Source organism: Anomaloglossus baeobatrachus, chromosome 8 (genome assembly GCF_048569485.1).
Source record: "Anomaloglossus baeobatrachus isolate aAnoBae1 chromosome 8, aAnoBae1.hap1, whole genome shotgun sequence".
Classification (NCBI taxonomy): domain Eukaryota; kingdom Metazoa; phylum Chordata; class Amphibia; order Anura; family Aromobatidae; genus Anomaloglossus; species Anomaloglossus baeobatrachus.
The window spans coordinates 115,221,100-115,293,188 of record NC_134360.1 but is presented as its reverse complement, the minus strand read 5'-3'; positions in this window follow the sequence as shown (position 1 = coordinate 115,293,188).

Sequence of the window (72,089 nt, the reverse complement as noted above, 5' to 3'; positions counted from 1 at the left end):
TCGTTGGTCTCTCGCTTTTGCAGAGAGTCCACTTGCATAGGTACGTCCTCGGCCTCCCGTGGCGTCCTGAGAGCGGGTTCTCTGGAAGGAAACGCAAAGTTGTTTACACGGTTTACAGCTGCCCATTTTTCCTGTCTACGTTCCGTCAAGCGGGTATCAATACGCACACAGTGCTGGAGAAACAGTTCAAAATCCCCTGGAGACTCGGAACGAGCTAACTCGTCCTTGATGGTACCGGACAAACCTTTTCTGAAAACAGACAATAATGCATTGTTTCCCCAGTCGGTGTCTACCACTAACCTCTTGAACTCAATGGCGTATTCAACGACAGAACGCTTTCCCTGACGTAAGGAAAGGAGAGCCGATTCAGCGGTAGCACGGCGATTCGGATGATCAAACATTTGCGCCATTGCGGTCAGAAAGTCATCCAGGTGATTTAAACGGATGTCCCGATTCTCTATCATAGGATTAGCCCAAGCCAGTGCTCGTGAGGTTAGTAACATGATTATACATAACACTTTGGACCGGTCAGAACGGTAATAATCAGCATGTACATCAAAAAACAGTATACATTGGTTCACAAATCCACGAAACTGACTACGATCACCATTGAAACGGAATGGGGGTAACCTAGGCATACCGGCAGCTGATACGGACGTAGTGGGGACGGCTTCCTGAGCCTCCACTCTGACTTGCAAATCCTGAATAGCCGGACCCAATACCTGGTGATCATGGCCCAGCTGTGCCTCCACATCTCTAAGTTTAGTTTGTACCGCCTCCATCTCCTGCTGTAAGGAGTTAATCATGGAAAAGAGCTGATCTACTCGTGTCTCAGTCATTGCCCCAGCAAAATCCTCTTATGGCCTGAGTATAATGTAATACTGTTGTATGTTCTGAGGATTTCGATAGCGTTAGGGCAATGACAACCAGAGACGAGTTCTTGGTACAAGATGTTTATAATATGTAACCACGGTAGATACACAACGGAACAAACACAGTAGAACACACACACGAAATACCTTCCCGAAACGGAGCGAAGGGGATTCCCGGGGCCACGCACCGGACTCCCCCAGGGAGACCACCAGAGCGAACCCCTATACAGGGACTGTCCGGCAATCACCCCGGAAGGCCTAAATGCGCAGCAGCCGGGACACAAGGGGCAAGTGGTAAAGTCCAGAAGTGTCCGTACGGGATGATAGTCCAGAGTGGTTACGAACCAGAAGGAACCGGGCAGAAGTGCTGACCAAAGACGGCAGACGGAGTCCGGGCACAGCTTGAAGAAACCGGGTATGGTCCAGAGTCGGTCGGTAGTCTTTCAGAAGGATCCAAAAGGCAATCAGGAAGTAGAAGCAGCAAAGCAGGAGCACACAGCAAGCAGTATACTCAGGCACTGGACTAGGCTTAGAGGCGGCCTTTTAAGCAGCTGGACAGGAAGTAGGGCAACAGAACATTAAACTCCATGTTAACTGAGGGCAAGCTCTTTCAAAAGAGAACTGGAAAACCCGGAAACCTGACAACAGGAGCCGGGCGCCGAAACCGATCGGACACCGTCTTCATACGGTCCTTAGCTGCTTGGATCGACTCTTGAGTCCGATCCCAAACCTCTCTGGCATTAGTTGCCCAGTCGGCCACAAGAGGAGGAGGTGCAGCAGCGGGAAACGGTACCGGTACCCTAGGGTGTTGCCCATTATTGAGTACGAACGGTGTCTGCCCAGTGGCCTCAGCCAGCGAATTGTTAAGGGCAAATTCTGCCCAGGGTAGGAGGGAGGACCAGTTATCGTGGTTCTCAGCAACAAAGTGTCGAAGGTATATAATCATAGATTGATTGGTACGCTCAACCAAACCATTGGTCTCTGGATGGTACGCCGAAGAGAGATTCAACTCAATTTGCAGAAGGCTACAAAGATCTCGCCAGAAACGGGAAGTAAATTGAGGGCCTCTATCACAAATGATATGATCTGGCATCCCGTGAAGCCTAAAGACATGCTTGAGGAATAGTTTGGCTAGTACCCTGGAAGATGGGATTCTCGATAACGGTACGAGATGAACCATCCGGGAGAAATGGTCCGTAATGACCCACACAAATCTATGTCCCTGTGAACATGGAAGATCACCCACAAAGTCCATGCCTACCACCTCCCATGGTCTATCTGGCACTGGTAAAGGATGCAAGAGCCCAGCCGGTCTCTGCCGTAATGGACGGTTGCGAGCACACGAGTAGCAGGAACCGACATATCTCTTGACGTGGCTGGCTAAGTGTGGCCACCAATACCACCTCTCCAGTAACTCTCGTGTCCGCCTAATACCAAAATGCCCACCCACCTTTGAGGTGTGGGCCCATGACAGTATATCATTCTGTCGATCAGGTGGAACAAAGGTCTTGCCCGGTGGGATTTGGTCTAACGTCACAGGGGAGAGCGTATGAAAAACCCTGGAGGGAAGGATAAGACGAGGTTCGTCAATCTCTTCCTGGGTAGAAAGCATAGAGCGAGACAGGGCGTCTGCCTTGTTATTCTTACTCCCAGACAGATAGTTGATGGAGAAGTGAAAGCGGGAGAAAAACAAGGACCAGCGGGCTTGGCGAGGATTCAGACGCTGAGCGGTTTGTAAGTACGTCAGATTCTTATGGTCTGTATAGACCTGGAAAGGATGTTTCGCTCCTTCCAGCAAGTGACGCCACTCCTCCAAGGCTAATCTCAAGGCGAGCAGTTCCCTATCCCCAATGGTATAGTTTCTCTCTGCCGGTGAAAAGGTTTTCGCAAAGAAGAAACACGGCCTTTTTCTACCTGCACCGTTCTTTTGATACAAGACCGCACCAGCACCCACTGAAGAGGCATCAACCTCTAAGAGGAAGGGCTTACTCTCATCGGGTCTTTGAAGAACGGGAGCAGTTGAAAAGTGTCTTTTTACTGCCTCAAAAGCCTGAGATGTCTCAGTAGACCAGGCTTTGGCATTAGCACCTTTCTTAGTCAAGGCCACCAAAGGGGCCACCAAAGTAGAAAAATGGGGTATGAACTGCCTGTAATAATTTATGAATCCTAAAAAGCGTTGCACCGCCTTCAAGGAATGAGGTTCGGACCATTGCAGGACAGCAGAGAGCTTCGCAGGATCCATAGCCAGGCCCTCTTTTGAGATAATGTAACCCAAAAAAGGCAATGAGGACTGCTCAAATACACATTTCTCGAGCTTAGCAAACAATGAGTGCTCCCTTAAACGGGAAAGGACACGAACGACATCCTGACGATGAGTCTCCAGATCAGGAGAAAAAATCAGGATGTCGTCCAGATACACCACTACTGAGGATAACAGTAAATCCCTGAACACATCGTTTACGAAGTCCTGAAATACTGCGGGTGCATTACATAACCCAAAAGGCATGACGAGGTATTCATAGTGACCGTCTCGGGTGTTAAAAGCGGTCTTCCATTCGTCACCCTTTCGAATTCGTACCAAGTTATACGCACCCCGCAGATCCAACTTCGTAAAAACTTGAGCTCCTCTCAGTCTGTCAAAGAGCTCCGAAATTAAAGGTAATGGGTATTTGTTCTTTATTGTGATTGCATTGAGACCCCTGTAATCTATGCAGGGACGCAAATCACCCTCTTTCTTCCGAACAAAGAAAAACCCAGCTCCCGCGGGAGAGACAGACTTACGAATGAACCCCTTCTCTAAACTCTCTCTTATATAGGTCGACATGGCCTCCGACTCAGGTATCGACAGGGGGTAAACTCTGCCTTTAGGTGGAACCGAACCTGGGATAAGGTCTATGGCACAGTCATACGGCCTATGGGGTGGAAGAACCTCAGCACCCTGTTTGGAGAACACGTCAGCGAAATCCAAATACGGTGTAGGTATGGGAGAGAGATCAGTTGATGCAACCGCAACGACCTTAGGTGGTAAGTGAAGACATCGGGACTGACATTTCGAACCCCAACTAATAATGCTGTCAGACTCCCAGTCAATGTGAGGAGCATGAGTCCGAAGCCATGGAAGACCCAGAAGGACGTCGTCTATACCCTCAGGCAAAACAAGAAAAGAAATCTCCTCTATGTGACCCTGAGACAGGGAAAGGCGCAAGGGAACTGTCCTCAATGTAATGGAGTCAGACAACATAGTTCCATTAACAACACGGACAGGAATAGGCGCCTCTAACATGATAGAGGGAATATTGTGTCCCTTTACAAATCCTGAGGACACAAAAATCCCGTCAGCTCCGGAATCCACAAAAGCCATAATAGGCCATGTATTCTCAGATAACGAGAGCTGACCTGGGATACAACACTTAGAGGGTGCAGAAGACGTCTCTAGTAACCCCCCTCTAATGGTTACCAGGCCAGGGAGTTTCCCTGACGACTAGGACACTTGTTGGCATAGTGCCCAGCCTGACGACATACGTAACATATAGGAGGACCAGACTTGCGTAGTCTGGAGGACGTATGACCTAACTCCATAGGAGTGGGAGATGTTTCAGATGCTGAGGAAGATGATAGTGGACCCTCAACAACTGGAATAGCCCGATGCTTAGGGCGTGAGGAAGAGACCTCGAGTCTACGTTCCTTATGGCGTACATCGATCCTCGTTGCTACTGTGATCAAGTCCTCCAGAGAAGCAGGGACCTCACGAGTAGCAAGAGCATCCTTGACATAGCCTGACAACCCTCTCCAGAAGATAGGAATCAACACCTTCTCTGGCCAATCTAGTTCTGCCACCAGAGTTCTAAAAGCAATGGCATAAGAACTAGTGGATAACGAACCCTGAGATAGATCTAACAGTCTCAGGGCCGCATCATGGGTAACCTGCGGACCCATGAATACCGCCTTAAGAGCATCAAGAAAGTCTTGATGTCTCAGAGTAACCACATCAGAGCGTTCCCATAGGGGAGTCGCCCATTCTAAGGCTTTGTCCTGAAGTAAGGAGATGATAAAGCCTACTCTGGACCTCTCCGTAGAGAAGCGAGAAGAGTTGACCTCTAGGTGTATCTGACACTGACTAATGAAACCACGACATGATCTGGCATCGCCAGAATATCTGTTTGGCAGAGCAAGTCGAGGATCATGTGCAGCTGTCACCATGGTCTGAGGTTTATCCTCTATACTCTTGAGCCGTGACTCAAGTACTTGTATGTAACGGTGTAACTGCTGATATTCTGCCATAACTGCCAGACCCTTGGCTCAGTCCTAATGTTACGGGGGGCTGTCTGATAATAACCTAAAAGGAGTATCAGACAGTCAGGGTCCACCGTGCAAAGACTTTGCTGCAGACTATGGCAGAGTGCAATACCTCCGTTAACTCACAGAAGGATATAATAAGTAAGTAAAGCAATTCCTCCCTTACTTGGAGGGTGTGTAGAATGATCTCTGTTAATAATCACAGATACAAAGGCAATGTGTGCGAAATGGCACCTACCTAGGTCCGCTCTTCTAGTGGTGCAAAAGAGACGAACAGCAGCGTAAGCCGCACAAAGCTCCTACCTGCGTTCGCTCCACTAGTGTGCGAGGATACGAACCACTAGATATGGCACCTGCCTAGGTCCGCTCTTCTAGTGGTGCAAAAGAGACGAACAGCAGCGTAAGCCGCACAAAGCTCCTACCTCTGTTCGCTCCCCTAGTGTGCGAGGATACGAACAACTGCCAGACGCAGTATAAGGAATGTTACCCTAGCGGCAACGTCCACCTACGAGTCGAATCACAAGGCCCAGCCAGACCATGTGCCTCAGGCACCTGCCTATGTCCGCTCCCCTAAGAGGTAAGGATACGGACAGCAGCCGAAGCTGTAAGGTATAAGAACGCTACCCTGCCGGTAGCGCTCACCTAGCATAGACAGAGGAATGCCTAGAGGAACGCGCACAGAGCGTCTACTCTTATGCATGAACCAAGAGGACTGAGCACCATGCGGCGTGTGTCAGGGTCTTATATAGACTCTGTGCCTCATCCAAGATGGAGGACACCAGAGCCAATCCGCTGCCAGAACGACAGGAGTGACGTTATGCTGGCCTATCACCGAGCAAGGCGTCACAAGCACATGACCAGCGACCAATCGGCATAGAAGGTGTCAGAGACATGTGACCTCGTGTCAGCGATGATGTCACCCGCACATGTGCAATGGCTCCAAGATAGGACTTAGTCTCCGGCGCTCGCACATGTGCAGTAGCAAGAAATCTGGACTTAGTCTCCAGCGCTCGCACATGTGCAGTAGCAAGAAATCTGGACTTAGTCTCCAGCGCTCGCACATGTGCAGTAGCAAGAAATCTGGACATAGTCTCCAGTGCTCGCAGCAACCGTAACAATTCCCCTCCCCATGTACATTTAGCCATACTGACTCTACATTGTTGCAGTTCCCCCCAATGTCATCATTCAACACAGGTTTTAGGTTAGATTTGATAAATATACACACCCCGATATAAAAATCTCAGAAACTAGTTTTTTAGAGGTATCTCAAATCAATATCATGTCAGAAAAATACCTATCCACTTTGAATACAAAGAAAATTTGTTTAAAAAATTATTAGCTTTATTTGAATATATTAAAAAAGGGTCCTTTGACCAGAACAAACATAATACCAACACCGACACATATAGTTAGCAGTAACACATATAAAAGATGACAATAGATAGTCTCAAACCACTTTGTTGAGAATGAATAGAGAGGTTTTGAGTGAATGCCTAACAGCACTTCCACCCTAGATTACATCAATATTTGAGAAAGTGGGTGGGGCTATATTCTGTCCTTAATTTTCCCCTCAGGACACTATCCCTGCCTATCAATGGAGCACATCCTTAATTAAACGATGCCCCCATTCCTCGGCGGCTCACCCTTAAATGTCCCTTCTCTATCCCTTTCAAGATAATCAGGGCGTTTCTACATGTGGTACAGACCACCATGGGCACATATAGATTTCACAGATTAATTTGGTGAAGACAAGCAAATTCAAAAAATAGGATTCTTTAACTTATCTCCAAATCTGTCTCCCAAGTGCCTAGAGACCGTCCGACAAGTCTTTCATTCAACAAAGTCCATGTGATTTAATTTCATCTTTACAAGATCTCATGATTTCATTTCATCTTTACAGGATCTCATCAATTCTTGCCCATCATATTCTTTATACTGAGTCCTTATGATTGATGTAATCTAGGGTGGAAGTGCTGTTAGGCATTCACTCAAAACCTCTCTATTCATTCTCAACAAAGTGGTTTGAGACTATCTATTGTCATCTTTTATATGTGTTACTGCTAACTATATGTGTCGGTGTTGGTATTATGTTTGTTCTGGTCAAAGGACCCTTTTTTAATATATTCAAATAAAGCTAATAATTTTTTAAACAAATTTTCTTTGTATTCAAAGTGGATAGGTATTTTTCTGACATGATAAATATACACACCCCACCACCTTTTTTGTCTTTCCTGTCCTTCCTAAATGTAGTATAACCCTGTATGTTTGTCACCCAGTCATGGCTTTCATCCAGCCAGGTTTCCGTAATGCCAACCACATCATAATCCATGGTTGACATAAGAGTCTTCAATTCATTAATTTTGTTTGCAAGACTTCTTGCATTTGCCAGTAGACATTTAATCCTATTATCACCTTTATTACTCCTAGCCTCCCTACGTTCCTTGTATGTCCCATCCCCCCCTAATCCTTCATTGACCCCTACCGTCTCCCTGTCTCTATCTGCTCTATCTATCCCCTTATTTGCTCCACTACCCTCCCTCCCCCCCCGATCCTAGTTTAAAAGCTCCTCCATCCGTCTGACCATTTTCTCCCCCAGCACAGCTGCACCTTCCCAATTGAGGTGCAGCCCGTCCCTACCGTAGAGCCTGTAGCCGACTGAGAAGTCGGCCCAGTTCTCCATGAACCCGAACCCTTTCTTCCTGCACCAATTTCTAAGCCACATATTTATCTCCCTAAGCTCCCACTGTCTTTCTAGTGACGCTCGTGGCACCGGTAGTATTTCTGAAAACACCACTTTGGAGGTCCTGGACTTCAGCTTCTCTCCTAGTTCCCTGTAAACATTTTCAAGGACGTTCCACTTGCCTCTAACTTTGTCATTAGTACCAATGTGCACCATGACCGCTGGGTTTTCCCCAGCCCCACCCAGCAATCTGTCTATCCGATCCACAATATGCCGAACCCGAGCACCCGGCAGACAACACACTGTTCGGCATTCACGGTCTCGGCGACAGATGACCCTGTCTGTCCGCCTAATTATAGAGTCCCCTACCACCAACATCTGTCTGGGCTTTGCTGCACTCCTATTTCCCTCCTTCCTACAGCAGTTGTTTTCCTGGTTGATAGGAGCAACATCCTGCTGTAGTGACCCTAGTCCAGGCCCTTCATTCCTAATATCAGCCAAACAGGCATATTTACTAGGTTGTGCCAGGTCAGGACTAGGCTCCCTGACACTTTTCCCCCTACCTCTTCTTCTAACTGTTACCCAGCTACCTACCTCTGGGTCCTGATCTTCCCCACTTCCACCCTCCTCCATATCACTGGCCCCAGCCAGAGAAAGCTCAGTGAGCTCTAAACTCCTCTCCAGGTTTGCAATGCCCCTTAGTGTTGCAAGCTGCTTATTTAGATCAGTTACCTTGGCTTCCAAATACGCAACATGCTTGCATCGAGTGCAGACATAGTCACCCTCGAACGGCTGCTCAAGGCATGCATACATCTGACAAGATACACACCTGGTAGCATTGTCCATGGAGCACCTATCAAATGGGGATAAACAGTAAAGTAGAAAAACAAAGAGAAAAAAAACGAAAAAAATCCAATGGGAAACGTATAAGGATAAATTCAAACTATGTTCTTGTGTCAAACTATGTAATTGTGTTGAAACTATGCACTTATCTTAAATTCAGCACTTTACTTCAGTTCAGCACCTCGCTCGCTCAGCACCTCGCTTGTGCTGGGTGGTTTATATAGATGTACAATGACTATCAGAAGCTGCTAGAAGCTTCTAGAAACAGGTGTGACTAATCCTACTAATTAAATCACAAGACTAACTTTTTTTTTTTTTTCCCCTTTTCACAGAATCACAAACAGACACACAATTCCCTAATGAAATTCAACAATTACAGTTATCACCACTATGTAATTGTGTTGAAACTATGCACTTATCTTAAATTCAGCACTTTACTTCAGTTCAGCACCTCGCTCGCTCAGCACCTCGCTTGTGCTGGGTGGTTTATATAGATGTACAATGACTATCAGAAGCTGCTAGAAGCTTCTAGAAACAGGTGTGACTAATCCTACTAATTAAATCACAAGACTAACTTTTTTTTTGCTTTTTCACAGTATCACAGACAAACAGACACACAATTCCCTAATGAAATTAAACAATTACAGTTATCACCACTATGAGATTGTGTTTAAACTATGCAGCACTTATCTGCAATCCCCGCACTTTGCTGCAGCACCTCTCACGCTCAGAACCTCATTTGTTCTGGCTGGTTTATATAGTTCCACAAGGACTACCAGAAGCTGCTACAAGCTTCTAGAAACAGGTGTGGCTAATACTACTAATTAAATCACAAGACAAACTTTTTTTTTTTGCTTTTTCACAATATCACAGACACACAATTCCCTAATGAAATTAAACAATTAGTTATCACCACTATGAGATTGTGTTTAAACTATACCGCACTTATCTGCAATCCCCGCACTTTGCTGCAGCACCTCGCACGCTCAGAACCTCGCTTGTTCTGGCTGGTTTATATAATTCCACAAGGACTACCAGAAGATGCCACAAGCTTCTAGAAACAGGTGTGATTAATACTAGAGTTGAGCGCGGTTCGTGGTTCGAGGTTCTCCAGTTCTAGGCTCGAGTGATTTTGGGGCCTGTTCTAGATCGAACTAGAACTCGAGCTTTTTGCAAAAGCTCGATAGTTCTAGAAACGTTCGAGAACGGTTCTAGCAGCAAAAAAAACAGCTAATTCCTAGCTGGCTTTCTGCTGTAATAGTGTAAGTCACTCTGTGAATCACACTATTATGACATTTCAGTGTATAGTGTGCGTGAACAGCGCCTTCAGATCACTGCTGTTTCTATAATGGCGATCGCCATTTTTTTTTTTTTTTCCTTGTCTTCCTTCCCTAAGCGCGCGCGTGTAGTGGGGCGGGCCAGCATGTCAGCCAATCTCAGACACACACACAGCTAAGTGGACTTTTAGCCAGAGAAGCAATGGCATGTGTGATAGGATGTCCATGTCACATGTCCCTGCATTATAAAACCGGACATTTTCCTCCAGGACGCCATTATCTCTTCTGCGTCTTTGGTGTCAGACATCACTGTCGCAGCTCCGTCCTCCTGAGTCCTATCGCCGATACAGCTGTATGCGCTCCATACACAGCGCTGGACAGCTTAGGGATAGCACTTTCTAGCAGTCCTTTTAAGGGCTCAAACCGTTAGGGTCAGAGCCATAGGTGACAGGTCCTGAAAACAGCGACAGCGTCTGTGTAGCCAAGGTCAGGGATTTCCTCCCTGCATTTCCCTATTAGGAGGGAATAGAAAGGCAGGCTTCCATTCCTCTACCCAGAGACCCACAATCCTGCCACTGTACCCTCCTGTCCTCTGCACACTCCAACTCATTATAACTAAGCCATTATACTAGCAAACACTCAGTGTACCTAGTGGCATCCTAAACGTGGCTATTGGACTTTGCTATAGTCACACTAGTGCAAAGACATTTGCAGAGCACCTCTGCCTGCATTGCACACTCCAACTCATTATAACTAAGCCATTATACTAGCAAACACTCAGTGTACCTAGTGGCATCCTAAACGTGGCTATTGGACTTTGCTATAGTCCCACTAGTGCAAAGACATTTGCAGAGCACGTCTGCCTGCATTGCACACTCCAACTCATTATAACTAAGCCATTATACTAGCAAACACTCAGTGTACCTAGTGGCATCCTAAACGTGGCTATTAGACTTTGCTATAGTCCCACTAGTGAAAAGACATTTGCAGAGCACGTCTGCCTGCATTGCACACTCCAACTCATTATAACTAAGCCATTATACTAGCAAACACTCAGTGTACCTAGTGGCATCCTAAACGTGGCTATTGGACTTTGCTATAGTCCCACTAGTGCAAAGACATTTGCAGAGCACGTCTGCCTGCATTGCACACTCCAACTCATTATAACTAAGCCATTATACTAGCAAACACTCAGTGTACCTAGTGGCATCCTAAACGTGGCTATTGGACTTTGCTATAGTCCCACTAGTGCAAAGACATTTGCAGAGCACGTCTGCCTGCATTGCACACTCCAACTCATTATAACTAAGCCATTATACTAGCAAACACTCAGTGTACCTAGTGGCATCCTAAACGTGGCTATTGGACTTTGCTATAGTCCCACTAGTGCAAAGACATTTGCAGAGCACGTCTGCCTGCATTGCACACTCCAACTCATTATAACTAAGCCATTATACTAGCAAACACTCAGTGTACCTAGTGGCATCCTAAACGTGGCTATTGGACTTTGCTATAGTCACACTAGTGCAAAGACATTTGCAGAGCACGTCTGCCTGCATTGCACACTCCAACTCATTATAACTAAGCCATTATACTAGCAAACACTCAGTGTACCTAGTGGCATCCTAAACGTGGCTATTGGACTTTGCTATAGTCACACTAGTGCAAAGACATTTGCAGAGCACCTCTGCCTGCATTGCACACTCCAACTCATTATAACTAAGCCATTATACTAGCAAACACTCAGTGTACCTAGTGGCATCCTAAACGTGGCTATTGGACTTTGCTATAGTCCCACTAGTGCAAAGACATTTGCAGAGCATGTCTGCCTGCATTGCACACTCCAACTCATTATAACTAAGCCATTATACTAGCAAACACTCAGTGTACCTAGTGGCATCCTAAACGTGGCTATTGGACTTTGCTATAGTCACACTAGTGCAAAGACATTTGCAGAGCACCTCTGCCTGCATTGCACACTCCAACTCATTATAACTAAGCCATTATACTAGCAAACACTCAGTGTACCTAGTGGCATCCTAAACGTGGCTATTGGACTTTGCTATAGTCCCACTAGTGCAAAGACATTTGCAGAGCACGTCTGCCTGCATTGCACACTCCAACTCATTATAACTAAGCCATTATACTAGCAAACACTCAGTGTACCTAGTGGCATCCTAAACGTGGCTATTGGACTTTGCTATAGTCCCACTAGTGCAAAGACATTTGCAGAGCACGTCTGCCTGCATTGCACACTCCAACTCATTATAACTAAGCCATTATACTAGCAATTTTTGCTGCCAGTTTAAGGGCCGTAGTTGCATTGTCAGGGATATTTATTCTTTATTATTCTGCTGTTAATAAAGCTAGACCACCACTGCAATCTACACCACCTCTCAATTTTTACTACCACATTTTCAGTCCACAATCTTGTCGCAATCAACATGAGTGGCAAAATGACAGATGCTGGTGGAAAGGGGAAGAGGCGTGGTGGAAAAGGCAAAAAAGGTTTTGTCCGTGGGGAAGGTGGCAAAGCTCCATTATCATCTGCTGAAGATAGACCATCTACCAGCAAAAGTAAGATGTCTACTACGTACCGTGGACAATCCGATGTGCTCCCTTTTTTACGGACACGAACAACAGGAACAAAGGTAGATGATGGGCAAAAAAGGAAAATGCTTGAATGGATCTCAAGTGGTCCAACAAGTGCCCTCTCAGCCACTTCAAGTACCGCATCCAAAAAACACCAGTCCTCTGAGTTGTCATCCCAATCAAACTTGATTTCTCCCAGCTCTGAAGTCTCCATCAGCCCTGCACAGTATGGTGGAACTGAGATGGCTGAGTCTGCAGAGCTGTTCAGTCACACTATAGCCTGGGAATCAGAGGTCTGCTCCCAAGCTACAGTGAGTACAGAACAGGAAATGGTCTGCAGTGATGCCCAGAACCTTTGTGACTCTGATTCAGGCCGTGAGGACAAAGTTTCGGAGCATAATGTTGACCCTTTGTCACAAACTGTAACACCTGTGGTTATAGACAATGAGGAACATACTGATGAAGATGAGACTCAGATACCCGATTAGGATGACAACTTAAATATTCGGTCAGGGCAAGAAGAGGCTCGGTCAGAGGGGGAGGGGAGTGCAAACACAACAATTGATGATGAAGTTCTAGATCCCACCTACTGTCAACCCACAGTCAGGCACTCGAGGAGGTCAACAGAGGTGGTGGAGGAGGATGCAACTGATGACGAAGTTACCTTGCGCCTTCCTGGACAGAGTCGGAGTACTGGTAGCACGTCTACAACTGCATCCTCAGCCACCACTCTGCCTCTGAGCATTATTCGGGGTGGATCATCAGGTCGCATGGCCTCTAAGCCTTGCCTAGCCTGGTCCTTTTTTGACATAGAAAAAGATCGCCCAAATTATGTGATCTGTAAAATTTGTCATGGTTCTCTTAGTAGAGGTCAAAACCTCGGCAGTTTGACAACTTCTTCCATGAATCGTCACATGAATAAATATCATATGGCCCGGTGGGAAGCTCACCGTGCTGCAATGCGGCCTAGCGGAGCGAACCATCCACCGCCTGCCCCTTCCAGTGCATCCGCGCGCTCGTCATCTTCTAGGACTGTGGGGACAGCTGTCACACCTGGTTTTCCACCCACAACTTCCACCACTGTAACCGCAACAGGCAGTTTGCTTGGTAGGTCGTCAGTTGTTTTGGAAGGGGAAACAAGTGAGTGTGTACAGCTCTCTCAGACATCGATAGCACCAACTTTGGATGAAGGCAACATCATGTCTCCGCCTGCACTTTCCTCACAAACCTGCATTTTTCCAGGGACACCCTACTCAACACCGTCTACACACAGCAGCCAGATCTCTGTCCCTCAGATGTGGACAAATAAAAGGCCATTTCCTGCGACCCATGACAAAGCTAAGAGGTTGACTCTATCCCTCTGTAAGCTGTTGGCTACCGAAATGCTGCCTTTCCGCCTAGTGGACACACAGGATTTTAGAGACCTTATGTCTGTCGCTGTGCCCCAGTACCAGATGCCTAGTCGCCACTACTTCTCTAAGAAAGGTGTGCCCGCGCTACACCAGCATGTCGCACACAACATCACCGCTTCCTTGAGAAACTCTGTGTGTGAACGGGTGCATTTCACCACCGATACTTGGACCAGTAAGCATGGACAGGGACGTTACATGTCGCTCACTGGGCACTGGGTAACTATGGTGATAGATGGTGAAGGGTCTGCTGCACAAGTCTTGCCGTCCCCACGACTTGTGTGTCAATCCTCTGTCTGTCCAAGTTCCGCTACTGCTTCTGCCTCCTCCACCTCATCTGGGTCCTCCACCTCCACCCCAAGCCTGCCTGGTCAGGCCACCAGCGTTCTCACTGCGCAGAAGGAATCACGCACCCCTCATTACTATGCTGGCAGCAGAGCGCAACGGCATCAGGCGGTCTTTAGCTTGACATGTCTTGGGAATAAGAGTCACACAGCTGAGGAGTTGTGGTCAGCTCTGCGGTCCGAGTTTAATAAATGGTTGTCTCCACTCAACCTGCAGCCTGGTAAGGCCGTGTGCGACAATGCTGCAAACCTGGGTGCGGCCCTTCGCCTGGGCAAGGTGACACACGTACCTTGTATGGCTCACGTGTTGAACCTTGTCGTGCAGCAATTTTTAACACAGTATCCCGGCCTAGATGGCCTTCTGAACAGGGCACGAAAACTGTCTGCTCACTTCCGCCGTTCAAGCGCCGCAGCTGAGCGACTTGCATCGCTCCAGAAGTCTTTCGGCCTGCCGGTTCATCGCCTGAAATGCGATGTGGCGACACGCTGGAATTCAACTCTCCACATGTTACAGCGACTGTGGCAGCACCGCCGTGCCCTGGTGCAATACGTCATGACGTATAGCCTGGGCCAACGAGATGCAGAGGTGGGGCAGATCACCCTGATGGAGTGGTCTCAGATCAAGGACCTATGCACCCTTCTGCACAGTTTCGACATGGCGACGAATATGTTTAGCGCTGACAATGCCATTATCAGCATGACGATTCCAGTCATTTACATGCTGGAACACACGCTAAACACTATTCGGAGTCAGGGGGTGGGACAACAGGAAGGGGATGAACTACAGGAGGATTCATATGCGCAAGACACAACAACATCACCAAGGTCCAGACGTTCATCATCACCAATGCGGCAGGCATGGGAGCATGGGGGACAGGGATCAACAAGGGCGCATGGTAGCAGGCGAGATGTTGAGGAAGGTGCAGGAGGACATGAAGAAATGGAGGACGAACTGTCCATGGACATGGAAGACTCAGCAGATGAGGGAGACCTTGGTCAAATTTCAGTTGAAAGAGGTTGGGGGGAGATGTCAGAGGAAGAAAGAACGGTTAGCACCTCTATGCCACAAACACAGCGTGGACTTGGTCCGCATGGCTGCGCAAGACACATGAGTGCCTTCTTATTGCACTACCTCCAACATGACCCTCGTATTGTCAAAATTAGAAGTGATGATGACTACTGGCTTGCCACACTATTAGATCCCCGGTACAAGTCCAAATTTTGTGACATAATTCCAGCCATAGAAAGGGACGCACGTATGCAGGAGTATCAGCAGAAGCTATTGCTCGATCTTAGATCCGCTTTTCCACCAAACAACCGTGCAGGTGCAGGGAGTGAATCTCCCAGTTGTAACTTGACAAACATGGGACGGTCTCGTCATCTTCAACAGTCTACACGTACCAGTAGGACCGTATCTGGTGCTGGTAACAGCAATTTTATGGAATCTTTTCATAATTTTTTTAGACCCTCCTTTGCAAGGCCACCAGAGACAACAAGTCTGACACATAGTCAACGGCTGGAGAGGATGATACAGGAGTATCTCCAAATGAACATCGATGCCATGACTGTGCAACTGGAGCCTTGCTCCTTTTGGGCTTCAAACCTAGAAAAATGGCCAGAGCTCTCAACTTACGCCTTGGAGATTTTGTCGTGTCCAGCTGCCAGCGTTGTCTCTGAACGTGTCTTCAGTGCTGCTGGGTGTGTGCTGACAGATAAGCGCACGCGTCTGTCCAGTGACAATGTGGACAGACTGACGTTCATCAAAATGAACAAGTCATGGATCCAGAAGGAATTTACAACCCCTGTGTCATCCTGGGGAGAGTAAATGCTTGTGGATTTGGAGTGTGCTTGATGCAAATCTAGCTGTGAAGTGTACAACTAGGGCACAAGTGCTGCCACTGAATGGGTGGGTGTGTGTGGGGCACAATTTTTGGAAAAAAAGGGAGACTCCGCTTGGAGTAACCCTTGCTTACATTGTTTTTAAAAGAAGCCAAGATGAACAGAGTTGGGATCAGGAAAGACTTTGCTACCTACCCTGGTGTCATCCTGGGGACGGTTAATTATGGCGTATTTTGGAATGTGCTTGATGCAAATCTAGCTGTGAAGTGTACAACTAGGGCACAAGTGCTGCCACTGAATGGGTGGGTGTGTGTGGGGCCCAATTTTTGGAAAAAAGGGAGACTCCGCTTGGAGTAACCCTTGCTTGCTGTGTTTTTAAAAGAAGCCAAGATGAACAGAGCTGGGATCAGGAAAGACTTTGCTACCTACCCCGGTGTCATCCTGGGGACGGATAAGAATGGCGTATTTTTGAATGTGCTTGATGCAAATCTAGCTGTGAAGTGTACAACTAGGGCACAAGTGCTGCCACTGAATGGGTGGGTGTGTGTGGGGCACAATTTTTGGAAAAAAGGGAGACTCCGCTTGGAGTAACCCTTGCTTACATTGTTTTTAAAAGAAGCCAAGATGAACAAGTCATGGTTCAGCAAAGACTTTATCTACCTACCCCAGTGTCATGCTGGGGACGGTTAATTATGGCGTATTTTTGAATGTGCTTGATGCAAATCAAAACATCCTGTTTGCAACTAGGGCCCAAGTGCTGCCACTGATGGGGTGGGTGTCTGTGTGGCCCAATTTTTGGAAAAAAGGGAGACTCCGCTTGGAGTAACCCTTGCTTACATTGTTTTTAAAAGAAGCCAAGATGAACAGAGCTGGGATCAGGAAAGACTTTGCTACCTACCCTGGTGTCATCCTGGGGACGGTTAATTATGGCGTATTTTGGAATGTGCTTGATGCAAATCTAGCTGTGAAGTGTAAAACTAGGGCACAAGTGCTGCCACTGAATGGGTGGGTGTGTGTGGGGCCCTATTTTTGGAAAAAAGGGAGACTCCGCTTGGAGTAACCCTTGCTTGCTGTGTTTTTAAAAGAAGCCAAGATGAACAGAGCTGGGGTCAGGAAAGACTTTGCTACCTACCCCGGTGTCATCCTGGGGACGGATAAGAATGGCGTATTTTTGAATGTGCTTGATGCAAATCTAGCTGTGAATTGTACAACTGGGGCACAACTGCTGCCACTGAATGGGTGAGTGTGTGTGGGGCCCAATTTTTGGAAAAAAAGGGAGACTACGCTTGGAGTCACCTTGCGGTGTTTTACATGATTTTAGAAGGGCGTGCCATGTGTGTGCCATGTCTGTGTGTCCTCCTCTTTTTCCTTGTCCAGCTGTTTTGTTTTCGCATGAGTATATGTCCTTGTCACTTTCCCATGTGTTTGTGTTGTGTTGTGAGTCATTTGTCACCTTTTGGACACCTTTGAGGGTGTTTTCTAGGTGTTTTTCTGTGTTTGTGATTGCCTGCCATTGTTTCCTATGCAGTTCGAGTTCGGTTCGTCGAACGTTCGACGAGCCGAACTCGAACGGGACCTCCGTTCGGCGAACCGACCTCGAGCCGAACCGGGACCGGTTCGCTCATCTCTAGTTAATACTACTAATTACTACTAATTAAATCACAAGACCAACTTTTTTTTTTGCTTTTTCACAGTATCACAGACAAACATACACACAATTCCCTAATGAAATAAACAATTACAGTTATCACCACTATGAGATTGTGTTTAAACTATGCCGCACTTATCTGCAATCCCCACACTTTGCTGCAGCACCTCGCACGCTCAGAACCTCGTTTGTTCTGGCTGGTTTATATAGTTCCACAAGGACTACCACAAGCTGCTACAAGCTTCTAGAAACAGGTGTGGCTAATACTACTAATTAAATCACAAGCCAACCTTTTTTTCTTTGCTTTTTCACAATATCACAGACACACAATTCCCTAATGAAATTAAACAATTACAGTTATCACCACTATGAGATTGTGTTTAAACTATGCCGCACTTATCTGCAATCCCCGCACTTTGCTGCAGCACCTCGCACGCTCAGAAGAACCTCGCTTGTTCTGGCTGGTTTATATAGTTCCAGAAGGACTACCAGAAGATGCCACAAGCTTCTAGAAACAGGTGTGGTTAATACTACTAATTAAATCACAAGACAAACATTTTTTTTTTGTTTTTTCACAGTATCACAGACAAACAGACACACAATTCCCTAATGAAATTAAACAATTACAGTTATCACCACTATGAGATTGTGTTTAAACTATGCCACACTTATCTGCAATCCCCGCACTTTGCTGCAGCACCTCACACGCTCAGACCCCCTCTTGTTATGGCTGGTTTATATAGTTCCACAAGGACTACCAGAAGATGCCACAATCTTCTAGAAACAGGTGTGGTTAATACTACTAATTAAATCACAAGACCAACTTTTTTTTTTTGCTTTTTCACAGTATCACAGACAAACAGACACACAATTCCCTAATGAAATTAAACAATTACAGTTATCACCACTATGAGATTGTGTTTAAACTATGCCGCACTTATCTGCAATTCCCGCACTTTGCTGCAGCACCTCACACGCTCAGAACCTCATTTGTTCTGGCTGGTTTATATAGTTCCACAAGGACTACCTGAAGCTGCTACAAGCTTCTAGAAACAGGTGTGGCTAATACTACTAATTAAATCACAAGACAAACTTTTTTTTTTTGCTTTTTCACAATATCACAGACACACAATTCCCTAATGAAATTAAACAATTAGTTATCACCACTATGAGATTGTGTTTAAACTATACCGTACTTATCTGCAATCCCCGCACTTTGCTGCAGCACCTCGCACGCTCAGAACCTCGCTTGTTCTGGCTGGTTTATATAATTCCACAAGGACTACCAGAAGCTGCCACAAGCTTCTAGAAACAGGTGTGGCTAATACTACTAATTAAATCACAAGATAAACTTTTTTTTTTTGCTTTGTCACAGTATCAAAGACAAAGAGACACACAATTCCCTAATGAAATTAAACAATTACAGTTATCACCACTATGAGACTGTGTTTAAACTATGCCGCACTTATCTGCAATCCCCGCACTGTGCTGCAGCACCTCGCACGCTCAGAACCTCACTTGTTCTAGCTGGTTTATAAAGTTCCACAAGGACTACCAGAAGATGCCACAAGCTTCTAGAAACAGGTGTAGCTAATACTACTAATTAAATCACAAAACAAACCTTTTTTTGCTTTTTCACAGTATCACAGACAAAAAGACACACAATTCCCTAATGAAATTAAACTATTACAGTTATCACCACTATGAGATTGTGTTTAAACTATGCCACACTTATCTGCAATCCCCGCACTTTGCTGCAGCACCTCGCACGCTCAGAACCTCCTTTGTTCTGGCTGGTTTATATAGTTCCACAAGGACTACCAGAAGCTGCTACAAGCTTCTAGAAACAGGTGTGGCTAATACTACTAATTAAATCACAAGACAAACTATTTTTTTTGCTTTTTCACAGTATCATAGACACACAATTCCCTAATGAAATTAAACAATTACAGTTATCACCACTATGAGATTGTGTTTAAACTATGCCACACTTATCTGCAATCCCCGCACTTTGCTGCAGCACCTCGCACGCTCAGAACCTCGCTTGTTCTGGCTGGTTTATATAGTTCCACAAGGACTACCAGAAGATGCCACAAGCTTCTAGAAACAGGTGTGGCTAATACTACTAATTAAATCACAAAAAATCGTGTAAAAAACACGTATAGGAGACTAATTCAGATTAAAATATCAAATTTTATTTAAATAACCAATAGGGTAAATTCATTATACATACATGCAAGTATGAGGTAAGTGGATTCTATTTTCACCCACCCATCAATAAACCACCAAGGTCAACCCATCATAGTATCAAGACCATAGATAGACAGCGAGTGCAGCAACGTTCTACCTACTCCCCAAGGTCCACAAGGATGCCACCAATCCCCCTGGACGTCCTATCGTCTCGGGGATTGGTGGCATCTGTGATCCTATTTGTAGGTTTGTGGACCATTATTTAAAACCTCTGGTCCATGATTTACCATCTTACGTCAGAGACACCTCTGACGTATTAACAAAAATGGAGGGACTTCACATCGACGAGGATATGTGGATTGTGACGGCCGATGTGGAGTCCCTATACACGTGCATTTTGCACAAGGATGGACTGGAGGCTGCTCAACTGTTCCTAGGGAGTAGTGGGTGGGGCGGCGCTGTTTGTGGATTGATAGTGGAGCTCCTTGAATTCGCTCTGACGCACAATGTGTTTGTTTTTAAAGACAGATATTACCTCCAACGACGTGGCACTGCCATGGGGGCAGCATGTGCACCATCTTATGCGAATTTATTTTTGGGCATGTGGGAGCGTAAACTCTTCCATGAGAACAGCATGTTCTCCAAACATGTTGTTCTCTGGTTGAGGTATATTGATGATGTGCTGTTCCTGTGGCAAGGTGCCAGGTCAGAGTTGGAGGATTTTATGAGAGCTATTAATGTCAATGATTTAAACATCAGACTGACACATTGTGCGCATCAGAGGCGGATGGAGTTCTTGGATATATTGTTTGAAGTGGACAACGATGGTGTGTTGCAGACGGATATTCACAGAAAGGATACTTCTGTGAATTCCCTTCTGCACGCATCATCAGCCCATACTCGATCCACGATCAGGGCTGTCCCTACTGGACAATTCCTGAGGGTCAGGAGAGTGTGTTCCACGGACCAAAGATTCGAGATGCAGGCTGAGGACCTTGGGGAGCGTTTTCTACAGAGGGGATATAGTAGACGGAACATCAAAAAAAGTTACTTGCGGGCCAGGCATACACGAAGGGAACAGCTCCTTTTCAAACCGACTCCCCCGGAGACTACTGATAGTGTACTAAGGTTCATTTCGACTTTTAATTGTAGATGGGGTGAGATGAGGGACTCCCTGTCCAAACACTGGTCGGTTTTACAAACAGACCCAGTTTTGGCAGGTCTTATCCCAAAGTCGCCCCTTATGACTTCTCGGAGGGGAAGAAACCTTAAGGACATGTTGGTGGAAAGCCACTATGTGGCTAAGCCAAGTAATCTCTTCGGTACCTCTGAGAGATTTTCGAGGAGAGAGGGTGGCTGTTTTCCACGCGGGGATTGCCTGGCCTGCAGGGATAGAAACATCATTAGGGGTTTTGATTTTTGCTCTGCCAATGGTAAAAAAACATTCAAAATTCTGAAACGTATCTCCTGTAATAGCATATACGTCATTTATCTGGCAACTTGTCCGTGCCAAAAGTTGTACGTTGGACTCACATCACGGCAGCTCCGGACAAGAATTAGAGAGTATGTTCGTGATATTTTGAATTCAAAACAGTGTTTAGATTTGTCACTCCTCAGAACCCTTCCACGACACTTCCATGTTCACCATAATTGCGATCCCTCAGGGTTAAAGGTCAGAGGGATTGACATTTTACACTGTGGCATTAGGGGGGGCGATCTAAAAAAGCGGTTGGCCCAAATGGAGTGCCGTTGGATCGTTACTCTAGGCACTATGGCCCCTATGGGGCTAAATGAGAAATTAAGCTTCTACTCCTTTTTATGAGTTTCCAGCCATGGGTTTGCCCCTCCTAAATGCCTATTCCACATGTTAATTCCATGTGGAAATATTTATGGTTTTGTAACATGGGGGTGTTTCTGTGAGTAAAATCTTTGGTGTATTTGATTGGGATATATAGGATTAAGTTCTCAATTTATGGAAGTATTTTATGCAGTGCTGTTCCAGGACTCTCTTTTTAATTTGTGTTGTCTTTATGTATTATTTTAACAGTAAATTCTATGTACACTTTCCTCATTGTTACCCTGGATTGCTGGTGATGAATAAGGAAATGACCGACTGACAAGAAGGATAGATGGACCATCTAGACCACACTATAAATTGCCACTTCATCATGGGAACCCTGATGAGAATGAACGCAGTAACAAATATACTGCATGAACTCTGGATCTACTGAATTTGATATACTTATGTGGCTTACTATTGATGCTCTGTTTATTTCCATGCAAAGATGTGTATTTGTTGGCTAATTGTGTGTGATACATTCTTATATGGATGGCAATTTATTTATATAGTAGAGAGAGATTTGGGCTTATATAATATGATGGGAATTTGATTACAGCTATGTCTTATCAGGTATATACTTTGACAGAGCATCCTGATATTCTATATTCTCTTGTCATTATATTTCCTCTTTCTCCCTCTGGTTCTTCTATTTCTCTACTCACTTTTACTGCTTATCCTCTTGTCACATCTTTATGGGTCAGATTCCTTGTATATACCAGATATCGGTTACTATACTAAACATTCCCTGTGTGTGGGTGCTGCTGCTGCGCGTGCGCGCGGGGCGCGGCCTCCGGATGTCGCCGCGCGGCGGCCTCAATATTCCCGATGCGCATGTCTGGTGACGTCACTGAGGGAATTCCCTCTGACGTGCGCCTCGGGGATGAGAGCTGCCATGTGGTGACGCCACTTCCGGGTGCCCCGTCCCGCGTGCGTGCTCTGTTATGCCAGCAATCCACACACATGGAAAACGGCACCTGTAATCAGGGCAATCACTGCTATAAATGAGGAGCGTACTGTGTGATTATCCATTCGCCTGCACCCCGCTGATGAAGCTTTGGCGACACGCGCGTCCGGGTTGAAGGGTATTTGCCTGTCCACCTCTGAACCACCTTTGTCTGGCTCCCCATTCTCACACCATGGGTAAGTCCATATACGGTTGTTATTTGATGTGACTATTTGTTCACATGGTGTGTCTTTATCATTGCTGCACTGGCTGTCTATCTATGGTCTTCATACTATGATGGGTTGAACTTGGTGGTTTATTGATGGGTGGGTGAATATAGAATCCACTTACCTCATACTTGCATGTATGTATAATGAATTTACCCTATTGGTTATTTAAATAAAATTTGATATTTTAATCTGAATTAGTCTCCTACACGTGTTTTTTACACGATTTTTTGAGTCATATTTTGGAGTATATTCTATGACGTCCATTTATTGGGGTACAATATTTAATCCACTAGGATGAAATTATATTATGATATTTTCCCCTATTTGTCTATGCTATATTTTGTAGTAATTAAATCACAAGACAAACATTTTTTTTTTTTGCTTTTTCACAGTATCACAGACAGACACACAATTCCCTAATGAAATTAAACAATTACAGTTATTACCACTATGAGATTGTGTTTAAACTATGCCGCACTTATCTGCAATCCCCGCACTTTGCTGCAGCACCTCGCACGCTCAGTACCTCGCTTGTTATGGCTGGTTTATATAGTTCCATAAGGACTACCAGAAGATGCCACAATCTTCTAGAAACAGGTGTGGTTAATACTACTAATTAAATCACAAGACCAACTTTTTTTTTTTGCTTTTTCACAGTATCACAGATAAACAGACACACAATTCCCTAAAGAAATTAAACAATTACAGTTATCACCACTATGAGATTGTGTTTAAACTATGCCGCACTTATCTGCAATCCCCGCACTTTGCTGCAGCACCTCTCACGCTCAGAACCTCATTTGTTCTGGCTGGTTTATATAGTTCCACAAGGACTACCAGAAGCTGCTACAAGCTTCTAGAAACAGGTGTGGCTAATACTACTAATTAAATCACAAGACAAACTTTTTTTTTTTGCTTTTTCACAATATCACAGACACACAATTCCCTAATGAAATTAAACAATTAGTTATCACCACTATGAGATTGTGTTTAAACTATACCGCACTTATCTGCAATCCCCGCACTTTTCTGCAGCACCTCGCACGCTCAGAACCTCGCTTGTTCTGGCTGTTATATATAATTCCACAAGGACTACCAGAAGCTGCCACAAGCTTCTAGAAACAAGTGTGGCTAATACTACTAATTAAATCACAAGACAAACTTTTTTTTTTTTGCTTTGTCACAGTATCAAAGACAAAGAGACACACAATTCCCTAATGAAATTAAACAATTACAGTTATCACCACTATGAGATTGTGTTTAAACTATGCCGCACTTATCTGCAATCCCCGCACTTTGCTGCAGCACCTCGCACGCTCAGAACCTCACTTGTTCTAGCTGGTTTATAAAGTTCCATAAGGACTACCAGAAGCTGCCACAAGCTTCTAGAAACAGGTGTAGCTAATACTACTAATTAAATCACAAAACAAACCTTTTTTTTGCTTTTTCACAGTATCACAGACAAAAAGACACACAATTCCCTAATGAAATTAAACAATTACAGTTATCACCACTATGAGATTGTGTTTAAACTATGCCACACTTATCTGCAATCCCCGCACTTTGCTGCAGCACCTCGCACGCTCAGAACCTCCTTTGTTCTGGCTGGTTTATATAGTTCCACAAGGACTACCAGAAGCTGCTACAAGCTTCTAGAAACAGGTGTGGCTAATACTACTAATTAAATCACAAGACAAACTTTTTTTTTTTGCTTTTTCACAGTATCACAGACACACAATTCCCTAATGAAATTAAACAATTAGTTATCACCACTATGAGATTGTGTTTAAACTATACCGCACTTATCTGCAATCCCCGCATTTTGTTGCAGCACCTCGCACGCTCAGAACCTCGCTTGTTCTGGCTGGTTTATATAGTTCCACAAGGACTACCAGAAGCTGCCACAAGCTTCTAGAAACAGGTGTGGCTAATACTACTAATTAAATCACAAGACAAACTTTTTTTTTTTTGCTTTTTCACAGTATCACAGACAAACAGACACACAATTCCCTAATGAAATTAAACAATTACAGTTATCACCACTATGAGATTGTGTTTAAACTATGCCACACTTATCTGCAATCCCTGCACTTTGTTGCAGCACCTCGCACGCTCAGAACCTCGCTTGTTCTGGCTGGTTTATATAGTTCCACAAGGGCTACCAGAAGCTGCTACAAGCTTCTAGAAACAGGTGTGGCTAATACTTCTAATTAAATCACAAGACAAACTTTTTTTTTGCTTTTTCACAATATCACAGACACAAAATTCCCAAATGAAATTAAACAATTAGTTATCACCACTATGAGATTGTGTTTAAACTATACCGCACTTATCTGCAATCCCCGCACTTTGCTGCAGCACCTCGCACGCTCAGAACCTCGCTTGTTCTGGCTGGTTTATATAATTCCACAAGGACTACCAGAAGCTGCCACAAGCTTCTAGAAACAGGTGTGACTAATACTACTAGTTAAATCACAAGACAAACTTTTTTTTTTTTGCTTTGTCACAGTATGAAAGACAAACAGACACACAATTCCCTAATGAAATTAAACAATTACAGTTATCACCACTATGAGATTGTGTTTAAACTATGCCTCACTTATCTGCAATCCCCGCACTTTGCTGCAGCACCTCGCACGCTCAGAACCTCATTTGTTCTAGCTGGTTTATAAAGTTCCATAAGGACTACCAAAAGCTGCCACAAGCTTCTAGAAACAGGTGTAGCTAATACTTTTAATTAAATCACAAAACAAACCGCAAACAGCACCTCGCACGCTCAGAACCTCCTTTGTAGAGTTGAGCGCGGTTCGTGGTTCGCGGTTCTCCAGTTCTAGGCTCGAGTGATTTTGGGGCCTGTTCTAGATCGAACTAGAACTCGAGCTTTTTGCAAAAGCTCGATAGTTCTAGAAACGTTCGAGAACGGTTCTAGCAGCAAAAAAACAGCTAATTCCTAGCTGGCTTTCCGCTGTAATAGTGTAAGTCACTCTGTGACTCACACTATTATGATATTTCAGTGTATAGTGTGCATGAACAGCACCTTCAGATCACTGCTGTTTGTATAATGGCGATCGACATTTTTTTTTTTTTTTTTTCCTTGTCTTCCTTCCCTAAGCGCGCGCGTCTTGTGGGGCGGGCCAGCATGTCAGCTAATCCCAGACACACACACAGCTAAGTGGACTTTTAGCCAGAGAAGCAACGGCATGTGTGATAGGATGTCCATGTCACATGTCCCTGCATTATAAAACCTGACATTTTCCTCCAGGACGCCATTATCTCTTTTGCGTCTTTGGTGTCAGACATCACTGTCGCAGCTCCGTCCTTTGTCCTATCGCTGATACAGCTGTATGCGCTCCATACACAGCGCTGGACAGCTTAGGGATAGCACTTTCTATCAGTCCTTTTAAGGGCTCAAACCGGCAGGGTCAGAGCCATAGGTGACAGGTCCTGAAAACAGCGACAGCGTCTGTGTAGCAAAGGTCAGGGATTTCCTCCCTGCATTTCCCTATTAGGAGGGAATAGAAAGGCAGGCTTCCTTTCCTCTACCCAGAGCCCCACAATCCTGGCACTGTACCCTCCTGTCCTCTGCACACTCCAACTCATTATAACTAAGCTATTATACTAGCAAACACTCAGTGTACCTAGTGGCATCCTAAACGTGGCTATTGGACTTTCCTATAGTCCCACTAGTGCAAAGATATTTGCAGCACCTCTGCCTGCATTGCACACTCCAACTCATTATAACTAAGCCATTATACTAGCAAACACTCAGTGTACCTAGTGGCATCCTAAACGTGCCTATTGGACATTTGTCTAGTCCCACTAGTGCAAAGACATTTGCAGCACTTCTGCCTGCATTGCACACTCCAACTCATTATAACTAAGCCATTATACTAGCAAACACTCAGTGTACCTAGTGGCATCCTAAACGTGGCTATTGGACATTTGTCTAGTCCCACTAGTGCAAAGACATTTGCAGCACCTCTGCCTGCATTGCACACTCCAACTCATTATAACTAAGCCATTATACTAGCAAACACTCAGTGTACCTAGTGGCATCCTAAACGTGGCTATTGGACATTTGTCTAGTCCCACTAGTGCAAAGACATTTGCAGCACCTCTGCCTGCATTGCACACTCCAACTCATTATAACTAAGCCATTATACTAGCAAACACTCAGTGTACCTAGTGGCATCCTAAACGTGGCTATTGGACTTTGCTATAGTCCCACTAGTGCAAAGACATTTGCAGCACCTCTGCCTGCATTGCACACTCCAACTCATTATAACTAAGCCATTATACTAGCAAACACTCAGTGTACCTAGTGGCATCCTAAACGTGGCTATTGGACATTTGTCTAGTCACAATAGTGCAAAGACATTTGCAGCACCTCTGCCTGCATTGCACACTCCAACTCATTATAACTAAGCCATTATACTAGCAAACACTCAGTGTACCTAGTGGCATCCTAAACGTGGCTATTGGACATTTGTCTAGTCCCACTAGTGCAAAGACATTTGCAGCACCTCTGCCTGCATTGCACACTCCAACTCATTATAACTAAGCCATTATACTAGCAAACATTCAGTGTACCTAGTGACATCCTAAACGTGGCTATTGGACTTTGCTATAGCCCCACTAGTGCAAAGACATTTGCAGCACCTCTGCCTGCATTGCACACTCCAACTCATTATAACTAAGCCATTATACTAGCAAACACTCAGTGCACCTAGTGGCATCCTAAACGTGGCTATTGGACATTTGTCTAGTCACACTAGTGCAAAGACATTTGCAGCACCTCTGCCTGCATTGCACACTCCAACTCATTATAACTAAGCCATTATACTAGCAAACACTCAGTGTACCTAGTGGCATCCTAAACGTGGCTATTGGACTTTTGTCTAGTCACACTAGTGCAAAGACATTTGCAGCACCTCTACCTGCATTGCACACTCCAACTCATTATAACTAAGCCATTATACTAGCAAACACTCAGTGTACCTAGTGGCATCCTAAACGTGGCTATTGGACTTTGCTATAGTCCCACTAGTGCAAAGACATTTGCAGCACCTCTGCCTGCATTGCACACTCCAACTCATTATAACTAAGCCATTATACTAGCAAACACTCAGTGTACCTAGCGGCATCCTAAACGTGGCTATTGGACATTTGTCTAGTCACACTAGTGCAAAGACATTTGCAGCACCTCTGCCTGCATTGCGCACTCCAACTCATTATAACTAAGCCATTATACTAGCAAACACTCAGTGTACCTAGTGGCATCCTAAACGTGGCTATTGAACATTTGTCTAGTCACACTAGTGCAAAGACATTTGCAGCACCTCTGCCTGCATTGCACACTCCAACTCATTATAACTAAGCCATTATACTAGCAAACACTCAGTGTACCTAGTGGCATCCTAAACGTGGCTATTGGACTTTTGTCTAGTCACACTAGTGCAAAGACATTTGCAGCACCTCTACCTGCATTGCACACTCCAACTCATTATAACTAAGCCATTATACTAGCAAACACTCAGTGTACCTAGTGGCATCCTAAACGTGGCTATTGGACTTTGCTATAGTCCCACTAGTGCAAAGACATATGCAGCACCTCTGCCTGCATTGCACACTCCAACTCATTATAACTAAGCCATTATACTAGCAAACACTCAGTGTACCTAGTGGCATCCTAACCGTGGCTATTGGACATTTGTTTAGTCCCACTAGTGCAAAGACATTTGCAGCACCTCTGCCTGCATTGCACACTCCAACTCATTATAACTAAGCCATTATACTAGCAAACACTCAGTGTACCTAGTGGCATCCTAAACGTGGCTATTGGACATTTGTCTAGTCCCACTAGTGCAAAGACATTTGCAGCACCTCTGCCTGCATTGCACACTCCAACTCATTATAACTAAGCCATTATACTAGCAAACACTCAGAGTACCTAGTGGCATCCTAAACGTGGCTATTGGACATTTGTCTAGTCCCACTAGTGCAAAGACATTTGCAGCACCTCTGCCTGCATTGCACACTCAAACTCATTATAACTAAGCCATTATACTAGCAAACACTCAGTGTACGTAGTGGCATCCTAAACGTGGCTATTGGACTTTGCTATAGTCCCACTAGTGCAAAGACATTTGCAGCACCTCTGCCTGCATTGCACACTCCAACTCATTATAACTAAGCCATTATACTAGCAAACACTCAGTGTACCTAGTGGCATCCTAAACGTGGCTATTGGACTTTTGTCTGGTCACACTAGTGCAAAGACATTTGCAGCACCTCTACCTGCATTGCACACTCCAACTCATTATAAATAAGCCATTATACTAGCAAACACTCAGTGTACCTAGTGGCATCCTAAACGTGGCTATTGGACTTTGCTATAGTCCCACTAGTGCAAAGACATTTGCAGCACCTCTGCCTGCATTGCACACTCCAACTCATTATAACTAAGCCATTATACTAGCAAACACTCAGTGTACCTAGTGGCATCCTAAACGTGGCTATTGGACTTTTGTCTAGTCACACTAGTGGAAAGACATTTGCAGCACCTCTACCTGCATTGCACACTCCAACTCATTATAACTAAGCCATTATACTAGCAAACACTCAGTGTACCTAGTGGCTATTGGACTTTGCTATAGTCCCACTAGTGCAAAGACATTTGCAGCACCTCTGCCTGCATTGCACACTCCAACTCATTATAACTAAGCCATTATACTAGCAAACACTCAGTGTACCTAGCGGCATCCTAAACGTGGCTATTGGACATTTGTCTAGTCACACTAGTGCAAAGACATTTGCAGCACCTCTGCCTGCATTGCGCACTCCAACTCATTATAACTAAGCCATTATACTAGCAAACACTCAGTGTACCTAGTGGCATCCTAAACGTGGCTATTGAACATTTGTCTAGTCACACTAGTGCAAAGACATTTGCAGCACCTCTGCCTGCATTGCACACTCCAACTCATTATAACTAAGCCATTATACTAGCAAACACTCAGTGTACCTAGTGGCATCCTAAACGTGGCTATTGGACTTTTGTCTAGTCACACTAGTGCAAAGACATTTGCAGCACCTCTACCTGCATTGCACACTCCAACTCATTATAACTAAGCCATTATACTAGCAAACACTCAGTGTACCTAGTGGCATCCTAAACGTGGCTATTGGACTTTGCTATAGTCCCACTAGTGCAAAGACATTTGCAGCACCTCTGCCTGCATTGCACACTCCAACTCATTATAACTAAGCCATTATACTAGCAAACACTCAGTGTACCTAGTGGCATCCTAAACGTGGCTTTTGGACATTTGTTTAGTCCCACTAGTGCAAAGACATTTGCAGCACCTCTGCCTGCATTGCACACTCCAACTCATTATAACTAAGCCATTATACTAGCAAACACTCAGTGTACCTAGTGGCATCCTAAACGTGGCTATTGGACATTTGTCTAGTCCCACTAGTGCAAAGACATTTGCAGCACCTCTGCCTGCATTGCACACTCCAACTCATTATAACTAAGCCATTATACTAGCAAACACTCAGTGTACCTAGTGGCATCCTAAACGTGGCTATTGGACATTTGTCTAGTCCCACTAGTGCAAAGACATTTGCAGCACCTCTGCCTGCATTGCACACTCCAACTCATTATAACTAAGCCATTATACTAGCAAACACTCAGTGTACCTAGTAACATCCTAAACGTGGCTATTGGACATTTGTCTAGTCCCACTAGTGCAAAGACATTTGCAGCACCTCTGCCTGCATTGCACACTCCAACTCATTATATCTAAGCCATTATACTAGCAAACACTCAGTGTACCTAGTGGCATCCTAAACGTGGCTATTGGACCTTGCTATAGTCCCACTAGTGCAAAGACATTTGCAGCACCTCTGCCTGCATTGCACACTCCAACTCATTATAACTAAGCCATTATACTAGCAAACACTCAGTGTACCTAGTGGCATCCTAAATGTGGCTATTGGACATTTGTCTAGTCACACTAGTGCAAAGACATTTGCAGCACCTCTGCCTGCATTGCACACTCCAACTCATTATAACTAAGCCATTATACTAGCAAACACTCAGTGTACCTAGTGGCATCCTAAACGTGGCTATTGGACATTTGTCTAGTCCCACTAGTGCAAAGACATTTGCAGCACCTCTGCCTGCATTGCACACTCCAACTCATTATAACTAAGCCATTATACTAGCAAACACTCAGTTTACCTAGTGGCATCCTAAACGTGGCTATTGGACTTTGCTATAGTCCCACTAGTGCAAAGACATTTGCAGCACCTCTGCCTGCATTGCACACTCCAACTCATTATAACTAAGCCATTATACTAGCAAACACTCAGTGTACCTAGTGGCATCCTAAACGTGGCTATTGGACATTTGTCTAGTCACACTAGTGCAAAGACATTTGCAGCACCTCTACCTGCATTGCACACTCCAACTCATTATAAATAAGCCATTATACTAGCAAACACTCAGTGTACCTAGTGGCATCCTAAACGTGGCTATTGGACTTTGCTATAGTCCCACTAGTGCAAAGACATTTGCAGCACCGCTGCCTGCATTGCAGACTCCAACTCATTATAACTAAGCCATTATACTAGCAAACACTCAGTGTACCTAGTGGCATCCTAAACGTGGCTATTGGACTTTTGTCTAGTCACACTAGTGCAAAGACATTTGCAGCACCTCTACCTGCATTGCACACTCCAACTCATTATAACTAAGCCATTATACTAGCAAACACTCAGTGTACCTAGTGGCATCCTAAACGTGGCTATTGGACTTTGCTATAGTCCCACTAGTGCAAAGACATTTGCAGCACCTCTGCCTGCATTGCACACTCCAAATCATTATAACTAATCCATTATACTAGCAAACACTCAGTGTACCTAGTGGCATCCTAAACGTGGCTATTGGACATTTGTCTAGTCCCACTAGTGCAAAGACATTTGCAGCACCTCTGCCTGCATTGCACACTCCAACTCATTATAACTAAGCCATTATACTAGCAAACACTCAGTGTACCTAGTGGCATCCTAAACGGGCTATTGGACATTTGTCTAGTCACACTAGTGCAAAGACATTTGCAGCACCTCTGCCTGCATTGCACACTCCAACTCATTATAACTAAGCCATTATACTAGCAAACACTCAGTGTACCTAGTGGCATCCTAAACGTGGCTATTGGACATTTGTCTAGTCCCACTAGTGCAAAGACATTTGCAGCACCTCTGCCTGCATTGCACACTCCAACTCATTATAACTAAGCCATTATACTAGCAAATACTCAGTGTACCTAGTGGCATCCTAAACGTGGCTATTGGACATTTGTCTAGTCCCACTAGTGCAAAGACATTTGCAGCACCTCTGCCTGCATTGCACACTCCAACTCATTATAACTAAGCCATTATACTAGCAAACACTCAGTGTACCTAGTGGCATCCTAAACGTGGCTATTGGACATTTGTCTAGTCCCACTAGTGCAAAGACATTTGCAGCACCTCTGCCTGCATTGCACACTCCAACTCATTATAACTAAGCCATTATACTAGCAAACACTCAGTGTACCTAGTGGCATCCTAAACGTGGCTATTGGACATTTGTCTAGTCCCACTAGTGCAAAGACATTTGCAGCACCTCTGCCTGCATTGCACACTCCAACTCATTATAACTAAGCCATTATACTAGCAAACACTCAGTGTACCTAGTGGCATCCTAAACGTGGCTATTGGACATTTGTCTAGTCCCACTAGTGCAAAGACATTTGCAGCACCTCTGCCTGCATTGCACACTCCAACTCATTATATCTAAGCCATTATACTAGCAAACACTCAGTGTACCTAGTGGCATCCTAAACGTGGCTATTGGACATTTGTCTAGTCCCACTAGTGCAAAGACATTTGCAGCACCTCTGCCTGCATTGCACACTCCAACTCATTATAACTAAGCCATTATACTAGCAAACACTCAGTGTACCTAGTGGCATCCTAAACGTGGCTATTGGACATTTGTCTAGTCCCACTAGTGCAAAGACATTTGCAGCACCTCTGCCTGCATTGCACACTCCAACTCATTATAACTAAGCCATTATACTAGCAAACACTCAGTGTACCTAGTGGCATCCTAAACGTGGCTATTGGACATTTGTCTAGTCACACTAGTGCAAAGACATTTGCAGCACCTCTGCCTGCATTGCACACTCCAACTCATTATAACTAAGCAATTATACTAGCAAACACTCAGTGTACCTAGTGGCATCCTAAACGTGGCTATTGGACATTTGTCTAGTCCCACTAGTGCAAAGACATTTGCAGCACCTCTGCCTGCATTGCACACTCCAACTCATTATAACTAAGCCATTATACTAGCAAACACTCAGTGTACCTAGTGGCATCCTAAACGTGGCTATTGGACATTTGTCTAGTCCCACTAGTGCAAAGACATTTGCAGCACCTCTGCCTGCATTGCACACTCCAACTCATTATAACTAAGCCATTATACTAGCAAACACTCAGTGTACCTAGTGGCATCCTAAACGTGGCTATTGGACATTTGTCTAGTCCCACTAGTGCAAAGACATTTGCAGCACCTCTGCCTGCATTGCACACTCCAACTCATTATAACTAAGCCATTATACTAGCAAACACTCAGTGTACCTAGTGGCATCCTAAACGTGGCTATTGGACATTTGTCTAGTCCCACTAGTGCAAAGACATTTGCAGCACCTCTGCCTGCATTGCACACTCCAACTCATTATATCTAAGCCATTATACTAGCAAACACTCAGTGTACCTAGTGGCATCCTAAACGTGGCTATTGGACTTTGCTATAGTCCCACTAGTGCAAAGACATTTGCAGCACCTCTGCCTGCATTGCACACTCCAACTCATTATAACTAAGCCATTATACTAGCAAACACTCAGTGTACCTAGTGGCATCCTAAACGTGGCTATTGGACATTTGTCTAGTCACACTAGTGCAAAGACATTTGCAGCACCTCTGCCTGCATTGCACACTCCAACTCATTATAACTAAGCCATTATACTAGCAAACACTCAGTGTACCTAGTGGCATCCTAAACGTGGCTATTGGACTTTGCTATAGTCCCACTAGTGCAAAGACATTTGCAGCACCGCTGCCTGCATTGCAGACTCCAACTCATTATAACTAAGCCATTATACTAGCAAACACTCAGTGTACCTAGTGGCATCCTAAACGTGGCTATTGGACTTTGCTATAGTCCCACTAGTGCAAAGACATTTGCAGCACCGCTGCCTGCATTGCAGACTCCAACTCATTATAACTAAGCCATTATACTAGCAAACACTCAGTGTACCTAGTGGCATCCTAAACGTGGCTATTGGACTTTTGTCTAGTCACACTAGTGCAAAGACATTTGCAGCACCTCTACCTGCATTGCACACTCCAACTCATTATAACTAAGCCATTATACTAGCAAACCCTCAGTGTACCTAGTGGCATCCTAAACGTGGCTATTGGACTTTGCTATAGTCCCACTAGTGCAAAGACATTTGCAGCACCTCTGCCTGCATTGCACACTCCAACTCATTATAACTAAGCCATTATACTAGCAAACACTCAGTGTACCTAGTGGCATCCTAAACGTGGCTATTGGACATTTGTCTAGTCCCACTAGTGCAAAGACATTTGCAGCACCTCTGCCTGCATTGCACACTCCAACTCATTATAACTAAGCCATTATACTAGCAAACACTCAGTGTACCTAGTGGCATCCTAAACGTGGCTATTGGACATTTGTCTAGTCCCACTAGTGCAAAGACATTTGCAGCACCTCTGCCTGAATTGCACACTCCAACTCATTATAACTAAGCCATTATACTAGCAAACACTCAGTGTACCTAGTGGCATCCTAAACGTGGCTATTGGACATTTGTCTAGTCACACTAGTGCAAAGACATTTGCAGCACCTCTGCCTGCATTGCACACTCCAACTCATTATAACTAAGCAATTATACTAGCAAACACTCAGTGTACCTAGTGGCATCCTAAACGTGGCTATTGGACATTTGTCTAGTCCCACTAGTGCAAAGACATTTGCAGCACCTCTGCCTGCATTGCACACTCCAACTCATTATAACTAAGCCATTATACTAGCAAACACTCAGTGTACCTAGTGGCATCCTAAACGTGGCTATTGGACATTTGTCTAGTCCCACTAGTGCAAAGACATTTGCAGCACCTCTGCCTGCATTGCACACTCCAACTCATTATAACTAAGCCATTATACTAGCAAACACTCAGTGTACCTAGTGGCATCCTAAACGTGGCTATTGGACATTTGTCTAGTCACACTAGTGCAAAGACATTTGCAGCACCTCTGCCTGCATTGCACACTCCAACTCATTATAACTAAGCCATTATACTAGCAAACACTCAGTGTACCTAGTGGCATCCTAAACGTGGCTATTGGACTTTTGTCTAGTCACACTAGTGCAAAGAAATTTGCAGCACCTCTACCTGCATTGCACACTCCAACTCATTATAAATAAGCCATTATACTAGCAAACACTCAGTGTACCTAGTGGCATCCTAAACGTGGCTATTGGACTTTGCTATAGTCCCACTAGTGCAAAGACATTTGCAGCACCGCTGCCTGCATTGCAGACTCCAACTCATTATAACTAAGCCATTATACTAGCAAACACTCAGTGTACCTAGTGGCATCCTAAACGTGGCTATTGGACTTTTGTCTAGTCACACTAGTGCAAAGACATTTGCAGCACCTCTACCTGCATTGCACACTCCAACTCATTATAACTAAGCCATTATGCTAGCAAACACTCAGTGTACCTAGTGGCATCCTAAACGTGGCTATTGGACTTTGCTATAGTCCCACTAGTGCAAAGACATTTGCAGCACCTCTGCCTGCATTGCACACTCCAACTCATTATAACTAAGCCATTATACTAGCAAACACTCAGTGTACCTAGTGGCATCCTAAACGTGGCTATTGGACATTTGTCTAGTCCCACTAGTGCAAAGACATTTGCAGCACCTCTGCCTGCATTGCACACTCCAACTCATTATAACTAAGCCATTATACTAGCAAACAGTCAGTGTACCTAGTGGCATCCTAAACGTGGCTATTGGACATTTGTCTAGTCCCACTAGTGCAAAGACATTTGCAGCACCTCTGCCTGCATTGCACACTCCAACTCATTATAACTAAGCCATTATACTAGCAAACACTCAGTGTACCTAGTGGCATCCTAAACGTGGCTATTGGACATTTGTCTAGTCACACTAGTGCAAAGACATTTGCAGCACCTCTGCCTGCATTGCACACTCCAACTCATTATAACTAAGCAATTATACTAGCAAACACTCAGTGTACCTAGTGGCATCCTAAACGTGGCTATTGGACATTTGTCTAGTCCCACTAGTGCAAAGACATTTGCAGCACCTCTGCCTGCATTGCACACTCCAACTCATTATAACTAAGCCATTATACTAGCAAACACTCAGTGTACCTAGTGGCATCCTAAACGTGGCTATTGGACATTTGTCTAGTCCCACTAGTGCAAAGACATTTGCAGCACCTCTGCCTGCATTGCACACTCCAACTCATTATAACTAAGCCATTATACTAGCAAACACTCAGTGTACCTAGTGGCATCCTAAACGTGGCTATTGGAAATTTGTCTAGTCCCACTAGTGCAAAGACATTTGCAGCACCTCTGCCTGCATTGCACACTCCAACTCATTATAACTAAGCCATTATACTAGCAAACACTCAGTGTACCTAGTGGCATCCTAAACGTGGCTATTGGACATTTGTCTAGTCCCACTAGTGCAAAGACATTTGCAGCACCTCTGCCTGCATTGCACACTCCAACTCATTATAACTAAGCCATTATACTAGCAAACACTCAGTGTACCTAGTGGCATCCTAAACGTGGCTATTGGACATTTGTCTAGTCCAACTAGTGCAAAGACATTTGCAGCACCTCTGCCTGCATTGCACACTCCAACTCATTATATCTAAGCCATTATACTAGCAAACACTCAGTGTACCTAGTGGCATCCTAAACGTGGCTATTGGACTTTGCTATAGTCCCACTAGTGCAAAGACATTTGCAGCACCTCTGCCTGCATTGCACACTCCAACTCATTATAACTAAGCCATTATACTAGCAAACACTCAGTGTACCTAGTGGCATCCTAAACGTGGCTATTGGACATTTGTCTAGTCACACTAGTGCAAAGACATTTGCAGCACCTCTGCCTGCATTGCACACTCCAACTCATTATAACTAAGCCATTATACTAGCAAACACTCAGTGTACCTAGTGGCATCCTAAACGTGGCTATTGGACTTTTGTCTAGTCACACTAGTGCAAAGACATTTGCAGCACCTCTACCTGCATTGCACACTCCAACTCATTATAAATAAGCCATTATACTAGCAAACACTCAGTGTACCTAGTGGCATCCTAAACGTGGCTATTGGACTTTGCTATAGTCCCACTAGTGCAAAGACATTTGCAGCACCGCTGCCTGCATTGCAGACTCCAACTCATTATAACTAAGCCATTATACTAGCAAACACTCAGTGTACCTAGTGGCATCCTAAACGTGGCTATTGGACTTTTGTCTAGTCACACTAGTGCAAAGACATTTGCAGCACCTCTACCTGCATTGCACACTCCAACTCATTATAACTAAGGCATTATACTAGCAAACACTCAGTGTACCTAGTGGCATCCTAAACGTGGCTATTGGACTTTGCTATAGTCCCAATAGTGCAAAGACATTTGCAGCACCTCTGCCTGCATTGCACACTCCAACTCATTATAACTAAGCCATTATACTAGCAAACACTCAGTGTACCTAGTGGCATCCTAAACGTGGCTATTGGACATTTGTCTAGTCCCACTAGTGCAAAGACATTTGCAGCACCTCTGCCTGCATTGCACACTCCAACTCATTATAACTAAGCCATTATACTAGCAAACACTCAGTGTACCTAGTGGCATCCTAAACGTGGCTATTGGACATTTGTCTAGTCACACTAGTGCAAAGACATTTGCAGCATCTCTACCTGCATTGCACACTCCAACTCATTATAACTAAGCCATTATACTAGCAAACACTCAGTGTACCTAGTGGCATCCTAAACGTGGCTATTGGACATTTGTCTAGTCCCACTAGTGCAAAGACATTTGCAGCACCTCTGCCTGCATTGCACACTCCAACTCATTATAACTAAGCCATTATACTAGCAAACACTCAGTGTACCTAGTGGCATCCTAAACGTGGCTATTGGTCATTTGTCTAGTCCCACTAGTGCAAAGACATTTGCAGCACCTCTGCCTGCATTGCACACTCCAACTCATTATAACTAAGCCATTAAACTAGCAAACACTCAGTGTACCTAGTGGCATCCTAAACGTGGCTATTGGACATTTGTCTAGTCACGCTAGTGCAAAGACATTTGCAGCACCTCTGCCTGCATTGCACACTCCAACTCATTATAACTAAGCCATTATAATAGCAAACACTCAGTGTACCTAGTGGCATCCTAAACGTGGCTATTGGACATTTGTCTAGTCCCACTAGTGCAAAGACATTTGAAGCACCTCTGCCTGCATTGCACACTCCAACTCATTATAACTAAGCCATTATACTATCAAACACTCAGTGTACCTAGTGGCATCCTAAACGTGGCTATTGGACTTTGCTATAGTCCCACTAGTGCAAAGACATTTGCAGCACCTCTGCCTGCATTGCACACTCCAACTAATTATAACTAAGCCATTATACTAGCAAACACTCAGTGTACCTAGTGGCATCCTAAACGTGGCTATTGGACATTTGTCTAGTCAAACTAGTGCAAAGACATTTGCAGCACCTCTGCCTGCATTGCACACTCCAACTCATTATAACTAAGCCATTATACTAGCAAACACTCAGTGTACCTAGTGGCATCCTAAACGTGGCTATTAGACTTTTGTCTAGTCACACTAGTGCAAAGACATTTGCAGCACCTCTACCTGCATTGCACACTCCAACTCATTATAACTAAGCCATTATACTAGCAAACACTCAGTGTACCTAGTGGCATCCTAAACGTGGCTATTGGACTTTGCTATAGTCCCACTAGTGCAAAGACATTTGCAGCACCTCTGCCTGCATTGCACACTCCAACTCATTATAACTAAGCCATTATACTAGCAAACAGTCAGTGTACCTAGTGGCATCCTAAACGTGGCTATTGGACATTTGTCTAGTCCCACTAGTGCAAAGACATTTGCAGCACCTCTGCCTGCATTGCACACTCCAACTCATTATAACTAAGCCCTTATACTAGCAAACACTCAGTGTACCTAGTGGCATCCTAAACGTGGCTATTGGACATTTGTCTAGTCACACTAGTGCAAAGACATTTGCAGCACCTCTGCCTGCATTGCACACTCCAACTCATTATAACTAAGCAATTATACTAGCAAACACTCAGTGTACCTAGTGGCATCCTAAACGTGGCTATTGGACATTTGTCTAGTCCCACTAGTGCAAAGACATTTGCAGCACCTCTGCCTGCATTGCACACTCCAACTCATTATAACTAAGCCATTATACTAGCAAACACTCAGTGTACCTAGTGGCATCCTAAACGTGGCTATTGGACATTTGTCTAGTCCCACTAGTGCAAAGACATTTGCAGCACCTCTGCCTGCATTGCACACTCCAACTCATTATAACTAAGCCATTATACTAGCAAACACTCAGTGTACCTAGTGGCATCCTAAACGTGGCTATTGGAAATTTGTCTAGTCCCACTAGTGCAAAGACATTTGCAGCACCTCTGCCTGCATTGCACACTCCAACTCATTATAACTAAGCCATTATACTAGCAAACACTCAGTGTACCTAGTGGCATCCTAAACGTGGCTATTGGACATTTGTCTAGTCCCACTAGTGCAAAGACATTTGCAGCACCTCTGCCTGCATTGCACACTCCAACTCATTATAACTAAGCCATTATACTAGCAAACACTCAGTGTACCTAGTGGCATCCTAAACGTGGCTATTGGACATTTGTCTAGTCCAACTAGTGCAAAGACATTTGCAGCACCTCTGCCTGCATTGCACACTCCAACTCATTATATCTAAGCCATTATACTAGCAAACACTCAGTGTACCTAGTGGCATCCTAAACGTGGCTATTGGACTTTGCTATAGTCCCACTAGTGCAAAGACATTTGCAGCACCTCTGCCTGCATTGCACACTCCAACTCATTATAACTAAGCCATTATACTAGCAAACACTCAGTGTACCTAGTGGCATCCTAAACGTGGCTATTGGACATTTGTCTAGTCACACTAGTGCAAAGACATTTGCAGCACCTCTGCCTGCATTGCACACTCCAACTCATTATAACTAAGCCATTATACTAGCAAACACTCAGTGTACCTAGTGGCATCCTAAACGTGGCTATTGGACTTTTGTCTAGTCACACTAGTGCAAAGACATTTGCAGCACCTCTACCTGCATTGCACACTCCAACTCATTATAAATAAGCCATTATACTAGCAAACACTCAGTGTACCTAGTGGCATCCTAAACGTGGCTATTGGACTTTGCTATAGTCCCACTAGTGCAAAGACATTTGCAGCACCGCTGCCTGCATTGCAGACTCCAACTCATTATAACTAAGCCATTATACTAGCAAACACTCAGTGTACCTAGTGGCATCCTAAACGTGGCTATTGGACTTTTGTCTAGTCACACTAGTGCAAAGACATTTGCAGCACCTCTACCTGCATTGCACACTCCAACTCATTATAACTAAGGCATTATACTAGCAAACACTCAGTGTACCTAGTGGCATCCTAAACGTGGCTATTGGACTTTGCTATAGTCCCAATAGTGCAAAGACATTTGCAGCACCTCTGCCTGCATTGCACACTCCAACTCATTATAACTAAGCCATTATACTAGCAAACACTCAGTGTACCTAGTGGCATCCTAAACGTGGCTATTGGACATTTGTCTAGTCCCACTAGTGCAAAGACATTTGCAGCACCTCTGCCTGCATTGCACACTCAAACTCATTATAACTAAGCCATTATACTAGCAAACACTCAGTGTACCTAGTGGCATCCTAAACGTGGCTATTGGACATTTGTCTAGTCACACTAGTGCAAAGACATTTGCAGCATCTCTACCTGCATTGCACACTCCAACTCATTATAACTAAGCCATTATACTAGCAAACACTCAGTGTACCTAGTGGCATCCTAAACGTGGCTATTGGACATTTGTCTAGTCCCACTAGTGCAAAGACATTTGCAGCACCTCTGCCTGCATTGCACACTCCAACTCATTATAACTAAGCCATTATACTAGCAAACACTCAGTGTACCTAGTGGCATCCTAAACGTGGCTATTGGTCATTTGTCTAGTCCCACTAGTGCAAAGACATTTGCAGCACCTCTGCCTGCATTGCACACTCCAACTCATTATAACTAAGCCATTAAACTAGCAAACACTCAGTGTACCTAGTGGCATCCTAAACGTGGCTATTGGACATTTGTCTAGTCACGCTAGTGCAAAGACATTTGCAGCACCTCTGCCTGCATTGCACACTCCAACTCATTATAACTAAGCCATTATACTAGCAAACACTCAGTGTACCTAGTGGCATCCTAAACGTGGCTATTGGACATTTGTCTAGTCCCACTAGTGCAAAGACATTTGAAGCACCTCTGCCTGCATTGCACACTCCAACTCATTATAACTAAGCCATTATACTATCAAACACTCAGTGTACCTAGTGGCATCCTAAACGTGGCTATTGGACTTTGTTATAGTCCCACTAGTGCAAAGACATTTGCAGCACCTCTGCCTGCATTGCACACTCCAACTAATTATAACTAAGCCATTATACTAGCAAACACTCAGTGTACCTAGTGGCATCCTAAACGTGGCTATTGGACATTTGTCTAGTCAAACTAGTGCAAAGACATTTGCAGCACCTCTGCCTGCATTGCACACTCCAACTCATTATAACTAAGCCATTATACTAGCAAACACTCAGTGTACCTAGTGGCATCCTAAACGTGGCTATTAGACTTTTGTCTAGTCACACTAGTGCAAAGACATTTGCAGCACCTCTACCTGCATTGCACACTCCAACTCATTATAACTAAGCCATTATACTAGCAAACACTCAGTGTACCTAGTGGCATCCTAAACGTGGCTATTGGACTTTGCTATAGTCCCACTAGTGCAAAGACATTTGCAGCACCTCTGCCTGCATTGCACACTCCAACTCATTATAACTAAGCCATTATACTAGCAAACACTCAGTGTACCTAGTGGCATCCTAAACGTGGCTATTGGACTTTTGTCTAGTCACACTAGTGAAAAGACATTTGCAGCACCTCTACCTGCATTGCACACTCCAACTCATTATAACTAAGCCATTATACTAGCAAACACTCAGTGTACCTAGTGGCATCCTAAACGTGGCTATTGGACTTTGCTATAGTCCCACTAGTGCAAAGACATTTGCAGCACCTCTGCCTGCATTGCACACTCCAACTCATTATAACTAAGCCATTATACTAGCAAACACTCAGTGTACCTAGTGGCATCCTAAACGTGGCTATTGGACATTTGTCTAGTCACACTAGTGCAAAGACATTTGCAGCACCTCTGCCTGCATTGCACACTCCAACTCATTATAACTAAGCCATTATACTAGCAAACACTCAGTGTACCTAGTGGCATCCTAAACGTGGCTATTGGACATTTGTCTAGTCCCACTAGTGCAAAGACATTTGCAGCACCTCTGCCTGCATTGCACACTCCAACTCATTATAACTAAGCCATTATACTAGCAAACACTCAGTGTACCTAGTGGCGTCCTAAACGTGGCTATTGGACATTTGTCTAGTCACACTAGTGCAAAGACATTTGCAGCACCTCTGCCTGCATTGCACACTCCAACTTATTATAACTAAGCCATTATACTAGCAAACACTCAGTGTACCTAGTGGCATCCTAAACGTGGCTATTGGACTTTTGTCTAGTCACACTAGTGCAAAGACATTTGCAGCACCTCTACCTGCATTGAACACTCCAACTTATTATAAATAAGCCATTATACTAGCAAACACTCAGTGTACCTAGTGGCATCCTAAACGTGGCTATTGGACTTTGCTATAGTCCCACTAGTGCAAAGACATTTGCAGCACCTCTGCCTGCATTGCATACTCCAACTCATTATAACTAAGCCATTATACTAGCAAACACTCAGTGTACCTAGTGGCATCCTAAACGTGGCTATTGGACATTTGTCTAGTCACACTAGTGCAAAGACATTTGCAGCACCTCTGCCTGCATTGCACACTCCAACTCATTATAACTAAGCCATTATACTAGCAAACACTCAGTGTACCTAGTGGCATCCTAAACGTGGCTATTGGACATTTGTCTAGTCACACTAGTGCAAAGACATTTGCAGCACCTCTGCCTGCATTGCACACTCCAACTCATTATAACTAAGCCATTATACTAGCAAACACTCAGTGTACCTAGTGGCATCCTAAACGTGGCTATTGGACATTGCTATAGTCCCACTAGTGCAAAGACATTTGCAGCACCTCTGCCTGCATTGCATACTCCAACTCATTATAACTAAGCCATTATACTAGCAAACACTCAGTGTACCTAGTGGCATCCTAAACGTGGCTATTGGACATTTGTCTAGTCACACTAGTGCAAAGACATTTGCAGCACCTCTGCCTGCATTGCACACTCCAACTCATTATAACTAAGCCATTATACTAGCAAACACTCAGTGTACCTAGTGGCATCCTAAACGTGGCTATTGGACATTTGTCTAGTCACACTAGTGCAAAGACATTTGCAGCACCTCTGCCTGCATTGCACACTCCAACTCATTATAACTAAGCCATTATACTAGCAAACACTCAGTGTACCTAGTGGCATCCTAAACGTGGCTATTGGACATTTGTCTAGTCCCACTAGTGAAAAGACATTTGCAGCACCTCTGCCTGCATTGCACACTCCAACTCACTATAACTAAGCCATTATACTAGCAAACACTCAGTGTACCTAGTGGCATCCTAAACGTGGCTATTGGACATTTGTCTAGTCACACTAGTGCAAAGACATTTGCAGCACCTCTGCCTGCATTGCACACTCCAACTCATTATAACTAAGCCATTATACTAGCAAACACTCAGTGTACCTAGTGGCATCCTAAACGTGGCTATTGGACTTTTGTCTAGTCACACTAGTGCAAAGACATTTGCAGCACCTCTACCTGCATTGCACACTCCAACTCATTATAAATAAGCCATTATACTAGCAAACACTCAGTGTACCTAGTGGCATCCTAAACGTGGCTATTGGACTTTGCTATAGTCCCACTAGTGCAAAGACATTTGCAGCACCGCTGCCTGCATTGCAGACTCCAACTCATTATAACTAAGCCATTATACTAGCAAACACTCAGTGTACCTAGTGGCATCCTAAACGTGGCTATTGGACTTTTGTCTAGTCACACTAGTGCAAAGACATTTGCAGCACCTCTACCTGCATTGCACACTCCAACTCATTATAACTAAGCCATTATACTAGCAAACACTCAGTGTACCTAGTGGCATCCTAAACGTGGCTATTGGACTTTGCTATAGTCCCACTAGTGCAACGACATTTGCAGCACCTCTGCCTGCATTGCACACTCCAACTCATTATAACTAATCCATTATACTAGCAAACACTCAGTGTACCTAGTGGCATCCTAAACGTGGCTATTGGACATTTGTCTAGTCCCACTAGTGCAAAGACATTTGCAGCACCTCTGCCTGCATTGCACACTCCAACTCATTATAACTAAGCCATTATACTAGCAAACACTCAGTGTACCTAGTGGCATCCTAAACGTGGCTATTGGACATTTGTCTAGTCCCACTAGTGCAAAGACATTTGCAGCACCTCTGCCTGCATTGCACACTCCAACTCATTATAACTAAGCCATTATACTAGCAAACACTCAGTGTACCTAGTGGCATCCTAAACGTGGCTATTGGACATTTGTCTTGTCCCACTAGTGCAAAGACATTTGCAGCACCTCTGCCTGCATTGCACACTCCAACTCATTATAACTAAGCCATTATACTAGCAAACACTCAGTGTACCTAGTGGCATCCTAAACGTGGCTATTGGACATTTGTCTAGTCCCACTAGTGCAAAGACATTTGCAGCACCTCTGCCTGCATTGCACACTCCAACTCATTATAACTAAGCCATTATACTAGCAAACACTCAGTGTACCTAGTGGCATCCTAAACGTGGCTATTGGACATTTGTCTAGTCCCACTAGTGCAAAGACATTTGCAGCACCTCTGCCTGCATTGCACACTCCAACTCATTATAACTAAGCCATTATACTAGCAAACACTCAGTGTACCTAGTGGCATCCTAAACGTGGCTATTGGACATTTGTCTAGTCCCACTAGTGCAAAGACATTTGCAGCACCTCTGCCTGCATTGCACACTCCAACTCATTATAACTAAGCCATTATACTAGCAAACACTCAGTGTACCTAGTGGCATCCTAAACGTGGCTATTGGACATTTGTCTAGTCCCACTAGTGCAAAGACATTTGCAGCACCTCTGCCTGCATTGCACACTCCAACTCATTATATCTAAGCCATTATACTAGCAAACACTCAGTGTACCTAGTGGCATCCTAAACGTGGCTATTGGACTTTGCTATAGTCCCACTAGTGCAAAGACATTTGCAGCACCTCTGCCTGCATTGCACACTCCAACTCATTATAACTAAGCCATTATACTAGCAAACACTCAGTGTACCTAGTGGCATCCTAAACGTGGCTATTGGACATTTGTCTAGTCACACTAGTGCAAAGACATTTGCAGCACCTCTGCCTGCATTGAACACTCCAACTCATTATAACTAAGCCATTATACTAGCAAACACTCAGTGTACCTAGTGGCATCCTAAACGTGACTATTGGACTTTGCTATAGTCCCACTAGTGCAAAGACATTTGCAGCACCGCTGCCTGCATTGCAGACTCCAACTCATTATAACTAAGCCATTATACTAGCAAACACTCAGTGTACCTAGTGGCATCCTAAACGTGGCTATTGGACTTTTGTCTAGTCACACTAGTGCAAAGACATTTGCAGCACCTCTACCTGCATTGCACACTCCAACTCATTATAACTAAGCCATTATACTAGCAAACACTCAGTGTACCTAGTGGCATCCTAAACGTGGCTATTGGACTTTGCTATAGTCCCACTAGTGCAAAGACATTTGCAGCACCTCTGCCTGCATTGCACACTCCAACTCATTATAACTAAGCCATTATACTAGCAAACACTCAGTGTACCTAGTGGCATCCTAAACGTGGCTATTGGACATTTGTCTAGTCCCACTAGTGCAAAGACATTTGCAGCACCTCTGCCTGCATTGCACACTCCAACTCATTATAACTAAGCCATTATACTAGCAAACACTCAGTGTACCTAGTGGCATCCTAAACGTGGCTATTGGACATTTGTCTAGTCACACTAGTGCAAAGACATTTGCAGCACCTCTGCCTGCATTGCACACTCCAACTCATTATAACTAAGCCATTATACTAGCAAACACTCAGTGTACCTAGTGGCATCCTAAACGTGGCTATTGGACATTTGTCTAGTCCCACTAGTGCAAAGACATTTGCAGCACCTCTGCCTGCATTGCACACTCCAACTCATTATAACTAAGCCATTATACTAGCAAACACTCAGTGTACCTAGTGGCATCCTAAACGTGGCTATTGGTCATTTGTCTAGTCCCACTAGTGCAAAGACATTTGCAGCACCTCTGCCTGCATTGCACACTCCAACTCATTATAACTAAGCCATTAAACTAGCAAACACTCAGTGTACTTAGTGGCATCCTAAACGTGGCTATTGGACATTTGTCTAGTCACGCTAGTGCAAAGACATTTGCAGCACCTGTGCCTGCATTGCACACTCCAACTCATTATAACTAAGCCATTATACTAGCAAACACTCTGTGTACCTAGTGGCATCCTAAACGTGGCTATTGGACATTTGTCTAGTCCCACTAGTGCAAAGACATTTGAAGCACCTCTGCCTGCATTGCACACTCCAACTCATTATAACTAAGCCATTATACTATCAAACACTCAGTGTACCTAGTGGCATCCTAAACGTGGCTATTGGACTTTGCTATAGTCCCACTAGTGCAAAGACATTTGCAGCACCTCTGCCTGCATTGCACACTCCAACTCATTATAACTAAGCCATTATACTAGCAAACACTCAGTGTACCTAGTGGCATCCTAAACGTGGCTATTGGACATTTGTCTAGTCAAACTAGTGCAAAGACATTTGCAGCACCTCTGCCTGCATTGCACACTCCAACTCATTATAACTAAGCCATTATACTAGCAAACACTCAGTGTACCTAGTGGCATCCTAAACGTGGCTATTGGACTTTTGTCTAGTCACACTAGTGCAAAGACATTTGCAGCACCTCTACCTGCATTGCACACTCCAACTCATTATAACTAAGCCATTATACTAGCAAACACTCAGTGTACCTAGTGGCATCCTAAACGTGGCTATTGGACTTTGCTATAGTCCCACTAGTGCAAAGACATTTGCAGCACCTCTGCCTGCATTGCACACTCCAACTCATTATAACTAAGCCATTATACTAGCAAACACTCAGTGTACCTAGTGGCATCCTAAACGTTTCTATTGGACTTTTGTCTAGTCACACTAGTGCAAAGACATTTGCAGCACCTCTACCTGCATTGCACACTCCAACTCATTATAACTAAGCCATTATACTAGCAAACACTCAGTGTACCTAGTGGCATCCTAAACGTGGCTATTGGACTTTGCTATAGTCCCACTAGTGCAAAGACATTTGCAGCACCTCTGCCTGCATTGCACACTCCAACTCATTATAACTAAGCCATTATACTAGCAAACACTCAGTGTACCTAGTGGCATCCTAAACGTGGCTATTGGACATTTGTCTAGTCACACTAGTGCAAAGACATTTGCAGCACCTCTGCCTGCATTGCACACTCCAACTCATTATAACTAAGCCATTATACTAGCAAACACTCAGTGTACCTAGTGGCATCCTAAACGTGGCTATTGGACATTTGTCTAGTCCCACTAGTGCAAAGACATTTGCAGCACCTCTGCCTGCATTGCACACTCCAACTCATTATAACTAAGCCATTATACTAGCAAACACTCAGTGTACCTAGTGGCGTCCTAAACGTGGCTATTGGACATTTGTCTAGTCACACTAGTGCAAAGACATTTGCAGCACCTCTGCCTGCATTGCACACTCCAACTCATTATAACTAAGCCATTATACTAGCAAACACTCAGTGTACCTAGTGGCATCCTAAACGTGGCTATTGGACTTTTGTCTAGTCACACTAGTGCAAAGACATTTGCAGCACCTCTACCTGCATTGAACACTCCAACTCATTATAAATAAGCCATTATACTAGCAAACACTCAGTGTACCTAGTGGCATCCTAAACGTGGCTATTGGACTTTGCTATAGTCCCACTAGTGCAAAGACATTTGCAGCACCTCTGCCTGCATTGCACACTCCAACTCATTATAACTAAGCCATTATACTAGCAAACACTCAGTGTACCTAGTGGCATCCTAAACGTGGCTATTGGACTTTTGTCTAGTCACACTAGTGCAAAGACATTTGCAGCACCTCTACCTGCATTGCACACTCCAACTCATTATAACTAAGCCATTATACTAGCAAACACTCAGAGTACCTAGTGGCATCCTAAACGTGGCTATTGGACTTTGCTATAGTCCCACTAGTGCAAAGACATTTGCAGCACCTCTGCCTGCATTGCACACTCCAACTCATTATAAATAAGCAATTATACTAGCAAACACTCAGAGTACCTAGTGGCATCCTAAACGTGGCTATTGGACTTTGCTATAGTCCCACTAGTGCAAAGACATTTGCAGCACCGCTGCCTGCATTGCAGACTCCAACTCATTATAACTAAGCCATTATACTAGCAAACACTCAGTGTACCTAGTGGCATCCTAAACGTGGCTATTGGACTTTTGTCTAGTCACACTAGTGCAAAGACATTTGCAGCACCTCTACCTGCATTGCACACTCCAACTCATTATAACTAAGCCATTATACTAGCAAACACTCAGTGTACCTAGTGGCATCCTAAACGTGGCTATTGGACTTTGCTATAGTCCCACTAGTGCAAAGACATTTGCAGCACCTCTGCCTGCATTGCACACTCCAACTCATTATAACTAAGCCATTATACTAGCAAACACTCAGTGTACCTAGTGGCATCCTAAACGTGGCTATTGGACATTTGTCTAGTCCCACTAGTGCAAAGACATTTGCAGCACCTCTGCCTGCATTGCACACTCCAACTCATTATAACTAAGCCATTATACTAGCAAACACTCAGTGTACCTAGTGGCATCCTAAACGTGGCTATTGGACATTTGTCTAGTCCCACTAGTGCAAAGACATTTGCAGCACCTCTGCCTGCATTGCACACTCCAACTCATTATAACTAAGCCATTATACTAGCAAACACTCAGTGTACCTAGTGGCATCCTAAACGTGGCTATTGGACATTTGTCTGGTCACACTAGTGCAAAGACATTTGCAGCACCTCTGCCTGCATTGCACACTCCAACTCATTATAACTAAGCAATTATACTAGCAACCACTCAGTGTACCTAGTGGCATCCTAAACGTGGCTATTGGACATTTGTCTAGTCCCACTAGTGCAAAGACATTTGCAGCACCTCTGCCTGCATTGCACACTCCAACTCATTATAACTAAGCCATTATACTAGCAAACACTCAGTGTACCTAGTGGCATCCTAAACGTGGCTATTGGACATTTGTCTAGTCCCACTAGTGCAAAGACATTTGCAGCACCTCTGCCTGCATTGCACACTCCAACTCATTATAACTAAGCCATTATACTAGCAAACACTCAGTGTACCTAGTGGCATCCTAAACGTGGCTATTGGACATTTGTCTAGTCCCACTAGTGCAAAGACATTTGCAGCACCTCTGCCTGCATTGCACACTCCAACTCATTATAACTAAGCCATTATACTAGCAAACACTCAGTGTACCTAGTGGCATCCTAAACGTGGCTATTGGACATTTGTCTAGTCCCACTAGTGCAAAGACATTTGCAGCACCTCTGCCTGCATTGCACACTCCAACTCATTATAACTAAGCCATTATACTAGCAAACACTCAGTGTACCTAGTGGCATCCTAAACGTGGCTATTGGACATTTGTCTAGTCCCACTAGTGCAAAGACATTTGCAGCACCTCTGCCTGCATTGCACACTCCAACTCATTATATCTAAGCCATTATACTAGCAAACACTCAGTGTACCTAGTGGCATCCTAAACGTGGCTATTGGACTTTGCTATAGTCCCACTAGTGCAAAGACATTTGCAGCACCTCTGCCTGCATTGCACACTCCAACTCATTATAACTAAGCCATTATACTAGCAAACACTCAGTGTACCTAGTGGCATCCTAAACGTGGCTATTGGACATTTGTCTAGTCACACTAGTGCAAAGACATTTGCAGCACCTCTGCCTGCATTGCACACTCCAACTCATTATAACTAAGCCATTATACTAGCAAACACTCAGTGTACCTAGTGGCATCCTAAACGTGGCTATTGGACTTTTGTCTAGTCACACTAGTGCAAAGACATTTGCAGCACCTCTACCTGCATTGCACACTCCAACTCATTATAAATAAGCCATTATACTAGCAAACACTCAGTGTACCTAGTGGCATCCTAAACGTGGCTATTGGACTTTGCTATAGTCCCACTAGTGCAAAGACATTTGCAGCACCGCTGCCTGCATTGCAGACTCCAACTCATTATAACTAAGCCATTATACTAGCAAACACTCAGTGTACCTAGTGGCATCCTAAACGTGGCTATTGGACTTTTGTCTAGTCACAGTAGTGCAAAGACATTTGCAGCACCTCTACCTGCATTGCACACTCCAACTCATTATAACTAAGCCATTATACTAGCAAACACTCAGTGTACCTAGTGGCATCCTAAACGTGGCTATTGGACTTTGCTATAGTCCCACTAGTGCAAAGACATTTGCAGCACCTCTGCCTGCATTGCACACTCCAACTCATTATAACTAAGCCATTATACTAGCAAACACTCAGTGTACCTAGTGGCATCCTAAACGTGGCTATTGGACATTTGTCTAGTCCCACTAGTGCAAAGACATTTGCAGCACCTCTGCCTGCATTGCACACTCCAACTCATTATAACTAAGCCATTATACTAGCAAACACTCAGTGTACCTAGTGGCATCCTAAACGTGGCTATTGGACATTTGTCTAGTCACACTAGTGCAAAGACATTTGCAGCACCTCTGCCTGCATTGCACACTCCAACTCATTATAACTAAGCCATTATACTAGCAAACACTCAGTGTACCTAGTGGCATCCTAAACGTGGCTATTGGACATTTGTCTAGTCCCACTAGTGCAAAGACATTTGCAGCACCTCTGCCTGCATTGCACACTCCAACTCATTATAACTAAGCCATTATACTAGCAAACACTCAGTGTACCTAGTGGCATCCTAAACGTGGCTATTGGTCATTTGTCTAGTCCCACTAGTGCAAAGACATTTGCAGCACCTCTGCCTGCATTGCACACTCCAACTCATTATAACTAAGCCATTAAACTAGCAAACACTCAGTGTACCTAGTGGCATCCTAAACGTGGCTATTGGACATTTGTCTAGTCACGCTAGTGCAAAGACATTTGCAGCACCTCTGCCTGCATTGCACACTCCAACTCATTATAACTAAGCCATTATACTAGCAAACACTCAGTGTACCTAGTGGCATCCTAAACGTGGCTATTGGACATTTGTCTAGTCCCACTAGTGCAAAGACATTTGAAGCACCTCTGCCTGCATTGCACACTCCAACTCATTATAACTAAGCCATTATACTATCAAACACTCAGTGTACCTAGTGGCATCCTAAACGTGGCTATTGGACTTTGCTATAGTCCCACTAGTGCAAAGACATTTGCAGCACCTCTGCCTGCATTGCACACTCCAACTAATTATAACTAAGCCATTATACTAGCAAACACTCAGTGTACCTAGTGGCATCCTAAACGTGGCTATTGGACATTTGTCTAGTCAAACTAGTGCAAAGACATTTGCAGCACCTCTGCCTGCATTGCACACTCCAACTCATTATAACTAAGCCATTATACTAGCAAACACTCAGTGTACCTAGTGGCATCCTAAACGTGGCTATTGGACTTTTGTCTAGTCACACTAGTGCAAAGACATTTGCAGCACCTCTACCTGCATTGCACACTCCAACTCATTATAACTCAGCCATTATACTAGCAAACACTCAGTGTACCTAGTGGCATCCTAAACGTGGCTATTGGACTTTGCTATAGTCCCACTAGTGCAAAGACATTTGCAGCACCTCTGCCTGCATTGCACACTCCAACTCATTATAACTAAGCCATTATACTAGCAAACACTCAGTGTACCTAGTGGCATCCTAAACGTGGCTATTGGACTTTTGTCTAGTCACACTAGTGCAAAGACATTTGCAGCACCTCTACCTGCATTGCACACTCCAACTCATTATAACTAAGCCATTATACTAGCAAACACTCAGTGTACCTAGTGGCATCCTAAACGTGGCTATTGGACTTTGCTATAGTCCCACTAGTGCAAAGACATTTGCAGCACCTCTGCCTGCATTGCACACTCCAACTCATTATAACTAAGCCATTATACTAGCAAACACTCAGTGTACCTAGTGGCATCCTAAACGTGGCTATTGGACATTTGTCTAGTCACACTAGTGCAAAGACATTTGCAGCACCTCTGCCTGCATTGCACACTCCAACTCATTATAACTAAGCCATTATACTAGCAAACACTCAGTGTACCTAGTGGCATCCTAAACGTGGCTATTGGACATTTGTCTAGTCCCACTAGTGCAACGACATTTGCAGCACCTCTGCCTGCATTGCACACTCCAACTCATTATAACTAAGCCATTATACTAGCAAACACTCAGTGTACCTAGTGGCGTCCTAAACGTGGCTATTGGACATTTGTCTAGTCACACTAGTGCAAAGACATTTGCAGCACCTCTGCCTGCATTGCACACTCCAACTCATTATAACTAAGCCATTATACTAGCAAACACTCAGTGTACCTAGTGGCATCCTAAACGTGGCTATTGGACTTTTGTCTAGTCACACTAGTGCAAAGACATTTGCAGCACCTCTACATGCATTGAACACTCCAACTCATTATAAATAAGCCATTATACTAGCAAACACTCAGTGTACCTAGTGGCATCCTAAACGTGGCTATTGGACTTTGCTATAGTCCCACTAGTGCAAAGACATTTGCAGCACCTCTGCCAGCATTGCATACTCCAACTCATTATAACTAAGCCATTATACTAGCAAACACTCAGTGTACCTAGTGGCATCCTAAACGTGGCTATTGGACATTTGTCTAGTCACACTAGTGCAAAGACATTTGCAGCACCTCTGCCTGCATTGCACACTCCAACTCATTATAACTAAGCCATTATACTAGCAAACACTCAGTGTACCTAGTGGCATCCTAAACGTGGCTATTGGACATTTGTCTAGTCACACTAGTGCAAAGACATTTGCAGCACCTCTGCCTGCATTGCACACTCCAACTCATTATAACTAAGCCATTATACTAGCAAACACTCAGTGTACCTAGTGGCATCCTAAACGTGGCTATTGGACATTTGTCTAGTCCCACTAGTGAAAAGACATTTGCAGCACCTCTGCCTGCATTGCACACTCCAACTCATTATAACTAAGCCATTATACTAGCAAACACTCAGTGTACCTAGTGGCATCCTAAACGTGGCTATTGGACTTTGCTATAGTCCCACTAGTGCAAAGACATTTGCAGCACCGCTGCCTGCATTGCAGACTCCAACTCATTATAACTAAGCCATTATACTAGCAAACACTCAGTGTACCTAGTGGCATCCTAAACGTGGCTATTGGACTTTTGTCTAGTCACACTAGTGCAAAGACATTTGCAGCACCTCTACCTGCATTGCACACTCCAACTCATTATAACTAAGCCATTATACTAGCAAACACTCAGTGTACCTAGTGGCATCCTAAACGTGGCTATTGGACTTTGCTATAGTCCCACTAGTGCAAAGACATTTGCAGCACCTCTGCCTGCATTGCACACTCCAACTCATTATAACTAATCCATTATACTAGCAAACACTCAGTGTACCTAGTGGCATCCTAAACGTGGCTATTGGACATTTGTCTAGTCCCACTAGTGCAAAGACATTTGCAGCACCTCTGCCTGCATTGCACACTCCAACTCATTATAACTAAGCCATTATACTAGCAAACACTCAGTGTACCTAGTGGCATCCTAAACGTGGCTATTGGACATTTGTCTAGTCCCACTAGTGCAAAGACATTTGCAGCACCTCTGCCTGCATTGCACACTCCAACTCATTATAACTAAGCCATTATACTAGCAAACACTCAGTGTACCTAGTGGCATCCTAAACGTGGCTATTGGACATTTGTCTAGTCCCACTAGTGCAAAGACATTTGCAGCACCTCTGCCTGCATTGCACACTCCAACTCATTATAACTAAGCCATTATACTAGCAAACACTCAGTGTACCTAGTGGCATCCTAAACGTGGCTATTGGACATTTGTCTAGTCCCACTAGTGCAAAGACATTTGCAGCACCTCTGCCTGCATTGCACACTCCAACTCATTATAACTAAGCCATTATACTAGCAAACACTCAGTGTACCTAGTGGCATCCTAAACGTGGCTATTGGACATTTGTCTAGTCCCACTAGTGCAAAGACATTTGCAGCACCTCTGCCTGCATTGCACACTCCAACTCATTATATCTAAGCCATTATACTAGCAAACACTCAGTGTACCTAGTGGCATCCTAAACGTGGCTATTGGACTTTGCTATAGTCCCACTAGTGCAAAGACATTTGCAGCACCTCTGCCTGCATTGCACACTCCAACTCATTATAACTAAGCCATTATACTAGCAAACACTCAGTGTACCTAGTGGCATCCTAAACGTGGCTATTGGACATTTGTCTAGTCACACTAGTGCAAAGACATTTGCAGCACCTCTGCCTGCATTGCACACTCCAACTCATTATAACTAAGCCATTATACTAGCAAACACTCAGTGTACCTAGTGGCATCCTAAACGTGGCTATTGGACTTTGCTATAGTCCCACTAGTGCAAAGACATTTGCAGCACCGCTGCCTGCATTGCAGACTCCAACTCATTATAACTAAGCCATTATACTAGCAAACACTCAGTGTACCTAGTGGCATCCTAAACGTGGCTATTGGACTTTTGTCTAGTCACACTAGTGCAAAGACATTTGCAGCACCTCTACCTGCATTGCACACTCCAACTCATTATAACTAAGCCATTATACTAGCAAACACTCAGTGTACCTAGTGGCATCCTAAACGTGGCTATTGGACTTTGCTATAGTCCCACTAGTGCAAAGACATTTGCAGCACCTCTGCCTGCATTGCACACTCCAACTCATTATAACTAAGCCATTATACTAGCAAACACTCAGTGTACCTAGTGGCATCCTAAACGTGGCTATTGGACATTTGTCTAGTCCCACTAGTGCAAAGACATTTGCAGCACCTCTGCCTGCATTGCACACTCCAACTCATTATAACTAAGCCATTAAACTAGCAAACACTCAGTGTACCTAGTGGCATCCTAAACGTGGCTATTGGACATTTGTCTAGTCACGCTAGTGCAAAGACATTTGCAGCACCTGTGCCTGCATTGCACACTCCAACTCATTATAACTAAGCCATTATACTAGCAAACACTCAGTGTACCTAGTGGCATCCTAAACGTGGCTATTGGACATTTGTCTAGTCCCACTAGTGCAAAGACATTTGAAGCACCTCTGCCTGCATTGCACACTCCAACTCATTATAACTAAGCCATTATACTATCAAACACTCAGTGTACCTAGTGGCATCCTAAACGTGGCTATTGGACTTTGCTATAGTCCCACTAGTGCAAAGACATTTGCAGCACCTCTGCCTGCATTGCACACTCCAACTCATTATAACTAAGCCATTATACTAGCAAACACTCAGTGTACCTAGTGGCATCCTAAACGTGGCTATTGGACATTTGTCTAGTCAAACTAGTGCAAAGACATTTGCAGCACCTCTGCCTGCATTGCACACTCCAACTCATTATAACTAAGCCATTATACTAGCAAACACTCAGTGTACCTAGTGGCATCCTAAACGTGTCTATTGGACTTTTGTCTAGTCACACTAGTGCAAAGACATTTGCAGCACCTCTACCTGCATTGCACACTCCAACTCATTATAACTAAGCCATTATACTAGCAAACACTCAGTGTACCTAGTGGCATCCTAAACGTGGCTATTGGACTTTGCTATAGTCCCACTAGTGCAAAGACATTTGCAGCACCTCTGCCTGCATTGCACACTCCAACTCATTATAACTAAGCCATTATACTAGCAAACACTCAGTGTACCTAGTGGCATCCTAAACGTTTCTATTGGACTTTTGTCTAGTCACACTAGTGCAAAGACATTTGCAGCACCTCTACCTGCATTGCACACTCCAACTCATTATAACTAAGCCATTATACTAGCAAACACTCAGTGTACCTAGTGGCATCCTAAACGTGGCTATTCGACTTTGCTATAGTCCCACTAGTGCAAAGACATTTGCAGCACCTCTGCCAGCATTGCACACTCCAACTCATTATAACTAAGCCATTATACTAGCAAACACTCAGTGTACCTAGTGGCATCCTAAACGTGGCTATTGGACATTTGTCTAGTCACACTAGTGCAAAGACATTTGCAGCACCTCTGCCTGCATTGCACACTCCAACTCATTATAACTAAGCCATTATACTAGCAAACACTCAGTGTACCTAGTGGCATCCTAAACGTGGCTATTGGACATTTGTCTAGTCCCACTAGTGCAAAGACATTTGCAGCACCTCTGCCTGCATTGCACACTCCAACTCATTATAACTAAGCCATTATACTAGCAAACACTCAGTGTACCTAGTGGCGTCCTAAACGTGGCTATTGGACATTTGTCTAGTCACACTAGTGCAAAGACATTTGCAGCACCTCTGCCTGCATTGCACACTCCAACTCATTATAACTAAGCCATTATACTAGCAAACACTCAGTGTACCTAGTGGCATCCTAAACGTGGCTATTGGACTTTTGTCTAGTCACACTAGTGCAAAGACATTTGCAGCACCTCTACCTGCATTGAACACTCCAACTCATTATAAATAAGCCATTATACTAGCAAACACTCAGTGTACCTAGTGGCATCCTAAACGTGGCTATTGGACTTTGCTATAGTCCCACTAGTGCAAAGACATTTGCAGCACCTCTGCCTGCATTGCACACTCCAACTCATTATAACTAAGCCATTATACTAGCAAACACTCAGTGTACCTAGTGGCATCCTAAACGTGGCTATTGGACTTTTGTCTAGTCACACTAGTGCAAAGACATTTGCAGCACCTCTACCTGCATTGCACACTCCAACTCATTATAACTAAGCCATTATACTAGCAAACACTCAGAGTATCTAGTGGCATCCTAAACGTGGCTATTGGACTTTGCTATAGTCCCACTAGTGCAAAGACATTTGCAGCACCTCTGCCTGCATTGCACACTCCAACTCATTATAACTAAGCCATTATACTAGCAAACACTCAATGTTCCTAGTGGCATCCTAAACGTGGCTATTGGACATTTGTCTAGTCACACTAGTGCAAAAACATTTGCAGCACCTCTGCCTGCATTGCACACTCCAACTCATTATAACTAAGCCATTATACTAGCAAACACTCAGTGTACCTAGTGGCATCCTAAACGTGGCTATTGGACTTTGCTATAGTCCCACTAGTGCAAAGACATTTGCAGCACCTCTGCCTGCATTGCACACTCCAACTCATTATAACTAAGCCATTATACTAGCAAACACTCAGTGTACCTAGTGGCATCCTAAACGTGGCTATTGGACATTTGTCTAGTCACACTAGTGCAAAGACATTTGCAGCACCTCTGCCTGCATTGCACACTCTAACTCATTATAACTAAGCCATTATACTAGCAAACACTCAGTGTACCTAGTGGCATCCTAAACGTGGCTGTTGGACTTTGCTATAGTCCCACTAGTGCAAAGACATTTGCAGCACCGCTGCCTGCATTGCAGACTCCAACTCATTATAACTAAGCCATTATACTAGCAAACACTCAGTGTACCTAGTGGCATCCTAAACGTGGCTATTGGACTTTTGTCTAGTCACACTAGTGCAAAGACATTTGCAGCACCTCTACCTGCATTGCACACTCCAACTCATTATAACTAAGCCATTATACTAGCAAACACTCAGTGTACCTAGTGGCATCCTAAACGTGGCTATTGGACTTTGCTATAGTCCCACTAGTGCAAAGACATTTGCAGCACCTCTGCCTGCATTGCACACTCCAACTCATTATAACTAAGCCATTATACTAGCAAACACTCAGTGTACCTAGTGGCATCCTAAACGTGGCTATTGGACATTTGTCTAGTCCCACTAGTGCAAAGACATTTGCAGCACCTCTGCCTGCATTGCACACTCCAACTCATTATAACTAAGCCATTATACTAGCAAACAGTCAGTGTACCTAGTGGCATCCTAAACGTGGCTATTGGACATTTGTCTAGTCACACTAGTGCAAAGACATTTGCAGCACCTCTGCCTGCATTGCACACTCCAACTCATTATAACTAAGCCATTATACTAGCAAACACTCAGTGTACCTAGTGGCATCCTAAACGTGGCTATTGGTCATTTGTCTAGTCCCACTAGTGCAAAGACATTTGCAGCACCTCTGCCTGCATTGCACACTCCAACTCATTATAACTAAGCCATTAAACTAGCAAACACTCAGTGTACCTAGTGGCATCCTAAACGTGGCTATTGGACATTTGTCTAGTCACGCTAGTGCAAAGACATTTGCAGCACCTGTGCCTGCATTGCACACTCCAACTCATTATAACTAAGCCATTATACTAGCAAACACTCAGTGTACCTAGTGGCATCCTAAACGTGGCTATTGGACATTTGTCTAGTCCCACTAGTGCAAAGACATTTGAAGCACCTCTGCCTGCATTGCACACTCCAACTCATTATAACTAAGCCATTATACTATCAAACACTCAGTGTACCTAGTGGCATCCTAAACGTGGCTATTGGACTTTGCTATAGTCCCACTAGTGCAAAGACATTTGCAGCACCTCTGCCTGCATTGCACACTCCAACTCATTATAACTAAGCCATTATACTAGCAAACACTCAGTGTACCAAGTGGCATCCTAAACGTGGCTATTGGACTTTGCTATAGTCCCACTAGTGCAAAGACATTTGCAGCACCTCTGCCTGCATTGCACACTCCAACTCATTATAACTAAGCCATTATACTAGCAAACACTCAGTGTACCTAGTGGCATCCTAAACGTTTCTATTGGACTTTTGTCTAGTCACACTAGTGCAAAGACATTTGCAGCACCTCTACCTGCATTGCACACTCCAACTCATTATAACTAAGCCATTATACTAGCAAACACTCAGTGTACCTAGTGGCATCCTAAACGTGGCTATTGGACTTTGCTATAGTCCCACTAGTGCAAAGACATTTGCAGCACCTCTGCCTGCATTGCACACTCCAACTCATTATAACTAAGCCATTATACTAGCAAACACTCAGTGTACCTAGTGGCATCCTAAACGTGGCTATTGGACATTTGTCTAGTCACACTAGTGCAAAGACATTTGCAGCACCTCTGCCTGCATTGCACACTCCAACTCATTATAACTAAGCCATTATACTAGCAAACACTCAGTGTACCTAGTGGCATCCTAAACGTGGCTATTGGACATTTGTCTAGTCCCACTAGTGCAAAGACATTTGCAGCACCTCTGCCTGCATTGCACACTCCAACTCATTATAACTAAGCCATTATACTAGCAAACACTCAGTGTACCTAGTGGCGTCCTAAACGTGGCTATTGGACATTTGTCTAGTCACACTAGTGCAAAGACATTTGCAGCACCTCTGCCTGCATTGCACACTCCAACTCATTATAACTAAGCCATTATACTAGCAAACACTCAGTGTACCTAGTGGCATCCTAAACGTGGCTATTGGACTTTTGTCTAGTCACACTAGTGCAAAGACATTTGCAGCACCTCTACCTGCATTGAACACTCCAACTCATTATAAATAAGCCATTATACTAGCAAACACTCAGTGTACCTAGTGGCATCCTAAACGTAGCTATTGGACTTTGCTATAGTCCCACTAGTGCAAAGACATTTGCAGCACCTCTGCCTGCATTGCACACTCCAACTCATTATAACTAAGCCATTATACTAGCAAACACTCAGTGTACCTAGTGGCATCCTAAACTTGGCTATTGGACTTTTGTCTAGTCACACTAGTGCAAAGACATTTGCAGCACCTCTACCTGCATTGCACACTCCAACTCATTATAACTAAGCCATTATACTAGCAAACACTCAGAGTACCTAGTGGCATCCTAAACGTGGCTATTGGACTTTGCTATAGTCTCACTAGTGCAAAGACATTTGCAGCACCTCTGCCTGCATTGCACACTACAACTCATTATAACTAAGCCATTATACTAGCAAACACTCAGTGTACCTAGTGGCATCCTAAACGTGGCTATTGGACATTTGTCTAGTCACACTAGTGCAAAAACATTTGCAGCACCTCTGCCTGCATTGCACACTCCAACTCATTATAACTAAGCCATTATACTAGCAAACACTCAGTGTACCTAGTGGCATCCTAAACGTGGCTATTGGACATTTGTCTAGTCCCACTAGTGCAAAGACATTTGCAGCACCTCTGCCTGCATTGCACACTCCAACTCATTATAACTAAGCAATTATACTAGCAAACACTCAGTGTACCTAGTGGCATCCTAAACGTGGCTATTGGACATTTGTCTAGTCCCACTAGTGCAAAGACATTTGCAGCACCTCTGCCTGCATTGCACACTCCAACTCATTATAACTAAGCCATTATACTAGCAAACACTCAGTGTACCTAGTGGCATCCTAAACGTGGCTATTGGACATTTGTCTAGTCCCACTAGTGCAAAGACATTTGCAGCACCTCTGCCTGCATTGCACACTCCAACTCATTATAACTAAGCCATTATACTAGCAAACACTCAGTGTACCTAGTGGCATCCTAAACGTGGCTATTGGACATTTGTCTAGTCCCACTAGTGCAAAGACATTTGCAGCACCTCTGCCTGCATTGCACACTCCAACTCATTATAACTAAGCCATTAAACTAGCAAACACTCAGTGTACCTAGTGGCATCCTAAACGTGGCTATTGGACATTTGTCTAGTCACGCTAGTGCAAAGACATTTGCAGCACCTCTGCCTGCATTGCACACTCCAACTCATTATAACTAAGCCATTATACTAGCAAACACTCAGTGTACCTAGTGGCATCCTAAACGTGGCTATTGGACATTTGTCTAGTCCCACTAGTGCAAAGACATTTGCAGCACCTCTGCCTGCATTGCACACTCCAACTCATTATAACTAAGCCATTATACTAGCAAACACTCAGTGTACCTAGTGGCATCCTAAACGTGGCTATTGGACTTTGCTATAGTCCCACTAGTGCAAAGACATTTGCAGCACCTCTGCCTGCATTGCACACTCCAACTCATTATAACTAAGCCATTATACTAGCAAACACTCAGTGTACCTAGTGGCATCCTAAACGTGGCTATTGGACATTTGTCTAGTCACACTAGTGCAAAGACATTTGCAGCACCTCTGCCTGCATTGCACACTCCAACTCATTATAACTAAGCCATTATACTAGCAAACACTCAGTGTACCTAGTGGCATCCTAAACGTGGCTATTGGACTTTTGTCTAGTCACACTAGTGCAAAGACATTTGCAGCACCTCTACCTGCATTGCACACTCCAACTCATTATAACTAAGCCATTATACTAGCAAACACTCAGTGTACCTAGTGGCATCCTAAACGTGGCTATTGGACTTTGCTATAGTCCCACTAGTGCAAAGACATTTGCAGCACCTCTGCCTGCATTGCACACTCCAACTCATTATAACTAAGCCATTATACTAGCAAACACTCAGTGTACCTAGTGGCATCCTAAACGTGGCTATTGGACTTTTGTCTAGTCACACTAGTGCAAAGACATTTGCAGCAACTCTACCTGCATTGCACACTCCAACTCATTATAACTAAGCCATTATACTAGCAAACACTCAGTGTACCTAGTGGCATCCTAAACGTGGCTATTGGACTTTGCTATAGTCCCACTAGTGCAAAGACATTTGCAGCACCTCTGCCTGCATTGCACACTCCAACTCATTATAACTAAGCCATTATACTAGCAAACACTCAGTGTACCTAGTGGCATCCTAAACGTGGCTATTGGACATTTGTCTAGTCACACTAGTGCAAAGACATTTGCAGCACCTCTGCCTGCATTGCACACTCCAACTCATTATAACTAAGCCATAATACTAGCAAACACTCAGTGTACCTAGTGGCATCCTAAACGTGGCTATTGGACATTTGTCTAGTCCCACTAGTGCAAAGACATTTGCAGCACCTCTGCCTGCATTGCACACTCCAACTCATTATAACTAAGCCATTATACTAGCAAACACTCAGTGTACCTAGTGGCATCCTAAACGTGGCTATTGGACATTTGTCTAGTCACACTAGTGCAAAGACATTTGCAGCACCTCTGCCTGCATTGCACACTCCAACTCATTATAACTAAGCCATTATACTAGCAAACACTCAGTGTACCTAGTGGCATCCTAAACGTGGCTATTGGACTTTGCTATAGTCCCACTAGTGCAAAGACATTTGCAGCACCTCTGCCTGCATTGCACACTCCAACTCATTATAACTAAGCCATTATACTAGCAAACACTCAGTGTACCTAGTGGCATCCTAAACGTGGCTATTGGACATTTGTCTAGTCCCACTAGTGCAAAGACATTTGCAGCACCTCTGCCTGCATTGCACACTCCAACTCATTATAACTAAGCCATTATACTAGCAAACACTCAGTGTACCTAGTGGCGTCCTAAACGTGGCTATTGGACATTTGTCTAGTCACACTAGTGCAAAGACATTTGCAGCACCTCTGCCTGCATTGCACACTCCAACTCATTATAACTAAGCCATTATACTAGCAAACACTCAGTGTACCTAGTGGCATCCTAAACGTGGCTATTGGACTTTTGTCTAGTCACACTAGTGCAAAGACATTTGCAGCACCTCTACCTGCATTGAACACTCCAACTCATTATAAATAAGCCATTATACTAGCAAACACTCAGTGTACCTAGTGGCATCCTAAACGTGGCTATTGGACTTTGCTATAGTCCCACTAGTGCAAAGACATTTGCAGCACCTCTGCCTGCATTGCACACTCCAACTCATTATAACTAAGCCATTATACTAGCAAACACTCAGTGTACCTAGTGGCATCATAAACGTGGCTATTGGACTTTTGTCTAGTCACACTAGTGCAAAGACATTTGCAGCACCTCTACCTGCATTGCACACTCCAACTCATTATAACTAAGCCATTATACTAGCAAACACTCAGAGTTCCTAGTGGCATCCTAAACGTGGCTATTGGACTTTGCTATAGTCCCACTAGTGCAAAGACATTTGCAGCACCTCTGCCTGCATTGCACACTCCAACTCATTATAACTAAGCCATTATACTAGCAAACACTCAGTGTACCTAGTGGCATCCTAAACGTGGCTATTGGACATTTGTCTAGTCACACTAGTGCAAAAACATTTGCAGCACCTCTGCCTGCATTGCACACTCCAACTCATTATAACTAAGCCATTATACTAGCAAACACTCAGTGTACCTAGTGGCATCCTAAACGTGGCTATTGGACATTTGTCTAGTCCCACTAGTGCAAAGACATTTGCAGCACCTCTGCCTGCATTGCACACTCCAACTCATTATAACTAAGCCATTATACTAGCAAACACTCAGTGTACCTAGTGGCATCCTAAACGTGGCTATTGGACATTTGTCTAGTCCTACTAGTGCAAAGACATTTGCAGCACCTCTGCCTGCATTGCACACTCCAACTCATTATAACTAAGCCATTATACTAGCAAACACTCAGTGTACCTAGTGGCATCCTAAACGTGGCTATTGGACATTTGTCTAGTCCCACTAGTGCAAAGACATTTGCAGCACCTCTGCCTGCATTGCACACTCCAACTCATTATAACTAAGCCATTATACTAGCAAACACTCAGTGTACCTAGTGGCATCCTAAACGTGGCTATTGGACATTTGTCTAGTCCCACTAGTGCAAAGACATTTGCAGCAACTCTGCCTGCATTGCACACTCCAACTCATTATAACTAAGCCATTAAACTAGCAAACACTCAGTGTACCTAGTGGCATCCTAAACGTGGCTATTGGACATTTGTCTAGTCACGCTAGTGCAAAGACATTTGCAGCACCTCTGCCTGCATTGCACACTCCAACTCATTATAACTAAGCCATTATACTAGCAAACACTCAGTGTACCTAGTGGCATCCTAAACGTGGCTATTGGACATTTGTCTAGTCCCACTAGTGCAAAGACATTTGCAGCACCTCTGCCTGCATTGCACACTCCAACTCATTATAACTAAGCCATTATACTAGCAAACACTCAGTGTACCTAGTGGCATCCTAAACGTGGCTATTGGACTTTGCTATAGTCCCACTAGTGCAAAGACATTTGCAGCACCTCTGCCTGCATTGCACACTCCAACTCATTATAACTAAGCCATTATACTAGCAAACACTCAGTGTACCTAGTGGCATCCTAAACGTGGCTATTGGACATTTGTCTAGTCACACTAGTGCAAAGACATTTGCAGCACCTCTGCCTGCATTGCACACTCCAACTCATTATAACTAAGCCATTATACTAGCAAACACTCAGTGTACCTAGTGGCATCCTAAACGTGGCTATTGGACTTTTGTCTAGTCACACTAGTGCAAAGACATTTGCAGCACCTCTACCTGCATTGCACACTCCAACTCATTATAACTAAGCCATTATACTAGCAAACACTCAGTGTACCTAGTGGCATCCTAAACGTGGCTATTGGACTTTGCTATAGTCCCACTAGTGCAAAGACATTTGCAGCACCTCTGCCTGCATTGCACACTCCAACTCATTATAACTAAGCCATTATACTAGCAAACACTCAGTGTACCTAGTGGCATCCTTAACGTGGCTATTGGACTTTTGTCTAGTCACACTAGTGCAAAGACATTTGCAGCACCTCTACCTGCATTGCACACTCCAACTCATTATAACTAAGCCATTATACTAGCAAACACTCAGTGTACCTAGTGGCATCCTAAACGTGGCTATTGGACTTTGCTATAGTCCCACTAGTGCAAAGACATTTGCAGCACCTCTGCCTGCATTGCACACTCCAACTCATTATAACTAAGCCATTATACTAGCAAACACTCAGTGTACCTAGTGGCATCCTAAACGTGGCTATTGGACATTTGTCTAGTCACACTAGTGCAAAGACATTTGCAGCACCTCTGCCTGCATTGCACACTCCAACTCATTATAACTAAGCCATTATACTAGCAAACACTCAGTGTACCTAGTGGCATCCTAAACGTGGCTATTGGACATTTGTCTAGTCCCACTAGTGCAAAGACATTTGCAGCACCTCTGCCTGCATTGCACACTCCAACTCATTATAACTAAGCCATTATACTAGCAAACACTCAGTGTACCTAGTGGCATCCTAAACGTGGCTATTGGACATTTGTCTAGTCACACTAGTGCAAAGACATTTGCAGCACCTCTGCCTGCATTGCACACTCCAACTCATTATAACTAAGCCATTATACTAGCAAACACTCAGTGTACCTAGTGGCATCCTAAACGTGGCTATTGGACATTTGTCTAGTCACACTAGTGCAAAGACATTTGCAGCACCTCTGCCTGCATTGCACACTCCAACTCATTATAACTAAGCCATTATACTAGCAAACACTCAGTGTACCTAGTGGCATCCTAAACGTGGCTATTGGACTTTTGTCTAGTCACACTAGTGCAAAGACATTTGCAGCACCTCTACCTGCATTGCACACTCCAACTCATTATAACTAAGCCATTATACTAGCAAACACTCAGTGTACCTAGTGGCATCCTAAACGTGGCTATTGGACTTTGCTATAGTCCCACTAGTGCAAAAACATTTGCAGCACCTCTGCCTGCATTGCACACTCCAACTCATTATAACTAAGCCATTATACTAGCAAACACTCAGTGTACCTAGTGGCATCCTAAACGTGGCTATTGGACTTTTGTCTAGTCACACTAGTGCAAAGACATTTGCAGCACCTCTACCTGCATTGCACACTCCAACTCATTATAACTAAGCCATTATACTAGCAAACACTCAGTGTACCTAGTGGCATCCTAAACGTGGCTATTGGACTTTGCTATAGTCCCACTAGTGCAAAGACATTTGCAGCACCTCTGCCTGCATTGCACACTCCAACTCATTATAACTAAGCCATTATACTAGCAAACACTCAGTGTACCTAGTGGCATCCTAAACGTGGCTATTGGACATTTGTCTAGTCACACTAGTGCAAAGACATTTGCAGCACCTTTGCCTGCATTGCACACTCCAACTTATGATAACTAAGCCATTATACTAGCAAACACTCAGTGTACCTAGTGGCATCCTAAACGTGGCTATTGGACATTTGTCTAGTCCCACTAGTGCAAAGACATTTGCAGCACCTCTGCCTGCATTGCACACTCCAACTCATTATAACTAAGCCATTATACTAGCAAACACTCAGTGTACCTAGTGGCATCCTAAACGTGGCTATTGGACATTTGTCTAGTCACACTAGTGCAAAGACATTTGCAGCACCTCTGCCTGCATTGCACACTCCAACTCATTATAACTAAGCCATTATACTAGCAAACACTCAGTGTACCTAGTGGCATCCTAAACGTGGCTATTGGACATTTGTCTAGTCCCACTAGTGCAAAGACATTTGCAGCACCTCTGCCTGCATTGCACACTCCAACTCATTATAACTAAGCCATTATACTAGTAAACACTCAGTGTACCTAGTGGCATCCTAAACGTGGCTATTGGACTTTGCTATAGTCCCACTAGTGCAAAGACATTTGCAGCACCTCTGCCTGCATTGCACACTCCAACTCATTATAACTAAGCCATTATACTAGCAAACACTCAGTGTACCTAGTGGCATCCTAAACGTGGCTATTGGACATTTGTCTAGTCACGCTAGTGCAAAGACATTTGCAGCACCTCTGCCTGCATTGCACACTCCAACTCATTATAACTAAGCCATTTTACTAGCAAACACTCAGTGTACCTAGTGGCATCCTAAACGTGGCTATTGGACTTTGCTATAGTCCCACTAGTGCAAAGACATTTGCAGCACCTCTGCCTGCATTGCACACTCCAACTCATTATAACTAAGCCATTATACTAGCAAACACTCAGTGTACCTAGTGGCATCCTAAACGTGGCTATTGGACATTTGTCTAGTCCCACTAGTGCAAAGACATTTGCAGCACCTCTGCCTGCATTGCACACTCCAACTCATTATAACTAAGCCATTATACTAGCAAACACTCAGTGTACCTAGTGGGATCCTAAACGTGGCTATTGGACATTTGTCTAGTCCCACTAGTGCAAAGACATTTGCAGCACCTCTGCCTGCATTGCACACTCCAACTCATTATAACTAAGCCATTATACTAGCAAACACTCAGTGTACCTAGTGCCATCCTAAACGTGGCTATTGGACATTTGTCTAGTCACACTAGTGAAAAGACATTTGCTGCACCTCTGCCTGCATTGCACACTCCAACTCATTATAACTAAGCCATTATACTAGCAAACACTCAGTGTACCTAGTGGCATCCTAAACGTGGCTATTGGACATTTGTCTAGTCCCACTAGTGCAAAGACATTTGCAGCACCTCTGCCTGCATTGCACACTCCAACTCATTATAACTAAGCCATTATACTAGCAAACACTCAGTGTACCTAGTTGGATCCTAAACGTGGCTATTGGACATTTGTCTAGTCCCACTAGTGCAAAGACATTTGCAGCACCTCTGCCTGCATTGCACACTCCAACTCATTATAACTAAGCCATTATACTAGCAAACACTCAGTGTACCTAGTGGCATCCTAAACGTGGCTATTGGACATTTGTCTAGTCACACTAGTGCAAAGACATTTGCAGCACCTCTGCCTGCATTGCACACTCCAACTCATTATAACTAAGCCATTATACTAGCAAACACTCAGTGTACCTAGTGGCATCCTAAACGTGGCTATTGGACATTTGTCTAGTCACACTAGTGCAAAGACATTTGCAGCACCTCTGCCTGCATTGCACACTCCAACTCATTATAACTAAGCCATTATACTAGCAAACACTCAGTGTACCTAGTGGCATCCTAAACGTGGCTATTGGACTTTTGTCTAGTCACACTAGTGCAAAGACATTTGCAGCACCTCTACCTGCATTGCACACTCCAACTCATTATAACTAAGCCATTATACTAGCAAACACTCAGTGTACCTAGTGGCATCCTAAACGTGGCTATTGGACTTTGCTATAGTCCCACTAGTGCAAAGACATTTGCAGCACCTCTGCCTGCATTGCACACTCCAACTCATTATAACTAAGCCATTATACTAGCAAACACTCAGTGTACCTAGTGGCATCCTTAACGTGGCTATTGGACTTTTGTCTAGTCACACTAGTGCAAAGACATTTGCAGCACCTCTACCTGCATTGCACACTCCAACTCATTATAACTAAGCCATTATACTAGCAAACACTCAGTGTACCTAGTGGCATCCTAAACGTGGCTATTGGACTTTGCTATAGTCCCACTAGTGCAAAGACATTTGCAGCACCTCTGCCTGCATTGCACACTCCAACTCATTATAACTAAGCCATTATACTAGCAAACACTCAGTGTACCTAGTGGCATCCTAAACGTGGCTATTGGACATTTGTCTAGTCACACTAGTGCAAAGACATTTGCAGCACCTCTGCCTGCATTGCACACTCCAACTCATTATAACTAAGCCATTATACTAGCAAACACTCAGTGTACCTAGTGGCATCCTAAACGTGGCTATTGGACATTTGTCTAGTCCCACTAGTGCAAAGACATTTGCAGCACCTCTGCCTGCATTGCACACTCCAACTCATTATAACTAAGCCATTATACTAGCAAACACTCAGTGTACCTAGTGGCATCCTAAACGTGGCTATTGGACATTTGTCTAGTCACACTAGTGCAAAGACATTTGCAGCACCTCTGCCTGCATTGCACACTCCAACTCATTATAACTAAGCCATTATACTAGCAAACACTCAGTGTACCTAGTGGCATCCTAAACGTGGCTATTGGACATTTGTCTAGTCACACTAGTGCAAAGACATTTGCAGCACCTCTGCCTGCATTGCACACTCCAACTCATTATAACTAAGCCATTATACTAGCAAACACTCAGTGTACCTAGTGGCATCCTAAACGTGGCTATTGGACTTTTGTCTAGTCACACTAGTGCAAAGACATTTGCAGCACCTCTACCTGCATTGCACACTCCAACTCATTATAACTAAGCCATTATACTAGCAAACACTCAGTGTACCTAGTGGCATCCTAAACGTGGCTATTGGACTTTGCTATAGTCCCACTAGTGCAAAAACATTTGCAGCACCTCTGCCTGCATTGCACACTCCAACTCATTATAACTAAGCCATTATACTAGCAAACACTCAGTGTACCTAGTGGCATCCTAAACGTGGCTATTGGACTTTTGTCTAGTCACACTAGTGCAAAGACATTTGCAGCACCTCTACCTGCATTGCACACTCCAACTCATTATAACTAAGCCATTATACTAGCAAACACTCAGTGTACCTAGTGGCATCCTAAACGTGGCTATTGGACTTTGCTATAGTCCCACTAGTGCAAAGACATTTGCAGCACCTCTGCCTGCATTGCACACTCCAACTCATTATAACTAAGCCATTATACTAGCAAACACTCAGTGTACCTAGTGGCATCCTAAACGTGGCTATTGGACATTTGTCTAGTCACACTAGTGCAAAGACATTTGCAGCACCTTTGCCTGCATTGCACACTCCAACTTATGATAACTAAGCCATTATACTAGCAAACACTCAGTGTACCTAGTGGCATCCTAAACGTGGCTATTGGACATTTGTCTAGTCCCACTAGTGCAAAGACATTTGCAGCACCTCTGCCTGCATTGCACACTCCAACTCATTATAACTAAGCCATTATACTAGCAAACACTCAGTGTACCTAGTGGCATCCTAAACGTGGCTATTGGACATTTGTCTAGTCACACTAGTGCAAAGACATTTGCAGCACCTCTGCCTGCATTGCACACTCCAACTCATTATAACTAAGCCATTATACTAGCAAACACTCAGTGTACCTAGTGGCATCCTAAACGTGGCTATTGGACATTTGTCTAGTCCCACTAGTGCAAAGACATTTGCAGCACCTCTGCCTGCATTGCACACTCCAACTCATTATAACTAAGCCATTATACTAGTAAACACTCAGTGTACCTAGTGGCATCCTAAACGTGGCTATTGGACTTTGCTATAGTCCCACTAGTGCAAAGACATTTGCAGCACCTCTGCCTGCATTGCACACTCCAACTCATTATAACTAAGCCATTATACTAGCAAACACTCAGTGTACCTAGTGGCATCCTAAACGTGGCTATTGGACATTTGTCTAGTCACGCTAGTGCAAAGACATTTGCAGCACCTCTGCCTGCATTGCACACTCCAACTCATTATAACTAAGCCATTTTACTAGCAAACACTCAGTGTACCTAGTGGCATCCTAAACGTGGCTATTGGACTTTGCTATAGTCCCACTAGTGCAAAGACATTTGCAGCACCTCTGCCTGCATTGCACACTCCAACTCATTATAACTAAGCCATTATACTAGCAAACACTCAGTGTACCTAGTGGCATCCTAAACGTGGCTATTGGATATTTGTCTAGTCCCACTAGTGCAAAGACATTTGCAGCACCTCTGCCTGCATTGCACACTCCAACTCATTATAACTAAGCCATTATACTAGCAAACACTCAGTGTACCTAGTGGGATCCTAAACGTGGCTATTGGACATTTGTCTAGTCCCACTAGTGCAAAGACATTTGCAGCACCTCTGCCTGCATTGCACACTCCAACTCATTATAACTAAGCCATTATACTAGCAAACACTCAGTGTACCTAGTGCCATCCTAAACGTGGCTATTGGGCATTTGTCTAGTCACACTAGTGAAAAGACATTTGCTGCACCTCTGCCTGCATTGCACACTCCAACTCATTATAACTAAGCCATTATACTAGCAAACACTCAGTGTACCTAGTGGCATCCTAAACGTGGCTATTGGACATTTGTCTAGTCCCACTAGTGCAAAGACATTTGCAGCACCTCTGCCTGCATTGCACACTCCAACTCATTATAACTAAGCCATTATACTAGCAAACACTCAGTGTACCTAGTTGGATCCTAAACGTGGCTATTGGACATTTGTCTA